At 45.1% G+C, this 52,354-nt stretch overlaps 2 protein-coding genes across 3 annotated transcripts; one reads left to right on the top strand and one right to left on the bottom strand.

Annotated features, from left to right (window-relative positions):
* Positions 1-6,616: 6,616 nt before the first annotated feature.
* CCDC25 (coiled-coil domain containing 25) lies at positions 6,617-24,319 on the bottom strand. Its single transcript, XM_054023759.1, has 9 exons — positions 24,182-24,319; positions 20,221-20,268; positions 19,297-19,336; positions 15,720-15,771; positions 13,706-13,781; positions 12,846-12,949; positions 10,691-10,893; positions 9,412-9,457; positions 6,617-7,419 (listed from the first exon to the last, which is right to left on the bottom strand). Exons 1-9 carry the CDS (start codon positions 24,204-24,206, stop codon positions 7,390-7,392), a joined length of 624 nt encoding a protein of 207 aa, XP_053879734.1. The 5' UTR covers positions 24,207-24,319; the 3' UTR covers positions 6,617-7,389.
* Positions 24,320-28,947: 4,628 nt separating this feature from the next.
* On the top strand, positions 28,948-51,515 carry ESCO2 (establishment of sister chromatid cohesion N-acetyltransferase 2). Of its 2 annotated transcripts, XM_054024158.1 has the most exons (11): positions 28,948-29,020; positions 32,586-32,651; positions 34,454-35,483; positions 40,356-40,446; positions 41,374-41,434; positions 44,552-44,684; positions 46,212-46,343; positions 46,661-46,750; positions 48,628-48,771; positions 49,180-49,361; positions 50,527-51,515. In XM_054024158.1, exons 2-11 carry the CDS (start codon positions 32,599-32,601, stop codon positions 50,657-50,659), a joined length of 2,049 nt encoding a protein of 682 aa, XP_053880133.1. In that variant the 5' UTR covers positions 28,948-29,020; positions 32,586-32,598; the 3' UTR covers positions 50,660-51,515. The 2 variants fall into 2 exon arrangements, with proteins under 2 accessions (XP_053880133.1, XP_053880132.1); XM_054024157.1 differs by lacking the exons at positions 28,948-29,020; positions 32,586-32,651 and having other exon boundaries at positions 34,457-35,483; positions 51,085-51,515.
* Positions 51,516-52,354: the final 839 nt, after the last annotated feature.

Here is a 52,354-nt window from a genome sequence, read left to right on the forward strand (position 1 = left end):
CAAAATTCTTCTGCGAACTTTGTCACGTGTACGCAGGGCTTAGGTCCATCGAACGACTTCACATGGGGTCGATCTGATTGTTGAGTGTAGACCAGCCTACAGATTCATAGGCCAGAAGGGACCAGGGTGATATGGAGAAGGGACTATGCTACCTTGAAATTGTACGGAACCAGAGGGCGTCACAGGGTGAGTGTTAAGCAAAACTGTATGAGGGGGTACGTTGTGGGACGAAGACAAAAAGAACACGGTGGGTGCACGCAGAGACAGAAGCTGGGATTTCGGGATGGAAACTCGGCTGGAACGTTGGGGGGGGGTTGAATTGGAAGGGGCATCAGTTGGCGAAGGATCACAGAGGGGGGGGGAACTAGATGGTGATGAGGAAAGGGAGAATCACTAGGGTGATATAAGATTTCCTGAGGGGAAGATAGAGAAGGGACACTGAATGCTATTATGATGTTTCATCTGATTAAGTAAAAGTTCAGTGTTTTGGCAAAGCCAGAAGTCAGGGACGTGTCATCGGTCGGGGTTTTTTTTAAAGAGATCTGCAGGGCCCTCAAAACAGAGTTAGGATATTGACAGGCAAGGGTCTTGAGAGGAAGATTAACGGGGAACAAGGCCGCAGTCTCCAGCGACAGTGGTGTCGAACAAGGTGTGTGTCACGGGGACGGTCAAGACAGTGATTGAGTCTGACCCCCTGCATCTCACAGGCCATAGAATTCCACCCCGTTACACCACTTTGTCTGATCGCATATAAAGCGGATCCCTGCCGTGCCCCATCTCCAGCGGAGCAGCTGACAGAGGGAAGCGGGAAGATACCACAGGGTTAGGCTCCAGAGGGGCTGGGGCTTGATGAAGCTGCAGGTTCTTTGTTTCCCCCTTGCACCAGGCATACACCCACCCCAGTTTGTTTCCTCTTGTGCCTTCGCATTCCCTAGCCCCAGAGCTGGCAGCAGGGAGCCGAGAAAAGTTTACAGCTTAAATACACTTGGTTTTAGCCATATTTAAAATATATATCAAATCATCCTCTCTACCAGCTGGAATCAGACCTGCCCCACTGAGTGTCAGCAGCCCTACACTGCTAACAGCTAATGGAGAGTCTCCCTGAGCTCCAGCAGTTCTGTGCAGCTAGGAGTGGTTGTGATCCGCAGTACAGTAACACCTGCGAATTCTTAGAAGGCTAAAGCTTGGACACAATGGTGTCTTGTAAATCCGCCCCCGTTTTAAAGCAAATCCTAACATGTTGGGCCCCCAGCTAATCAGCAGAACCCACTTTCGACCATTTCTTGCCCTTAGGCGGGGAATTGAAATGTGCTGTGTTTCTACTCAGAGTCTATTCAGGCTATAAAAACGAGGCAAAACCCCATGCGATTTCAGAGCTTAAGTGCTTCCAGCATTGCGCTAGCTGGATTCAGGGCATCCCAGCACAGAGAGAGGGCAGCTCAGACAGGAAACCGTCTTAAACAGGAAAAGGACCCCGTGTTTAAAGGCCATAATATTTTCAGTTCCCATTCCCTTCCGTTTGTAATTTATAACCCTGTCTCTGAAGCCGTCTGTCTGCAGGGGAGCCTTCCAAACACATCTAGCAGAGCTGCCTCATAATTCACTGGATTCTTCTGCTTTCACAGCTTCAATTAATCCTACATTTCCCCTTCACGAGGGCACGTGAACTTTGGCTTCCCAGAGCTGTTAGAACTCAGAGGTGGAATCCAAAGTCCTGGGAGAGACTCATCTGGCAGAGGCTGGTTACTAGTACTAGTCGAGGGTAGGCAGATCTAATTTCCTAGACTGATAGAGTTTATAGCTAATAGGGACCATTATGATCACCTACCGCTGACGTGCTGCAGAACACCGGCCATCGATTTCACCGTGTGATTCCTGCTTCAAGCCCAGCATTTCTGGTTGGGCTACAGCGCATCTTCCAGAGACACATCCAGCCTTGAGCTAAAGCACGTCGAACTCATTTCCTGTGATGGGCCTGATCTGATACCTCGCCACTTGAGCAGGGCACAGTCAGCAAGAGCTTTGAAAACAGAACTAGCTAACGAGAAATTCTGCTGATCATTAATGACATTCATTCAGTTTGATGTTTCCTTGTCTTTGATTTGCCAGGTTGGAGTATCTATGTTCCCGCAAGTAGCTAAGAGCTCTTCAGTGCCAGTCCCCCTCCCATGGATACATATTGCTTCTGCCAGACGTACGCCTCGCCAGCACCTCTTAAACACAAACAAGTGGGTCTACACCTGTCCGTGAGGTTTGCTGACTTGCTGTGTTGGCATCTGGACGTGTGATTTATAGAGCGAAGCAGTATGTTGTGCTCCAACTCCCCCCATGTGGGCCCTGCTGGTGTGCACTAAACGTTCCTTAGTGTGCAGAGATGTCATCCTATTTGAAACAGGAGCACATCGATACACACTAGCAGGGGGTTACAGCACCACACAGGTATGCTCTACAAATCACTCCTCCATAGCGCGGACTCCAGGGCTGTGCAGACAAGCCCAAAAATTCATAGGAAGTCTGCAAGCTCAGTGACACTGTTCTGTTTGATACACCTAATTCAAAGACTTCAAGGAATGGAAAATCCATATCCCATGGGAAGCTGGTCCAATGGCTAGTTCCCTAAAACTGGGCATGTCCAACGGCTAATCAATAAAACATTACATCTTTTCTGTTTCAATTTGTCCTGCTTCAACTCCCAGCCATTGGCTCGTGTTGGGCCTTCGCCTGCTTAGACTAGAGCCCATTACCATCAGATAGCTGTTCCCAACCGCATTTGAGTTGCACAGGGTCCCCCCAGCTGTTGGGGGTCAAGCGAGGGAGCAGGGGTTGTGATGGGGCTCAGTGAGAATTGTGAGATGCACCCTGACCCTGACCCCTTTGAGAAGGACAGAGATCGTTTCCCCTCCCCTGCGGCAGAGCGGGAGCCCGGCTTGTGTAGAAATTGGTTCACGCCACATCATGCTGGGGGCTTCCTTTTAGAGCAGGGGTTCTCAAACTGGGGGTCAGGACCCCTCAGGGGGTGACAAGGTGATTACATGGGGGGGTCACGAGCTGTCAGCCTCCACCCCAAACCCCACTTTCTCTCCAGCATTTATAATGGTGTTAAATATAAAAAAGTGTTTTTAATTTATAAGGGGGGTTGCACTCGGAGACTTGCTATGTGAAAGGGGGCACCAGTAAAAAAAAGTTTGAGAGCCACTGTTTTAGATGGAAGACAAGATTCTTCTCCATCGGGCTCTTTCCCCCCCAAGCCCAGCTCATTGGTGGGGGCTGATGGAGCTCGTTCAGAGGTGGAGCCTCTGAAGCACTAGGTATTAGCCATGACTAGTGGCAGGTACACTAGACTTCGGGCACTAGTTGTCTGTGGCAAATCCAATCAGCTGAGCACAGCAGAGGGGGTGGATTAATAGAGCCCAGGATGTCGTTAGCAAAATAGTCATTATTGCTATTAGGACCAACTCTATCTTAGGTACTTACGTGACCCCCATTACAGCCAAGCACTTCCTAATCTCTGTATTGTATTTATTCACACAACGTCCCCAGGAGGTAGGGCGGAACGACTATTCCCATTATACAGATGGGGAAACTGAGGAACGGAGACACTGTGACTTGCCCAAGGTCACACCTGGAGTCGGCAGCAGAGCAGCGAACTGAACCCGGGTCACTTACATTCCTGGCTAGCGCCCTCGGCACCAGACCATCCTTCCCCCTGGGCTCCTAACGCTCACTGTAGCCGCAAAGAGCGCGTACTCCCTATGTCATTGTAGCAGGCCCTCAGAGCTGCGAGGGCTGGCCCACAGGCCGAGCTGAAGTACCCAGGCGCAGCTGAAGATGGGGTGGCAGCCATGAGGCTGGATTTTCTGACCCCCATCCTACATCAGAAGCACCAGGTTTCTCTCACTCTCATTTCCTTCACGTTAGTTTTACAGTAATATTATTAAAGCCAGCCTCCGCCAGGCACTCAGCAAGCGGCAGGAACGTTCCTTAAGGCCACAAGAGGTCAGCTGGGCGTGGGAATTAGCCTCCCCTACAGACAGCTCAGGGATTGGGGTAAGCCGTGAAGACCCACTTCTCATTCCTAGAATAGGCCCCCTCTGGAGCAGGGGCGAAGCCCATCAGCAGGGCTGCAAAGGAAGCACCCAGGCCGTGCCCGTTCTGGGGTTAGAGGGTTTCCGCAGGGCTGCCCGTCCTAGCTCCTTTCAGGAGCAATTCAAGCCCCCGCACTGGAAATTCCTAGATAAACCCACACCAGGATCCAGCCAGCAGCATTCCTGGCCCCAAGGGGCTAATGGCGCTTTCAGTAAAGGGAAGCAGAAGCCGTAGCCGTGCTTTACAGCAAGCGTGAGAGCTGCTAGCCCAAGCAACAGAGCGGCCGGAGTAAAATTCCCTCTGAATAACCGGCCTGCTGCTGGTTAGCATCCTGCAATATGCTCAGGCACTGGCCCAGCCACACTAACGTGCTTCATAGATTTTAAGGCTCAACCACTGGCCCCTCTGCTCAGTGAGAAAGGGGCTGGTTAGCACTAGCGGTGGTGGGTTTGGCCTTTAGGAACAGAACAGAGCCACCAGCTCAGGGAACAGGACGTGGGATTTTAATCAAGGCAGTTGTGCCTTGTGCTGCTGGAAGCAGTAGCCGGAGTCAGATTGCTACAAAGAGCCGCTTGGCAAGCGTGCAGTGCGAGTCTCTGAACTACGGCACAAAAATGAAAGCCAAGCGAAACGAAACCAGTGTGTGGAAAGATCAACATGTAGCCCCGAGTCCCTGCTAATTAGACTGTCTACACACTACAAAGAAGTCTGCCGATGTTAGGTCGACTTACAGCCACTGCATTAATTACTGCAGTGCTGAAGTCCACACTGCCCTCCTGTGGGAGGTGCATGTCCTCACCGGGAGCAATTCCACCGCCTGCAGAGTGGCAGTGTGGGGGCTCTCAGCGCCCCCCACCCCCGCAGGGCTTCTCTCCTCCACTCTCCCACCGTGTCACCCGAACTACCCTGACACAAGCCCTCCGCCTCTCGTGGAGGTGGTTTTATGATGCCGGCATAGCAGGGGAGTTCCATGGGCAGGAGGAGCATTTCCATGTGTGCATCTCCACTGTGTTGTTGACAAAACCGTGTAGCATAGATGAGACCTTCGACGATCAAAGGCTAGGAGGAAATCGCTGCACTAGTCCCCTTATCCCTAGGGGGGCTGGGGCATTACTACCACTGGGGGTTTTGCACTGCAAACGAGGACAGTGACAGTGCTCAAATCACAGGGCAGTTAGAGGCCAGTCGAGGAATCGTTTAGACAGTGAGCTCTTTGAGGCAGGGACCGTCAGTTGTTTGTACAGCACTTAACACAACAGGGCCCAGCCTGATTGCGGGGCTCACAGTCACCTCATCAACCCCTGGAAACAACACTGCAGGATTAATACAATCACTATCCTGAAGTCTACAGAGAGCGCTCACTTTCTGCTCCTCTAGGAGATCACAAGCTTCCCTGGCAGAGGTGAAGGCTGCACTGGGGCATGACTAAGGGGGATAAAGCAGCAGCAGTGGGGGCCAGGAGAGAGGATTCGGATCTTCAGAGGGGGGCAGACAGTGGATCTCTTTGTGCATTTAAACGGCTCTTCCCTCACTGTGGCAAGAGAGGACACTCAAAGCGCTTTTACGGACCTGTAAAACGTGCAGCTGATATGCACAGATCTCAGCCAGTTCTTACGGTCTTTGAAGCAGATTCACCCATCCCCAAGGGCTAGGGCTCTGCAAGACAGCTGGGCCAGGAGCACAGGGCCAGAGTTCTAGGGACCATACCTAGTGTACGCTCCACCAGCCTGTAAACTCCTGGGAGCAGGGACATGAATCATAGAATACCAGGGTTCGAAGGGACCTCAGGAGGTATCTAGTCCAACCTCCAACCTGGACAAGCTCAACGACATGCTACCTGCTTGGCACTAACCGATCCTCTACACAAGGAGAGTAACTTTTTTTTTTTATATGGAGATATCCTATTTCCTAGAACTAGAAGGGACCTTGAAAGGTCATTGAGTCTAGCCCCCTGCCTTCACTAGCAAGACCAAGAACTGATTTTGCCCCAGATCCCTAAGTGGCCCCTTCAAGGATTGAACTCACAACCCTGGGTTTAGCAGGCCAATGCTCAAACCACTGAGCTATCTCTCCTCCAAACTTCATAAATGGCTGTGTAAGCTATATGGACCCAACTGGTTGTGGCAACTGAACTGATGGGAGCTTGCATCTGTGGAAGAACGAAGCTGAAAAGACAGACACTGCTTCACGCAGTGCACCTGCACCTTCTGTTTTTCCTTCATGTTCCATTTAAACTCTTCTCGAGCCTCAGCCACATTAACAATGTCTGAAAAGCATTTTCCACAACTCCTCACACACAAGCCCTCCCTCGTGTTCCTCCTCCAACTATAATCCCATGTTTCGAGTCCACACAACACTGAACACAGGACCTCCAACAGCAACATGCTTTAACAGCTGGTATGATTTTAATTCTAACATATATACACATGTTGCGATAGTTACCACCATCATTTTGAATGTACTATTATCCACATCACATTACGAGTTATTTAGTCAAGTGTTCCGAGTCGGCTTACGGGCTTTTCAACGCCTTATTTGCAAACTTAATCCTTTAGAAGAGCGGAGTCCCGAGTGCAGCCCAATACAATTTATGACTATCCTACAGACGTACAGCCTCAGACACCACATCCCCAGCATGCATTGCTCCATCTCACTCACAGCGGTCAGGCTGCTATGCAGGCCAAGACTCGTCTCCATAGGCGGTAGCTCCATATTAAAATGAGGGCAGCTACAATTTGCTACATTTACAAGATAGGTGGAGCTCTTTGGCTCCAGGCAGATTTGCAATATGGTCATCAGCTGGGCCAAGTTCAGGCTCCCCCGGTTTACAGGGATCCCCTGGCTTTGATGAACACATATGTCCCGTCAACAAGAATCACTCAGCAAGAGGAGAGCAGAGTCCTCAGCTCAGCAATTCTGATTTCAGGTTTGAGTTTATACCCGGGAGACATGGCGATAATGGCAACATTTTTTGAATCGGTCTACTGCCAATTCACTACGGCAGCACAACACTCCTGTAGCTCACATTAAAAGCCCCTCCTCTCAAAATAAATATATCAAGATTCTTTTAGAACCAGAATGTATGCTCCCCCCACTCACTCAGTCTCTCTCTCTCTCACACACACACACACACAGTACTAGCTTTAGGAGATACATGGCACAGATCTGGTCCAATATTGCCATTGAAGGTTCAAACAGGGTCTGAAACTGAAGTCAGCATTTGGTTTTTTGGCATCTTATTGAGGGTGAAAAATTCAGACATGGCAGTCCATCTCCCAATTCAGAAAGGAGAGAGTGCCCAATTCACATGAAGTCATCCGAATCATTGCCATCCTGTGGGGAAGGAAAGAATGGAATTATTGAGATACCTTTGTAAAATGGAAGTTGAACACCGGCGAGATAGGTTGAAAGCCACGGGACTACACTTCCTTCATTTGCTGACCCCTAAAAAATGTCCAGTGGAGGTGCAGACCCCTTTAGAAATCTTAGCCAGTCTGCAGACCCCCAGACTGAAAGCCGCTGGTGTAGTCAGCAGCCTCTCAGCCTCTCCCATCGTTTAAGGAAGTGTCTGAGTTTTTTCTGGTTTCGATACAATGGCCATAAAATCAGCCCAGGCTTACTCACAAGGCTCACGGTCAGAGTTCTGAAACTAACAAATCCCAAAGCTGGGTTCTTTGGATTCTGTTGCTAACATTTCACATGTTGAATATGAGTATTCTCCTGTTCATTCAAGAAGTATACCCCATTGAGAGATTGTCCCCTCTAACTCAAAGCCTAGGACCCAACCAGCCAACTGTATGGGATACAGATGAAATATAAAATCTGCAGTGCTTGCTAGCCATCCAGTAAATGGGCTCCATACATTCCCAGTACAGCAGATCATCCATCCACATGTAACCCTGGGAGGCAGGGGACTGGGGATTAAGCTCTGATAACCCCTGAACTGGTTACGTTAGTAACCTTTACCTATATCATGTGACTCAGGCCATGAAGTGGAGATCAGTCTCTTGCCAGCACTCCTGTGTATCTGCCCTTTGTGACCGTAACTTGAGCTGACCCCAGCTTAAAGGCACCAATCTGACAACACATGTGGCTTACACACAGAGAGGGGTGATGACCCCATACATGGGCATTTCCTCACAAGGCAGGTCACTAACCAGACACAGCTTGCACATACACAGCAGGAGGTGCTGCTGCTTAAACCCCATAGTTCTTTTTACCCAAGCAGGCTTACCTGGGATCTGGAAACCAGCCAGAAAAGTCACCAAAACCCCCCCACAAACCCATGAAAACCATAAACCCATCTCAAGCAGCTGCTGAGCCTCTGGGGATGTGATGGGTGAACAGATTTGAAATAAAGATTTGTGTGAGGCACTCTGAGCTCCTTGTTTGCCTAGAGATATCACCAATGCAACAGCAAGTGAGGGTACCTGCTTTCAGAGGAAGGATAAGAGCCCAGTACGCACCAGGGAAACAATGCCTTCCTCACTCAGCTTAGGTCCTTACGTAACCCAGCTCCCATTCATCTCTCAGCGCTCATTTTCCTTATGCTTGCCCATGCTATCTCAGTCGTGTCTCGCTGCTCCGACTCCCAGCTCTGTGTCTCATAACATGCGGCTCCTAACACAAGATGCTCCCTTCTCTCCTCCTTCAAATCCACTTCTTCAAGCAATCTCAGCTGTCTCTCTATAGTCCCCTGGCCCTTCCTCTCCCGGTCTGTTGTCCCATGTCCTGGCTTCAGTTGGCCTTTAGATTGCCTACTCCTCAGGACAAATGAGACACCCTTGGTTTAAGGGCTACGTACATGTTTAGTCACAGAGTAATACAAAGATAGGGGATTCCCTCAGCCCCAAGACAAACCAGACACTGGACTAAACAGGCAAAAGGACAAACAGAATTTCACTTAAAATTCTTACTCTCCTTTCGGTGGCTGTCCCACCATAGCACTCTGTGATCCTTCCCACACACAACTTCCTCACCTCTGCTGAGGAGAGGCTCTGAACACAACCGAAGGGAATTCAGAGCAGCAGAGTGCGAGACTGGAGAGAAAAGAAAGGAGCGGATGTGTCCTTGGTCCGTTTAACATCTCTAGACTAGAGGACGTTACAGGAAAGAGACTCTCTTTTCCCTGTAATCATGCAGCTCCCTTCTCCTTGGATTTTGTTCTGTAACTCCAACGGTAAGAGGGGGGGAACGCATGGAACAATTCACCACGTGCAGCTACTGGGCTGAAACCTGCTTTCACATCCGTATCCTATTACCCTGCTCTGATTCTTATTCAGGCCTCTGGAAGCAAGGTCTTCACAGGTGTCAGCCTCAACATACCTGGTTGGAAGACATGTTCTCAGACTTCATTAGCGAAGAGTAGCTCCTGCAAGGGAAGAGAAATTATGCAGCAAGATGCATTTTTCAACGTACATTGTGAAACAGGGCAGAGTGCCTACAAGCTTAGCCCTCCTGTGCTTCAGAGGGAATTCAAACCCATCAGATCTCAACATTAGCTGGTCTTCCAAAGAACATACTCCGGCCCTAACTGAAGATTAAATGTACTGTGGGGAGCACAGACACCTTGGCACACAAAACACAAGTCAGAGATGGACTATGGTGACCTCTTCTATCGACTAGGGTTTTCTACAACATTTGTTCTCCAGCTTTGTCCAGATACACTACAAGCAAGATAACTAGTAAGGGGTTATAAAATCCTCTTTGCTTTAGGATTACTAGAAAACTGGCTTGCGGAGGCCAATCAATGTCCCCACCAGCACTCCCTCTTGCCTTCCGAAACTGAACTGGGACTCAGCTGCCTCTGTGTTATTGCTCCTTTGAATTACTGAGTGCTCCAACAGGAGCTGTGGGGTTTAGGCTCCCTGAATTCCAGCCTCATGACCATCTAAAACACACATTACTTACTATTTATTGTAACATTTTATATGTACAACGCAGTCCTGGGATACCTTCTGGGTCAGACTGCTTATGTGTCCAGGTTTGTTTGGTACAGTCAGGGGGTTAACATATCTACCTTATCTACTCTTCACTCAAGGACCAACATGGCCACAAATGTTTCCTGCATGTCTACCATCAGACCGGAAGATCAACAGGCTGTTCATCATGGTGCATTTACAGGAGTACATAATGCCTTTCATGTACACTAGGATTAATTTGTGTTTTTAAAATCACTATATGTGAAGTGCTTTGAAGCTTGACAAGCACTACACAGGCGTTGATTTTCACCAGAGCAATTCAGTGCTTTACAGATATAGTAGGCAATTATACCTATTTCACAGGGTTCAGTGACTTGTCCAAGTTCAGACAGCAAGTTGGTGGCACAGGTGGGAAAAGAACCCAGGAATCCTGACTCCCAGCTCTACTATTCCTCACTCCAGTTTCTATTAAGTGAATTGGGTGACTACATCTAATTCTCAAGACAAAGGCAAAGAAAGGGTTGCCAGGTACAGCAAATACTATTTCTTAAGACTGTACCAGTCTAAGACAGAACAGAGTACGAATGACTCAACAGGAACCTCACGTGACATGCACTGATCGAAGTCTCGCTCCCACCGATAGGAAATACTCACAGTTCGAGTTAGTCACAGCCATTGCTCACCTGAGATCTTCCATTTCTTTCTTTTTCTTCATTTCCTCCTTCTCTTTCCGTTTCATCTCTTGGATCTGGGCTTTTTTCTCATTCCTCTCCTCTCTGTCCCGGGCTTCCTTCTCAGCGGCCAGGTCGGGGAAGCGCTCCACTTTGGTCTTCTCTAGCCTGTTCAGTATCTCATTCACCTTCTTCTCCACTGTCACTGTTCTCACCTTTGGGATGGAAAGAACTATAATCTTTATCAAAAATGCTTCCACCTTGCATTTCATTGAGAAAGACTTTACACACAGTGAGGTAAATGCCAAAAAAAGGAGCATTTTCACCTTTACCTGTGGCTCCTGAATCTCATTTAAACAGAGGGCAAGTCATTGCCATCTGGTGCTGTTCAGTGGTCTGTGTGAAAAGAGCTGGGAACACGGTACAATCTCCGATGGGCACAAGAACACAAACCACTGTCACAACTATCACTAATCGGTTTTCTCGGCTGCAGTCTCAGCAGAGAGGCCCAGGATTGACTGGATCGTGCAGAATGGTCGTCCACCCAATCCTGAAGCGAGTCTCTGTGGACTAGTGCTGAGAATGTTGGCAAGGGACGCTCATGTTGATACTGAGAGCGCTGTGCCTGTTCTGTGGACCACTGTCTTCAACCCTGCGCTTCCCAGTACTGGTTTGTGTTTTAACAAGCACTTTGCACTTCTACAGAGCCTGCCATCCAAGGATCTCCAACTAGCTTACAGACAAAAGTCTTAACACACCCAGGAAGATACAATCCCCATTCTCAAGACTGGAAAATTCAGGCACCAATGGCCTGAGTCAAAACCTGTTGAAGTCTATGCGAGTGCACTGACATCAGAGGGCTTTGGATCAGGGCCCCAAGACATTAAATAGCTTCCCCAAAGTCACACAGGAAATCCGTGGAAGAGCCAGAGGTGGACTCAGATCCAAGACATGGGCCTTTGCCACGAGACCATCTTTCCTTCTCGCCCCTGACAACCGAGCTCTTTTTGACACATAACTCTAGCGCTCTGGAAGTCAGTCTTTACGATTTCCTGGCAGGGTGCTAAGAGAGAACTCTTCTCTGAACGCAAATCTGACTGTTAGCAATTTTGAAAGTGACAACTAGATTCATATCTTAAGACTGGAAGTTCTTTCAACATTTAAAATTATGAAAATACCCAGATTTTACAGGAAAGAGGACCTGATGAAGTCTGGTTTTCAAAACTTCCCACTTCCAGATGAAAGGGGGTCGCCTATTAAAAATGTTACCAGTCAGAAGCAAACCAGCTGCGATTATGTTGTTACCAGGTCAGAGGGGCTTCAATCTTACTGAAGACAATAATCCAAGTGTAGCTGGAAATTCAAGCAGAAAGTGTATCTCTAGGTTTTTTGCCACCCCAAGGGGGGGAAAAAAAAAAAACCTCTCCGAGAGTGCAACTGCCAAAGCAAAAAAAAAAAAAAAAAAAAAACCCCACAAACCCTAAACCACCCAGAATGTCGCCCCTGGAATTGTGCCACCCCAACCACGTGCTTGGTTTGCTGGTGCCTAGAGCCGGTCCTGCACTTGGATATTGTATATTGGCAATATTTTATAGTGGCCGTAACTAATTACTCAGCTCTGTATCCCTCTTGTAACTTGTGCCTTCTTCCATGTGTTGTAGTGATTTTACTTTACTACAGGGGCCCTCAAACTTCATTGCACCACGACCCCAGGAGGGGGGACCAAAGCTTGAGCCCATCCCAGCCCCACTGCCCCAGGTGGCCAAAGTCGAAGCCCAATGGCTTCAGCCCCAAGCAGGGGGCTTCTAACCTAAGCCCTGCTGCCCTCGGGCTTCAGCTTCGGCTGGAGGGGCTCAGGCTTTGACACCGGGCCCCAGCAAGTCTAAGCCAGCCCTGGCGACCCCATTAAAATGGGGCCCTGACCCACTTTGGGGTTCCAACCCACAGTTTGAGAACCGCTGCTTTATTATATTCCGATACCCACGTGGAAACTTAGTTTAGCCCACCAAAAAACAGCTGGGATTTTCCCCATGCCCCTGGACCACAGCAGTTTCCCCTGCTTTAGAGCCCTTGCGTGAGAGACAGTACACTCAGCTCTCAATACCGGAGAAGGACGGTACTGCAGTCAGCTGGTGGGTTTCTTTGCCGCTGCACAGCAAACACTTACATCCTTTTGTCTGTGAAACCCTATCTGCCCCACGTCCATGTCAGCCGTTTTCTTCAGGTTGGTCCATGGCGTGTACACCACATTGATGTTGTTCATTTTGCAGCCTACAGAGCAGTAAGGGGGGGGGGGGGGGAGAGAGGAAGGAGAGTTCTTGTATCAAAGGATCAGAAGGGGGAAACATTTCTATTCTCCCTCCCCACCCTGAACCTTCTGACGAGCTGTCTCCACAATCAGCCAGAGTCATGTTGTGTTACATAGCTCCTAGTCCGCAACACTTGTAAGGATCTGTCCTCGTTCTCCTCTCTGAAGTAACAGCATTGCAATGGAACAGAAGGACATTGCAATACCGCGTTCTGTGGCAGCAAGGGCCAAAGCAGTGTGAACGAACTCCAGATGGAGTCTGGCTTTGCCAGAAGGCTGCTTGCTACAAAGAGGGCCTCAAGTGGGCATTAGAGGGAAAACGCCAAGACCCCTTTGGGCTCATACAGTGATTTAGAGGCACCGTCAGGAATCAGGAGATTAAAGTTTCAGTATGAAAATATCAGCAGCAGCACCAGCTGTTGCAAGTGACATTTGTTTCCCATGAAAACAGCAAGCTATGAAGTGCACTTACACTTAACGTTCTTCTGACATCAAAAACAAGACATTTCAGTAATTTGGGCTGGAAAGCCCAGGCTGGGATGATTTAGTTGGGGATTGGTCCTGCTTTGAGCAGGGGGTTGGACTAGATACCTCCTGAGGTCCCTTCCAACCCTGATATTCTATGATTCTATGAATAGACACCCCCCCCTGCACACACCCCTTGTACACAATCCCTTAATCTCCATAGGAGACTCGCCAATTTCAATAGTGAATATTACCTTGAATGCTATTGGCCTTCACTAGATGGGCGCAGTCTATCAAAACTTCTTTGGGAATATCATCCACTGTCTGCCCCTAAAGCAGACCAAGGAAACATGAGTGGTTTACTGTGCCATTTGAGGGGGCAATATGGGAGTTATGAACACCACACCAACAGTGCACTTGGACCATGCTATACAAACACAGGTATGAGCCCCTGCATTACAAACACAGCTTACAATGCTTTACACTTCTATAGCACCTACCAGCCAAGGATTTCAAACCACTTTACAAACGGCTTTGCCGCTATACCCCTCAGAGGTATTAGCCCCCTCTTACTGAAAGGGGAATGAGGTAGAGATAGAATGATTAGTCCTAGAGCTCACAAATCCATGGCAGAGCCAGGAGCTGTGTTCCCTCAAAGCTGCATGGTTGCCCAGGAGTGAATCAAATACCGTTCACACCGGGGTGTGTGTGTTCAGGTCCCCTCCCCCTGCTGCTCTGCAGCCAGGTTGCTCCTGTCTTCTGCCTTGGAGCCCCTGGCCAGCTGTTCCCCGGTCCCTCCTGCATGATGTGCAGAGTGGGGGTGGGGGGAGAGAAAGGGGGACTGATATCAGGGTGTCCCCCTCCCCCACCTGCCCATGTACCCCATCTCTGCAGAGCTGGGGAGCGGGGACAGAGCTCAGGAGTAGGAGAGCTGCTGCAGTCTGAACGAGGAGCTTTCTGGTGAGTGCCTTAAAGAGACAGCACACGGTCTCTCAGACTTCCCCAGCACGCAGCACACACGCGCACGCACGTACACATGCACGCGTCTCTGCCACACACATACACAGACAGTGTCTCTTTCACACTCATCTCCCAGCACATACGTGTGTTGTCGTTACTTCTTGGTACTTCCTGCAGTGCACGTATATTCTCGGTAATTTTATTCTTTCAAAATGCTGTTATTTGTGGTTTTATTTCTCTCTTATGCTTAAATTTAGTTCTTTGAGTAGTGAGTTCTAAAATGCCAAACCTGTCCTGGCTGGAGTAATTATCCCTATGGTAACTTTTTAAAAATATATATTATAGCTCGGTTTTTTGTTTCTACTGGCAGCGCACATCCACACATCAGCTCGATATTGGTGCACATAACAAAGTTCGTTCCGCACACTGATGGAAAAAGTTAGATGGAACATTGGTCAGGCGCTGTACTCAGATAATGAGACTTCCAGTTTTGTCCTATATTTTGGTTGTACCCTCTTCCCCTGCCCTTCCTAGGTTGCATACTAACATATGCCCAAGTTCCACTACACACTTGCGCCCTTGCAGACCCCCATTAACATCAGGGGCACCGTGTGTGGGCAGGTGGGTCTATGCATCCAGAGCTCATAGTGGAATGGGAGCCTCAGATTGTAAGATCTTCAGGGCAGGTACCATGACTTCCTGTGTGTGTGGATGCCTAGCACAGGGGTAGGCAACCTATGGCACGCGTGCCAAAGGCGGCATGTGAGCTGATTTTCAGTGGCACTCACACTGCCCGGGTCCTGGCCACCGGTCCGGGGGGCTCTGCATTTGAATTTAATTTTAAATGAAGCTTCTTAAACATTTTAAGAACCTTATTTACTTTACATACAACAATAGCTTAGTTCTATATTATAGACTTGTAGAAAGAGAACTTCTAAAAATGTTTAAATGTATTACTGGCACGCGAAACCTTAAATTAGAGTGAATAAATGAAGACTCGGCACACCACTTCTGAAAGGTTGCCGACCCCTGGCCTAGCATATTATGTGCATCTTCAGAACATAAATTCTCCCACATTTAGGTGTAGAATCTCAATAAATATTGGAGGCAACAAACCCGCCTAAACCTGGGAGAACTAGACTTAACATTTCTGAAAGTTCTAGTGTTCAAAATAATCACAGAAAACTAACTCCTGAAAAAATATTTTCTGGAAATATGAGGATACAAACCCAATTTTTAAGAAATCTTTTGCAGGTCACTGTTATTCCAGTACATACTTGTTTAACTGCACCAGGATTCTGAGATTACCTTGTGTAGTCGGAGGTACACGTGTGCAGAGGAGAGCTTATCCACATGAAACCTACAGAATACAAAGGCACATTTAGCAGAGGGTCACTTGCTCTGAAATAAATGCTACAATAGTTTGCCATAACAGACTAGTAGTCCCATGGGTAAAAGCATTAAAATAAATTCTGAACATGCATATTTGACAGCATGCAACAGAATTGTTACAGCTTATCAGGTGTTTCAATCTTTGAGCAAATATTCACCCATCTTTAAGAGGAGGAAATTGAAAAGCTAAAGGAAGCAGTTACTTAAAAACCTTGTATTTTCTCTGAAACATAATATACTCAGACAACATTAGCAGAAAGATCTTATGATAAGATATTGCTATTTGCTCCCTCTAGTGATTCCTATGGAAATGGCATAGAAATCTACCCTTTCTAACTACATCAGTTAACTAATTATGTGAGAGAAACAAATTAGTATAGCACTATAGCAAAGCGTGTTATTAAAAGTGACAGTTATGCTAACAAGATCTAAGGATCTCCCATAATAATAATATATGGAGATATCCTATCTCCTAGAAGTGGAAGTCCAGCCCCAGCCTTCACTAGCAGGACCAAGTACTGATTTTGCCCCAGATCCCTAAGTGGCCCCCCTCAAGGATTGAACTCACAACCCTGGGTTTAGCAGGCCAATGCTCAAACCACTGAGCTATCCCTGCCCCCTCCATCATCGGCTAAGTCTACATTGCAATAAAACACTCAAAGCTGGCCCATGTCAGCTGACTTGGGCTCCAGAGTTATAAAATTTCAGGGGAGATGTCCAGGCTTGGGCAGGAACCTAGGCTCTGGAGCCCTGCGATATCTACACGGCAATTTTACAGCCCTGCAGTCCAAGCCCCGCAAGCCCAAGACAGCGGACACAGGCCAGCCGCGGGCGTTTTACGGCAGGGTATACAGGCTCCTAGAGTCTTACATCCTTAATTTTCAGAGCAGGTGCAAGAAAAGCAGAGGCAGCGCATGCTTCTTCCACACTAGCTCCACCAATATGCCTCAATCCACCCCCAAAAAGACCATCTCTAGGAACGAGAAGGGAGGACAGTCTATATGGCCCACTCAATTAATTAGCCTCTCGGCTGAAATGGCTAACAAGGAAGCAAGTATCAATTAAGATGATGGGGTTTGTATGTGGAAGTTTGTCTACAGAGATATCTGGCCCATTCCATATATCATCTAACAGCTTTACAAGGCCCCAAGCAAATTTGGCCACTGCCAACACAGAAAATGTGTTAAGGATTAACACAGACAGCAATCAATGGCATATGTGAACATAACGGCCATACTGGGTCAGATCAAAGGTCCATCGAGCCCAGTATCCTGTCTTGCGACAGTGGCCAATGGCAGGTGCCCGAAAGGGAATGAACAGACAGGTAATCATCAAGTGATCCATCCCCTGTCACCCAATCCCAGCTTCTGGCAAACAGAGGCTAGGGACACCATCCCTGTCCATCCTGGTTAATAGATTCATGGACGATAGGTCTATCAATGGCTATCTAGCTCCCTTTTGAACCCTGTTATAGTATTGGCCTTCACAACATGGAGTTCCAGAGGCTGACAGTGTGTTGCATGAAAAAAATACTTTGTGTTTGTTTTAAACCTGCTACCTATTAATTTCATTTGGTGGCCCCTTGTTCTTGTATTATCAGAAGAAGTAAATAACGCTTCCTTATTTACTTTCTCTATACCAGTCATGATTTTAAAGCAGTGAGCTGCAGCTATTGTAGCTAACAGTGAGTTGTCCTCTCTCTGATTATTTCCTGTTCCACGTAGGGGGACCAAAACTACGTCAACATGTGTGGTAAAGAGCCCGTAGCCACCCCTGCACATGCGACCAGTTAGGTCTGCTTACGTTATGCATAACTCTTGCCTCATGATTCTGAGAGTCATTCAAGCTCAACTCATGGAGCAAGAACGAAGGCAAGAGCTGAGACAGGAGGACAGGGAATATTTCACTCTGCCAGGCAGCGTGTGAATACAGTAGACATGATGGTGACATTGTGTATATACATGTACAAGAAGAAATCAGACAAAGGGACTGGGCTGGAGAACGAGCATGTTCCTGTGGAGAGGATACTGATCTGGGGGGTCAGGAGACCTCGGTTCTATTCTCATCACTGTCCCTGATCTGCCATGTGACTTGGGACACGTTATTTCACCTCTGTGCCTGTCTCCGCTATCACTAGGGCCCTACCAAATTCACAGCCATGAAAAACTCATCACGAACCATGAAATCTGGTCTCCCCCGGTGAAATCTGGTATTTTGTGTGCTTTTATCCTATATTGTATAGATTTAATGGGGGAGACCAGTGTTTCTCAAATTAGGGGTCCTGACCCAAAAGGGAGTTGCAGGGGGGTCACAAGGTTATTTTTATTTTATTTGGGGGGGGGGGGGGGGGAGGGAAGGTCATGGTTTTGCCACCCTTACTTCTGCGCTGACTTCAGAGCTGGGCAACCGGAGAGTGGCGGCTGTTAGCTGGGCCCCCAGCTTTGAAGGCAGCGCCCCGCCAGCAGCAGCGCAGAAGTAAGTGTGACAATACCATACTATGCCACCCTTCTGTGCTGCTGCCTTCAGAGCTGGGCGGCTGGAGAGTGGTGGCTGCTGACTGAGGGCCCAGCTCTGCAGCAACAGTGCAGAAGTAAGGGTGACAATACCATACCACGCCATCCTTACTTCCGCGCTGCCATTGGCGGAGGCTCTGCTTTCAGAGCTCAGATCCCGGCCAGCAGCTGCCGCTCTCTGGCTGCCCAGCTCTGAAGGCAGAAGTAAGAATAGGGGTACTGCAACCCCCCTACGATAACCTTGTGACCCTGCTCACACAACTCCTTTCTGAGTCAGGACCCCCCTACAATTACAACACTGTGAAATTTCAGATTTAAATAGCTGAAACCATGACATTTATGATTTTTTAAATCCTATGACTGTGAAATTAACCAAAATGGACCATGAATTTGGTAGGGCCCTACCTATCACCCTTTACCTTGTCTGTTTAAAGTTCGCCTACACGGTTATTAAAGAACAGCTATTGCTGAATAACTTCACGTGTGGGCACACCTATTCCACAGAGGGAGGGACAGCTCAGTGGTTTGAGCATTGGCCTGCTAAACCCAGGGTTGAGAGTTCAATCCTTGAGGGGGCCACTTAGGGATCTGGGGCAAAATCAGTACTTGGTCCTGCTAGTGAAGGCAGGGGGCTGGACTCGATGACCTTTCAAGGTCCCTTCCAGTTCTAGGAGATAGGTATAGCTCCATATCACTATTATGTGCACACAAGCCATATTGTATTATGAACTCTACAGGGGCAGGAACCAGCTCTTACTATGTGTGTGAGAAAGTACCTAGCACAGTGCGGCCCCAACCTCAGCTGGGACCTCTAGGTGCTACTCTACAGCCCTCCGTGACGGTGTTTAAACTCGTTAATATTCTGAATAGCACCTAGAGTAGCCAGGAGAGCACCAACACTGCCCCCCACTGAAGTTCACTATGAAGGGCCTTTCATTTCACAAGCATAAAGGATTTACACGGCTCTTTTCAGTACCTACCAAATATCTTCAGGCCAGCCATATTTTATCAGGTCTTCATCTGCAGGCATGAAAAAAAGAATACTGAGCAAAGAAGGATACTTCCCCCAGCAGCCAACGAAACTGCCCACGGAGACACTGGCAATGAGGGGAAATGATTGCTAATATCAAGAGTGTTTGCCCCACAGTATGGCACCTGGAGAGTGAGAGTGATGGAACCCCAAATAGGGCCTGAAACACACAGTGCTCTTGGGCACAAAGGTGCTAAGGCCAAGACTCTGAACATTTCTAATTTCTATCCCTTTTCCCCCACTCCAGTCTCAGGTTGTTGTTTTTTTTTAATTGGGAGACACTGATATTTGCATAAATGTCCAATGTAGGAGATTTTCAAGAGGGGAGTTCCCAAGATAAAGCACCAACTCTCTTCAATTGAAGTGCTAAGTTTGGTTTTGCCTCAAGTACTGAATGGCAAGCAGTGACATGAAATGAAGCAAGACTGTACCCTGGTTTGTTGGAAGAGGACACAGCAACAGAAAACCTATTTTAGTTGAAGAACAGTAACTCAAGATGGGAAAAACTGACCAATTATGCAGGGAACAATGAAACCAACTAAATAAAATGCTGACAAACCATGCTAGGCTTCTACCATTGTTTCCTTGACCATTTTATAGCCTGACAAAAAGCCCAGAGTGCCCACTGACTTCAGATTAAGTCCACGGACAGCTTCCCCTCTCACCAACCCCCGACAATGGTATAAAGTAATGCTACAGACTACATAAGGAGTTAGTGTATAGCAATTTGCAAAGCAGCTATCAGGAAAAATCTGCCTTCAAACAATGCAGTAAAATCAAAGAGGAAAATTAAGAAACAAGGTTAAAAAAGGCAAAAAAAAAAAAAGCAAATCCCAACCTATCAAGCCTTGCCCAAGTATTTTCATGTACTTACTTTCATATTTATCTTTTCCCATGTAAATGCTGTAAACGGCGGGAACAACTGAGGGATAGAAAGAGGACACACATTAAAAGGAGTTTCAGACAAAACTGTGTCCAGAGGTACTGACAAACACACCATCTATGTCTCCGAACATCTAATCCACCCCATTCCCTTCCCAGGGGCCAGGGCAAGATTGAGTCACTTTAAAAAGTCATAGAGAACAAACAACCAGGTTTCCACCAGTTCCCTTGGAAGACTAGTCAGCAGTTTGACAGTCCTCGGGGCAAGACACTTCATGAGGTTCGGGCTCACTTTTGCTTTATATAATTAAAGCAGGGTGCAGTCCTGTCATCCCAGCATAGGACTGGGAGTCAAAAATTCCTAAGCTCTATTCGCAGCTCTGATGCTGACCCCCTTTGTGGCCTTCGACAAGTCACCTAAATTCTTGAAGCATCCTACCTAATTCCTCTCTCTTCTTGTGTGTCCACACCCATCACTCTGCCTAGACATCTGTATCATGCTATTCTGAGAAAAACTGGACGTCTCTCTCGTAACTCCCCCAGCAAGGGACCGCGCACGTTAAGACAGGCAGGGGAACAAGAGGGGCAATATACTTTGGGATATACAACTGTAGAGAAAATTGAGAGGAAGAACCACTGCCTAACCATGTTATACAGACAGTTAGATGGTCCCTTATATATGACAACACAGTCACAACCTCAGTAGCAAAAAGAAAGTTATGTGCAAGCCTAGGTCACTGGCCAGGGTTACACATGGTTAGTTTCCATGATTACTGAGTAAAAACCATACTGTGTGTGGACATAAACAGTACTTGGAGCCAGCCAAATTATCAACTGCTTACAAACTCAGAAATTACAGTAAACAGGGACTAAACTTCTAGTTTATATTGATGGAAATAAAAACATATCCACGTCTCAGTGTAAATATAACACTGAGTCCAGATTTTTATTGGATAGCTACAAAGATGATATAGGAATTAGAGAAATCTGCTGAACCATCAAGACAGGAGTTTCATGCGACAGCGACCTAGTCTCTGAAAACAGAGAATGGAAGTCAGCATGGTGAGAAGCTACATGGAGGAGGCAGTGTAGAGAAAAGTCTCCTTTAGAAACGGGGGGCCTGATCCTACACCAGCTGGAGCAGCTCCATGGAAAGAAAGGCTACTTACATATATGGCACATACAATGGTGGTAAAATCAACCGTATCTCACATACTACGAATCAGTCCCTTTGGGGAACTTTTAGTGACCTGGGATGGTTTTGGGAAAATGAAGTCAATCCTGCCACAATGCTACAGGAATGGATTAGATGACCTAGCAGCAGATCCCTTTCAACTTATATGATCTGATACACTTGGATATTAATGGACGATGTTTTAAATAACTCGCAAGAGGTTATTGTTTTCTAATTCAGGCCACTTAAGACTTAAGTATGATATCACTAGAATCCCCTGATCACAGGTTTTCAAATTGTGAAGTGCGGCCTCCTGAGGCGGCACAACAAGGTTATCGGTGGTAGGAGTACTTGATGTGAAGTAGAACATTCCTGCATCCTTTCCACTTTCCAAGGAACAGGAGTCAGGGGAGACAGAGCCTCTCCACAGGTAGAAGTAGTGGCATAGGGTGACCAGATATCCCGATCTTATAGGGTCAGTCCCGATTTTTGGGTCTTTTTCTTATATAGGTTCCTATTACCTCCCCCCCGTCCCGATTTTTCACACTTGCTGTCTGGTCACCCTACAGTGGCAGCAGTGGCTAGTGCACAAGGGGACAGGTTGGCAAGCCTGCCCCTGCAGTGTCTGTTACTGTCCCACATCTCAGCTCACATCCTGCTTTCACATGCCGGGCCCATAGCAGAAGGCAGTGGAGGAAGCAGCTAGAGCCAGTGAGTGGAGTCAGCAGGTGCAGTCTAGTAGAGGTCTGGGGGGGAAACAGGGGAGAGACAAGGCTGTGGCTGCAAGAGGGAGCAGTAGGCTGGGACGGTCAGAGCAAGGAGCCTGGGGAAGTGAGGAAGGAGGAGGCATACATGAGATATGAAGCTCTGAAGGGAGGCACAGCAACGAAGTTTGGGAACCTCTGCTCTAGATAGAACTATAGCTCCATTTATGTACAGTGGCATTAGAGGGGTTGGGGAGAGGGTAAGACATCCTCAAACTGCAAACTTATGCTCTAATAAATTTGTTAGTCTCTAAGGTGCCACAAGTACTCCTGTTCTTTCTTCAAACTGCAAAGGGTTTTCAAAGACAGTGATCTTGTGGTTCTATCACCAAACCAATGAGCAGCAAAAGAGCACCTAATTGGCAAAGAAGTGCCAGTACTCAGGAGCTGCTAGTTAGAAGACCCTGGGACTCACTTCAGGCTTGTGTACTCGGTGCCCTAAAAAGCCAGGAAACCCAGCACTCACTTTTGAGCACCCAGCGGCTGCCTGAACATCAGTAGAAAATGGCTACATTTCAGTGTCGGATTAAGTGATGTTCATGTATCAGTTTGCTGCATTTGTAACGTGCTTTGAAATCCTCTAAGGGATGAAAGGTGCGATAGAAATGAAAAGCTTTTCCTCCAGTCCAGAGAACATAAATAAGAAGAATCACAAGAAACAAACAAGGTTATACTCAGATCACTAAAAGGTCAGAGGGATAAAACCAAGAGAGGAAGAATGGAGAAAAGATGTATAGTTAAGATGTTCCATCCCAAGAGAAAAATAAAAGAGGAAGAGTGAACAAGATAAGGCTGTGAAGGTCTTAAATTCCTGAACGTAGGGTTTTTTGGAGGGCATGTTAAAACCACCAACAAAGCTCACCCACACCGCACTAAAATTTGGATTTCACCTGGTCTGTTATGAAGCCCCAATCTTTGTACATGGGCTTGTAGAAAGCATTCGTTTAAAAAGTAGTAAGAAATAGAGACACTGTATTATCCCTCTCCCCCACCCTTCATAGTACATTGGACTCAAAGACCCTGGCCACTACTTATGTCCATTCAGTGCCACTGGCTCTAGCAACGACAGGAACCCTAGTGCAAAGGGCCTCTTAGCTGCAGTCACTGTTTTAAACGCTACTATCTAACCCTGCTAAGAACAGGTCTACCTGACATGGTAGTTAAGACAATGACAGCAACCCATCAGCACTAGGGCTTCCCAGTGTTTTTAAGATCAACATTTTAGAAGTTTCCTTGAACACACCCAGGACCTCAGACTGTAAGCTCTGTGGGGCAGGGGCCCTGTCTTCCTTCATACCTGGACACTACCACAGTGATAATTTTTTTTAAGGGAAGAGACAGCATCTGCTTAGGTTCGTGTATTGCTACGGGACCAAGGGCACACAAGCCAGGGAAAAGGCAAAGCGAAACTCTGGAAAGCTTTCCTAACAGCAGGATGGAGGAGATAGTCAAATTCTCTTCCTGGGGTCAGGGTGGGAGCCCCATTGCTTTGTTATGACGATGGATCACTAGACGGGATGCAGTCCAAGAACACACCAGTGAGAACAACCCGGGGCTGGCTGGCCGGCCCTTGGGACGGGAGAGGTGGGCAGGACGGGCACCACCCCATCCTGCTTATATGGTTCGAGGGCAGGCGGCCCGAACAGACTGGGTGATGCACGAGGGCGGGTGGGGAAGAGCATGAATGATCCCTAGGGAGAATGGGAGCCCCCAGGGCACGGCGGGAGAGAAACACCCGCCCCCCCCGGAAAGGTGTGTGTGTGGGGGCACCCTGTTCTTGCGCGAAGGGAGCAGCGGATGCCCGAGGCTGGAAGAGGTGGCGAGCAGCGAGCAGGGAGGGAGGCCGGTGATTGCGGGGAAGCGCCAGGCAGCCAGGTGATGCGGCGGGGGCGGGGGGGGAACTTCCGGTGGGGGGGCAATGGCGCCCATGGGGGGCGGGGCTCTCAGGGGGTAGGAGGGCGCCCCGAGCCGAGGCGGGTGGAGAAGGCCCGAGGGGGGCGGGGCCGGGGGCTCACCGCTGGAGGTGAAGTAGAACACCATGGCGGCGGCGGTGGCTGAGTCCCGGCTCCTCGGCCGGCCCGCCCGGGCTGCTCCCGGCTCCGCGGCCCGCTCCCGGCGCTAGGACACTCGTCGCTCCCCGACTTCCGGCCGGATTCCGGAACCCGCGCACCGGAAACGGAAACGCTCGCGCAACCCGCCGAGGGGGGGGAGCGTGCTTTCGGCGCGCGCGCCAAGCTGAGGCCATGCGTCCTCCTGCGCGCATGCGCCGCCCTCAGAACGCAATTAGCGGGGGGGGGGAAGAGTAGGCGAACTGTGCGCATGCGCAGCTCTGTGACCTGGGCGGTGCGGGAATTGTTGCTGTAGTAGGTTGTGCGCATGCGGGTTGCAGTTTTTTTGCAAACAGTTGGATGGTTGGTACCCGGCCCTGGACGTTCTTGTAGGCGATGGTGCTGTGGTTAGCACACAGACCTGTGGGCCTGCAGCTCCGGTCTTGTGGCACCTTGGCCACTGCTGGGGGCATTTAATGTTGCATTGGTGCAAATTTCTCTAATGTAGACCCGGGGGGGGGGGTTAGTGCCTCTCTCTGGAGGACTTGGCCCCTGGTGATGTGGGCCTATAGAAATGCCTATACAAACTTTAGATTAGAACTTCCTTTGGGCAGGGACTGTTGTTTTAGTATGTGCACAATGAGACCATAGCCCATGAGAGAGGCTCGTAGGCACTAATAGTGATTATGATAATCATAGAATTGTAAGACTGGAAGGGACCTTGACAGGTCATCTAGTCCAGTCCCCTGCATTCATGGCAGGACTAAGTATTATCCAGACCATTTCTGACAGGTGTTTGTCTAACCTGCTCTTAAAAATCTCCAACGATGGAGATTCCACAACCTCCCTAGGCAATTTATTCCAGTGCTTAACCACCCTGACAGTTAGGAAGTTTTGCCTAATGTCCAATTTAAACCTCCCTTGCTGCAATTTAAGCCCATTGCTTCTTGTCCTGTCCTCAGAGGTTAAGAAAAACAATTTTTCTCCCTCCTCCTTGTAACAACCTTTTACATACTTGAAAACTGTTATCATGTCCCCTCTCAGTCTTCTCTTTTCCAGACTAAACACACCCAGTTTTTTCATCTTCCCTCTTAGGTCATGTTTTGTAGACCTTTAATCATTTTCATTGCTCTTCTCTGGACTCTCCGATTTGTCTGAAATATGGCACCCAGAACTGGACACAGTACTCCAACTGAGGCCTAATCAGCACAGAGTAGAGTGGAAGAATCACTTCTCGTGTCTTGCTCACAACACACCTGTTAATACATCCCAGAATGATGTTTGCTTTTTTTTGCAACAGCGTTACACTGTTGACTCATATTTAGCTTGTGATCCACTATGACCCCTAGACCCCTTTCTGTACTACTCCTTCCTAGGCAGTCATTTCACAGTTTGTATGTGTGCAACTGATTGTTCCTTCCTAAGTGGAGTACTTTGAATTTGTCCTTATTGAATTTCATCCTGTTTACTTCAGACCATTTCTCCGGTTTGTCCAGATAATTTTGAATTTTAATCCTGTCCTCCAAAGCACTTACAACCCCTCCCAGCTTGGTATCATCCACAAACTTTATAAGTGTACTCTCTATGCCGTTATCTAAATAATTGATGAAGATATTGAACAGAACCGGACCCAGAACTGATCCCTGCGGTACCCCACTCGTTATGTCCTTCCAGCTGGACTGTGAAGCACTGATAACTACTCTCTGGGAATGGTTTTCTAATCAGTTTTGCACCCACCTTATAGTAGCTCCATCTAGGTTGTATTTTCCTAATTTGTTTATGAGACAGTCATGTGAGACAGTATCAAAAGCTTTACTAAAATCAAGATATACCATGTCTACTGCTTCCCTCCTATCCACAAGGCTTGTTACCTGTCAAAGAAAGCTATCAGGTTGGTTTGACATGATTTGTTCTTGACAAATCCATGCTGAGTGTTACTTATCACCTTTTCACCTTATTATCTTCTAGATGTTTGCAACTTGATTGCTTAATTATTTGCCTCATTATCTTTCTGGGTACAGAAGTTAAGCTGACTGCTCTGTAATTCCCTGGGTTGTCCTTATTTCTCTTTTTTTTAGATTGGTACTATATTTTCCCTTTTCCAGTCTTCTGGAATCTCTCCCATATTCCATGACTTTTAAAATATAATCACTAATGGCTCAGATATCTCCTCAGTCAGCTCCTTAATAAACTGAAGGACAATAAAGGGGAGAGCCCATTCGAGTTATGAGCTTCGCAGAATGAACCCTACCTGTCATAATTCTCGATCTGAAAGATGAAGTGGTGTAAAAGAGACAATGCCTGGCACAGAGAGCTGACAGTCTATGACAAACAGTATGCAACAGGTGGACAAACTAGACAAAGAAGATGGACATGGGTTGGGAGAATGAGGTAACAGCGAAAGCAATAGTTTAGCAAAAAAAAAAATGCACAATTAATTGGAGATGATGGACCTGACACATCTGGAGTTACTGAACCAGGCGTGCTCGGTCCTCACCTTGTGGGGCCTCCTGTATCCTCAGTAAGATGAAGTGTATAAAACTCTCATTTTCATTCTTGTCAGATGCTACCTACATCTTGAGTACATTCCTTGGCTGAGGAAGACAAGATGGGACGCCCTTGCATGGGGTGCTGCAGGCTGAAGGCTGTCATAGTCCTTTTGGGAGCAAGGGAATGTCACTACTTGGTTTTGGTTCTGTCCTGCTAGCACAGAGCTCAATTAAATAGTTCTCTGAATATGCGAGATTTCTACTTAGCCCTTTGCAGTGTGGAATTTTACTACACCTTTACCCCGATATAATGCGACCCGATATAACACGAATTCAGATATAACGCGGTAAAGCAGCGCTCCAGGGGGTGGTGCTGCATACTCCGGCAGATCAAAGCAAGTTCGATATAACGTGGTTTTACCTATAACGCGGTAAGATTTTTTGGCTCCTGAGGACAGCATTATATCGGGGTAGAGGTGTATTATAATTCCCTTTTTACTTCTGCTGGGCCTTACTCTGTCTTGTGGTAGATCTCGGAGAATGCCCTGCCCCAGAGATTTTACAGTGGAATAAAACGAGCACATACAGCAATATACAATTTTACGTACATGACAGAGAGCAGGGCTAGCTGACTGTATTAAAATGCTTGACCCTCTGTACACCTCAGTTTAATAGTCAGTAACATAATACAGTTGCACCCAGACTACACATGTACTAAATAAAGTTGTATCATGTAGATGGCGCCTGTTAGAATTAGTTTTTTTAAAAACAACAATTACATTTCACTCGTCAGACCCGTACAAATTTCAGTCTGACACCATCTATGCCTCAGAGACAAGGTATGTGAGGTAATATCTTTTATGTCTTTTGGTGAAAGAGACAAGCTTTTTAGATGCACAGAGCTCGTCTCTTCTTCAGGTCTGGGAAATGGTGTTACAGATAAATACAAGATGGAACAAATTGTTTAGCATTAAGTAGTTAATACATACTCTAAGGGACAAGGTAATATCTTGTATTGGAGCAACTTCTGTTGGTGAGAGAGACAAGCTTTCGAGCTCTCATCAATAGAAGTTGGTCCAATAAGAGAGATTACCTCATCTACCTTGTCTCCCTCATATCCTGGGCTACAACAATACTACAAACAACGTTTGCCTGTCTTTCCTCTCGACAATGCAGCAATCACTTCCTGCCCCATGTAGCAACATTATTTCCCAATTTTGTTTAGGATTGATGGGTTTTGCTTTTCGTTTTAGAAATTACCACCATTCACCTCCTGTTTTGTTAATTTCTGAGCAAAGATGGGACCATTTAAATGCTCAAACACTAATAAGCACAGCAATCTAATGAACAAAAGTCTAGTAATAGTTAAGAACATGTTTTAAAGGCAACAGTCTGCAAAGTTTTTTAAGAAGAAAATTAGTAACTGCTGAAAGATTTTGGCGCTCCTGGGGCTTGATGGCTCAGGAGACTGGAAGGTCATCTCTAGGCTGATAGTCTGAATTACAGCACCAAATAGGGTGACCAGATAGCAAGTGTGAAAAATCGGGACAGGGGGTGGGGGGTAATAGGAGACCATATTTTAAAAAGCCCCAAATATCAGCACTGACCCTATAAACTCGGGACATCTGGTCACCCTAGCACCAGAGGCACAATCAATAGGAAGTCAGTAAGCGTTCAGTAAGATTGAGGCCTGATCTGCAGTGGATTAAAGAGGTTGTCTGCAACAGAGGAATTAACATGTGGGAGGGACTATGTTATAACACACCATGGCCATGGGACTGTACTGTGGTGGGCATTACTGCAGACTATCCCAGCATGCAATACTCTATCCTGCTCACAGTGCTGCAGTCCTCTGTGACTACACATCCCAGCGTGCAATGCTCCCCTTCGCTCGAGCTGTGACGCCAAAGGACTACAGCTTCCGGCAAGCATTGCGACAGGACGTCCTCGAAGAAGACCCCGCCTTTTTTTCCTGCAGTGCATGGTGGGAATTGCAGTCTCCGGACCTGAGTGAGGGGTTGACAATGGAAGCTGAGCGCGCCGCGTGCGTTCCAGAGCTCTGATTGGCTGGCGGGCGGTAGTGGGGCTGGCGCTCTTCACGCCGTCGGGGCGTGTCTACAAGCGAAGAGGCCTGGCCAATGGACGTGAGGGATGGCGAATGACGACAGATGTGCCCAATGGGAGCCAGGCCGGCCGGCCGGCGAGGGGCGGGCCCGGGCGCGCGGCAGAGGGGTGGGACTGGGGCGCGCGCGGCTGGCGGCGGAGCCCGCGCGGATTCGAAGGAGTGGCGGTTGGCGGCGGCGGGAGCAGCGCTGAGGTGATTTTTGCCCGGGCGCGGCCGGAGCGCTCGGCCGGAGCTGCAGGGAGCGGCTGACCCCGGCCCTCTCTCGGATCAAGAGCGGCGGTCTGGGGGATTGAGCTCAGCGGCTCCCGGCCTCGGGGCGCTGCGTGCGCCCCCCCCCTCTCGGGTCCCAGATAAAGAGCGTCCCGGGGGGGACGTGACGTGGGGACGGGGCTTAACATGGCCCTTCCCCGTGCGGCTGCCAGGGGCACGGGAAACGACCCCCCCCCACAGCAGCGTGGGGCGAGGCCCCCGATGTCCCGGGCGGGCCTCCCCTCCCGAGGGCCCTGGGTTCACAGCCCCGCCCAGCGGCGCCCCTGCCTCTCTGAGCTAACGGGGAGCCGGCTGCCCGGCCCCCCTTTGCCCGGGGCCTGCCTTGGGGCAGGGCCGCCGGAGGAGCCCGCCGGACTCCCCTAGGAGCAGCCAGCACAGGGCGCCCCCGGGCGTGAGACTGGCCTTTGCCCTCTGCTGATCGGCTGTTTGCTTCCCCTCCCCCCCCAGCTTAGCTCCACCCCTGCCTCCCTCATCCTCTTCTCTCCTGCTCTCAGCCCTTTGCCCCCCCGCCCGTTTTATTTCTGCTGAGCCCCCTCTTGCTTACTAACCCCCCCCCCAAACCCCAATCCCGGCATTGAAGTGCTGTTTGCTGCCATCCCAGTGGTTACGTCTACACTAGGGTAGCCTGGAGCGTGTGGGCACTGCGTGCTCAGCTAGCGTGGCTATAAATGTAGTGTAGAGGGAGAGGCATGGCTTAGTGGAAGAGCATGCGCTGCATGCCTGACCCTCCAGGTTGTATACCCTACTTGGGATTCCTACATGTCCAAACAATGCCCCCCCCCCCCCCAATCTATGCTGCTATTTTCAGCAGTGTGGTGTCCTGCTGTTCCCCCTCGCCAGAGCCTTTCACTGTGGTGTGTAGCTACCATGTGTAATGGCAGTAGTCTACCCCTGCTATCAGTGTACATGTAGCCATTAGCAACAGAGGGTCCTGTGGCACCTTTAAGACTAACAGAAGTATTGGGAGCATAAGCTTTCGTGGGTAAGAACCTCACTTCTTCAGGTGCCTTGCAAGAAGTGAAGTTCTTACCCACGAAAGCTTATGCTCCCAATACTTCTGTTAGTCTTAAAGGTGCCACAGGACCCTCTGTTGCTTTTTACAGATTCAAACTAACACGGCTCCCCCTCTGATACATGTAGCCATTGTTCATTCTGCTGGTGTGTTCTAAGCTACCACTTCCCCCACCTGTGCCTAGCACATTGGGCCCCTGTTCTTGGTTGATCCTTAGCTGCTACCGTGATTAATAATAATAACGAATCACGCATTCACACTTTTCCCCGCTCATGTTTTCCCATCCCCATTATGTACCTGACCTGAGTTACCATGTAAGGAAGGAAGAAAAGGTAGTTTGTTCTGTTTGTGCCCAAAGAAAGAGGAAGGTTGTGGTCCTCTTTAGCTATTTTGCATATAATTTTCTGGCCATTGTGTGTGTTTAGGAAGGAAAGTTTAAAAAAAAATAGAATTGCAAGCAGTAGTCTTGGTGGCTCTGTAGCATTGTAAAGCACTGATTGCTTGCAAAGTAACTCACAACTCTCGATCAAACAGTGGAACAGGGAAGAGCAAGTGCAGAATGCTGCTATCCCTCTCTGGGGTAAGACTCTCATCTGGTAGTTCTTCACTCTCTAGATGCTTGTCCAGCTTTCAGATGGAAATAGGTAGGGCTTTTTAGTTTATTTCACCATGTTAAGTATTCTCCCACCTCTTGTCCAACTGTCTGTAATGAGCTATCTTGATTAACACTACAAAAGTTTTTTCTCTTACTTAATTAGCCTCTTAGAATTGGAAGGACAACTTCCACCTTTTCATGCTCTCTGTATGTGTATATATATCTCCTCACTATATGTTCCATTCTATGCATCCGATGAAGTAGGCTGTAGCCCACGAAAGCTTATGCTCAAATAAATTTGTTAGTCTCTAAGGTGCCACAAGTACTCCCGTTCTTTTACTTTGTCTTCTCTCTAAACTGGGATATGACTGAGCTATGCAAAATTAATGGTGTAGAAAAAGTAAATTGGACACTTTTATTTACCTTACCCATAAAGCAAGAGCAAGTGGACATACATTAAATTGAAAAGCAATAAATTTCAAACTGATAAAAGGAAATGCTTATTTACCCAATGCATAACTAACCTTTGGCCACAAGATATGATTGAAGCCAATATCTTAATAGGATTCAAAAAAAGGATTGGATGTTTATATGGATATTGAGAATATCCAGAGTCCTATTAGTTAGGATAGCAATTTTTTAATTATATAGGTTATAAACCCTCATGCTTCCAGGCAGAAGTGAGCTGCTACTGATGTGGGTCAGGAGGAAACTGATTATTGGCAGATTAGTCAACAATTATACCTTATCCCAGTTTCTTGCACCTTCCTCTGAAGCATCTGAGGGTACGTCCAGACTACCCGCTGTATCGGTGGGTAGCGATTGATTTATCGGGGATTGATATATCACGTCTCGTTAAGACGCGATATATCGATCCCCGAACGCGCTCCCCGTTGACTCTGGGACTCCACCGGAGCGAGCGGCGGTAGCGGAGTCGACGGGGGAGCCGCGGCTGTCGATCCCGCACCGTGTGGACCCAAGGTAAATCGATCTAAGATACTTCAACTTCAGCTACGCTATTCACGTAGCTGAACTTGTGTATCTTAGATCAATTGCCCCCCTCCCCTCCCCCCAGTGTAGACCAGCCCTGGTACTGGTCACCATTGAAGATAGGATGCTTGACTACAGGGACCACTGTCTGAGCTGGGATTTCAGTTCTTATGTTGCATGAGGGTCAGCTAATGTAAAGAGACTTTTCCAGCATCATTGTAACTCCCATCTACATTATGCTTAAACCAAATTTGGGAACCAACGTTTAAACATTGCTGTAAAATGGTTTGGCCCTATTTATGCTGTCTCCCCAAATTTCTATCTTTCTTGTAGCCTCATAATACCAAAATCAATAAACTATGTAAAAGGCTTTTTAGGCACATTGGCATTATGCAATAAATATATCTTGAGCTACACTGATGCATTTGTACATGGCACATGAAAAATGGGCTTTAATACTTTAATTTTGCTTCAGTGCTGATTGGGGCCCTTTCCTTTCCTTGTCTCCTCAAAAGGGTTTCTTCATAAATCCTTTCTGTTTGAAGTGCCTCATGTGTGGTCCCCTGCCAAGAGAAGGTTTTTTGGGGGAAAGTTTGAGATTAATGGGCCATGATATTTGGGAGATGGAAGATCTTTGGAAATTAGGTTTAGGAACAGTCATTTTCCTTTAAATGTTTCTTTAAAAATAAGAAAATGTTTGCTCTAGAAACCAATGGAAAGTGGCTTTTTTAGGTTGATATGCATGTGCTTCTTAACTTTTTTTTTTTACTTTAGTATTAGATATTTTAACGCTATTTTAAAGAGTGAATATCATATAATTTATAATACAGTTACATTTGTGTGTAATATAACTTCATAAATTATATCTTGAAATGTCTTCTAACTTTCAGGCACTTTATTGAGATGGCAGCTGTTACCCCAAGAAAAAGGAATCGTAGTTCTACTAGCTCTGATAGGTGTGTTTATCTGTTCATAATCTTGTCTTTGCTATTTGTTACACTGAAAACAGATTCTTTAATGGTTCACTTCATGTACTGAGAACAGAAGAAATGTTTTAACTCCCTCAATGCTTTTACTGTAAAATGGGGGGAACAGTTATGAGATGCAATAACTTAAGTGGCTTTTTCATTTTTTAGTAACGCATAATACTTTACACATGTATTGTACTGAGCAGCTTGACAGCTTTTTTTTTTTTTTTTTTAAGGTAGAAAGAAACCCTAAGCTGGAGAAGATTCTACATCTAATAGAATATATAGACTTAAAAATGATGATAAAAAGATTAAACTGACTTAGTCTTCTGTAAATCTGGGTTAATGGGGCAACAACACACTGGTTTGCACTGGGGTGGTTTTATCACTTGTATCTAGTACTGTACATTCACATAACCTTTATAAACTGCAAGACTCACTCCCAACCTAATGAGGTCACAAGATGGTTCCATTATTTAATTTTGAAATGTAAATGTATACGGTACTTTAAAAGGAGAAATATTGGTCAATTAGTTAGTTTCCAAGTCACTTGATCCAATGTAAAACATTTTATATTCCTTTAGGAGAGCTGTAAATGGTGTATTTTTTGTTTGGTTTTAAATTTTGACACTAAGCTCCCAGTCCTACACGGAGTTCTGCAGGGCTAGCTAGGCTTTTGTGCCTGCATGAAGCCACACTGACTTCATGTTTAAAGGGACATTAGCTACGGGAATTTTAGTGACATTGGGGGGGGGGGGGGGGAAAAAAGTAATTTCAGATAGTAAACTTGCTCTGACATATTCATATTTTTCTCATTACTGTGTGAAAGACTTGCAAAAACAGAGAGAATTGTACACTGAGCTGCCAAATGCATAAAGGAAACAAAAATAAAAGAAAATATAACTTTTCCTTTACTCTTTTAGTTGTAATAATCATGGGTGTTACTCATAACAAGTGTAAGAAAAAACATTTTTGGTAGTGTGATTTAAGTTGAGTGTTGCTCTAAAATGAGCCAAGTGGTGAAGATCTACAATATTTTTTGCTCTGCTTAAGGGAATATAAGATGTCAAATGTTATTCTTGGAGCTCTAGTGGCAGAATTGATGCTGCTCATGATTAATAAGGAAGTAAAATGGCAGTTCCGTTACCTGGTGCTCCAAGGACTTTTCTGCACTACGGATGCTATAGCAGCATAGCTATGCCACTGTAGTCATGCTGGCATAGCCCTGTACCATAAAGGTGGCTGACGGAAGGGGTTTTCCCGTAGGTGTAGCAATACCCCGTTCCCAAACGACGGTAGCTACATTGACAGAAGCATTCTTCTGTCAACATAGCTGCATCTACACTAGGGGTTAGGTCAGCATATCTGTGTCGCTCAGGGATGTGATTTATTTTTTTCACACTCCTGCCCGAGGTGGCTGTCAGCCAAACTTTTAAGCGTAGACCAAGCCTTTAATACAGGCAGGCAAAGAGATCTGTTTGTCACTATTATTAGTGGAAAAATCCTAGACCCTGTGCTGCCCTCTGTCCATATTTGCAGGTCCCAGTGACATTTATAGAAACTGTAGATGGAAGGTAGTATACAGCTCTTTGTTAAGGTGCTTGAATGCTACAGTGAGTGTGGTTTAAAAAAAACAAAACACCCTAGGTAGATTTTGTGATTATTTACCAATAGAGGAAACTATTCTAAGAGAAACTTTAGTGTGACTTAAACGGAGCCATGACTATGCCTGAAGGATTCTCCAATCTGTAGAAGAGGGAAATATTTATTTTATTTTTTTATTTTTGTAGTGTATTCTTAGCCCTTGGGACTCCAGCAAAAAAATTGATGATGGACATCAGTGTGGATCTGTCTCCAGTCAAGACATCTACAAATCGGACTTTTGCTTCTCGAACAAAATGGTCACCTAAATTCAGTGATGAGGATAAAGAAAACCAGGCTTCACCTCTGAAATCCTCCATGTCCAGGAAGCTTGATAATTCCCCACTTCAAGTAGCCAGCATCCCAATGACAGCATGTAGGGAGTTTCTGGGTAAAGTGTCTCCAAAGTCTGGTTCCCCATACAAGCCCATTGTGCCCGCGGCATCTTTCTACAGCAAAGAAAACCGGTACCTCACCCCACTGGAGAGGAAACTCGTAAATGAAAGCCGCCCTCTTAGTTGGAGGGACGATGATGGAGACCTCCCCAGTGCCAATAGGACAGAGAAAGTACAAGGAAATATGAACCTCATCAGGAATGCAAGCTCAAAAACAGCCAAACGTCAGACTGATTCTAAGCACCCCAAGACTTTACCAAGAAACTCGAAGAAAGCCAGGGTAGATATAGCCCCTGTCAAACCTCTTGTGGAAAAGGAAAACATTATTCGTCCAATTGAAAAGAAAATGGAGGCTCCTTTCCGAGTCCTAAGCATGAAAATGAAACCCCTGCTGAAGCTCCAGATGGGAGCAGCATTCTTTTCCACTGGGAAGAAATCCCATTCTGGTCCTAAAAAGCTGCCTACAGGCCTTAAACCTTCCCAGCTTCTCTCTAGTTCTGCAGCAGAGGGTGACCAGCTGAGACGATCTGGAGATACAGAGTTTCACTCCAATGATAAAAAGGAAGTTGCCAAGGCCAGTGAGGTATCAAAACATGCAAGTGTGCCCCAGAAGAAGGGGAATGAAGATATAGAGGAGGATAGGGAGAAATTGGCCAATAGCATAAGTCAAAAGGAGGTCATTCACAAATTGAAGATCTCAATGCAGAAAATTGAATTGATCCCATTTAGTCGCTCTGATTCCTCAAAGCCTTTGACTCCAGAGGAGACTGATACAAGGAACCTGGTAAGTAGCACTGAGAGTGTCACTTAACATATGTCTGTATATTAAGTGGGTACTTGCTTTATTCAGCAAGGATGTAGTTGCATTGCTAGTTCTAGTTGTTCTGAGGCACGGGGAAAGTCTATGGTACGTTAAGCAAGGCGTGTTCCAGAGCTGTATCAAAGAAAGATATTCCTTAAAAGATTTACTCCTGATTCATGTGACCTCAGGCAGTAACTAGAAAGCTCTTTGTCAGTGTGGTTTTGAATTCCTGAGCATGTGGATGCAGGATGTTGTGGAGTAGGGCAGCACTGAAACTAATAACTTAAATACATACTTTGAATGACATGTGTAAATGTACAGAGAAGTCTTGAGAATTGAACTCTCATCTCTTCACTGCTGCTTTGTTCCCATCCACTGGTCACTATTGTTATTTAGGTTTAGGTTAGATGAGAGGAAAGCTTACTCAAAAGGAGATTTTGTAAAATTGGACTCATACCCTTTTTTGCTTTTATGAATGCAGCATAAAAGACAATTTTTAAAAAAAATCTGCTTTTTTAAAACCTTATAAATATCAGGAATATGAAGTGTGGCCTGCCTTGTTTGCTCAGATTTATAGTCCGAGCATTCTCCTGGTCTGTGTCATACTTTAACTGAAGGGTCAGTGTTGAATCTTCAACAAAGCCATCCTTTCTCCCAAGTGTACTAGGTGCAAGAGTTGTATAATTAGTAAAAATGCAGGCTTAAACTGTTAGATTAAAAATCTCTTACCTTTTAATTGTTCAGCTTGGTCTCTTAAATCTTGTGTTGTCATTTAACTAATCATCAGTTACCTGGGGGGGGGAGGGATAGCTCAGTGGTTTGAGCATTGGCCTGCTAAACCCAGGGTTGTGAGTTCAATCCTTGAGGGGGCCACTTGGGGATCTGGGGCAAAATCAGTACTTGGTCCTGCTAGTGAAGGCAGGGGGCTGGACTCGATGACCTTTCAAAGTCCCTTCCATGGGATATCTCCATTAATTACCAGAGAATCTTCAGGGTAGACAAGACCTGAAATTGTAATGCCTTTTTTTTTTTTTTTTTTTTTAAAGGGGGTGGGATATGACTTGATAGTTGGGGAACTTTCAGGTTGCCTTCATAATCTTAACCATAAGGGCACAAACACAATATATTTGTTCTTTGTAGTCCACCTTTAATGCACTCGGTCTACACTTATATCCCCTTTGTGTCCTAATTAGGCTGGTAATTAAGTCTACCAGTAAGTATTGTATACAAAAATATTGACTTTGCTTTTTTAAAAGCAATCTGTTGAGACGCATAATATAAAATGGAAGGGACATCAAATAATTACAACTGTTTGTTTTTACTGTGCCAAGAGGTGTGCGAAGCCATGGGTTCCCGGCAGTTCCAGGGAATTGATAATAGCATACCCTAACTGATCCTAAAAGATCAGGCTCAAGTCTCCAGAGGAAGCCAGAATTCCCAAGGTCCCTGTCAAGGTATTCTCTTTGGGATGTTTCCTTGTTGGCCTCAGTGTCAAGGCAAGTGAAACAAACAATTGAGCAAAGAAACAAATCTGTTTCCAGATTTGTTTTGAGCCTTCTCCTGCGTCCTGAGGATTCTGTTTGCACCCTTGCTGGTAGCCGATGCCGCCTGAGTGGTGACATAGGAATTCTACAAATGAACTCCAATCTTGAATGTAAAGATTGCCCTAGAGTAATTCCTTTCCCTGTAGAGTCTGAGTGTGCTGGTTCTACAGATTCCCCAGCCCAGGGTGTGAGATTAAACCCAAGCTTATTATGCTTAAGTGAAGCAGTAACAATGAGTTTACTGAGCTGGTCTCTATCCAAAACATTTTAAACTTCTATCTTCTGAGGACAGTGGCTCTTCAATATAAGATAAGGAGCAGTACAAGATAAAGGGGTGGGAGGATTTTGCACTACTGTTCCCTGCAAATTTTTTCTCTGCAGAAAATACATTCTGCTGGCGAGGTGCTGCAGTGGCACCTTTGGCCCACCAGAGGCTGTTGTGGCACCAGAACAGAGAGCAGGTGGCTCATGAGCCGTAGCAGCCGGCTGCGTTCCTCCCAGCACCCTGCTCGTGGGGCCTGGTTAGGAGGCACAGGATATGGGGAGGGAGAGACAGAGCGGAGCACATGGGTCTGCTGGCGGGGTGGGGGGGAGTCACATAGACTGGGGTTCAGAAGGGCTAGTGGGGGGGACAGACTAGGGCAGGGGCTAAATGGAGTGCGGGAGATGGAAGAAGGGGATGTGGGGGTGGCTGAGGGGGGTTCAGGGACACATGGGGATGGGGGGAGTGGGGTGCAGGAACACATGAGGATGGGGCAGATCTGCCTGACTGAATGGGAGAAGCTAGGGGTCAGCCAGTGTCTGCATAGGGAAGGCTCCCCAACTCCCTAACAGTCCCTCCTCCCCAAAAACCCTATTCTGAACTTCTCCCACCCACACCCAACAACCCTCCAGGTTCACTCCCAGGCTCCTTCCCAGCAATTACTTCCCTCTCCCTCAGCTCCTCCGTTACCCCAACTTCCCCAAGCTTTTGTAACACTTCTGAGGGGTCTGGGAAATATGGTTTTGGATTGTAGTTTAAATTAATTTTTACTCAAAGTTCTGTATTAATATGCTTAGTAAGGAATCTAGTTGTCAAAAAACATTTCCTGAATCTTTTTTGCTGTCTGTATTGTGGCAAACATACTTGCTGACAGATATTTTGAAATAAATTACCAAAATAATTTAAACTGGCATGATTATATTGTGTTGTTTTGACAAATATGTAGAATTTTGCAGAATTTTAAAATATTGTGTGCAGAATTTTTAATTTGGGGCACAGAATTCCCCCGGGAATAACTTATTAAGTACTGGCATTCTGTTCAGTGCTATACAAGAAAGGAGATGTTCTGAGAGGAGCTAAGTCCAAACCGATGGAAAAGTGAATGCACAGTGAGATTTGGGGGAAACTTTTTGCTTAGAGTATCTTTCTTTTGGTAATAGGTGGCTTGGTGTATGTAGGCTTGGAGACGGGGTGGGAATTCAGACATAGGAGGTAGTATCAGGAGATGTGAAGCTAAGAGTGGGAAGGATAGAAAGTGCAGTACAATTCAGAAGCAAGTCAAAGAATGGTGTAGGCTTGGGTTCAAAGAGATGTGGTGACATGTTTTGTGGTGGGCAAAGAAAGGGATTTTAGCTGCTGTCTGCAGAATAGACTAGTGGAGTAAGGTGGGTATTAGGGAGACCAGAGAGGAGGTGGTTGCATAATAAAGAAGGGTGAAATTCAAAATGGCCAAATGTTTTGACCCAAACTTTCAAAAGTGTCTAGTGATTTTGGATGTATCAGTGTTATGGTGTACAACCTGAGACAACTTATAGGGGCCTAATTTTTAGATAGGTCTGAGCACTCCCAACCAGGCTTCTTTAGGATGTCTCAGACAATCAGGCACCTAAAATCACTATGCCTTTGAAAAGTGGGGCCTCTAGTTCTAGGGACAGAGTAAGGGTATGACTCTTAAAAACGTACCTGGTATGAGGATCAAAAGCATGTTCAGCACTCAAATGGTTTAAATTTAAAAATGGCTCTCAAAAATCAACACTGACCAGTTAGCTCCTGCGAAGTCTCACTTTTGTGAATTGCTAGAGAATTGTTTAGTTTTGGAGATAGAAACCAGAACCTAACTCCGCATATAGATGCCACAGGTAAGATTGACAATGGAAGAGTGCAGCAATAAAATACCTAATGCAAACCAGGTTTGGGGCCTATTTCATTATACTTAATGTCACATTTTACTGCCATTTTCTGGCACCTAAAAGGTGTTTGGAGGAGAGGATAAGTAGTATTGGAATACTTTTTCATAGCTGTACTGGTCCTTGAAGGGAAACAATAGTCAAGGTGAGTAATAGCTTTTATTGGACTAATGAGTTTTATACTCCTGTGGTGGTTTAATAAGGAGCTATTTATTGCCTTCTTTGTTCACTTCTCCTGTATTAATGTATCCATCACATTCCTTACTTGATTGCCAGTGTGTTTTTACAATACAACATTAATAAAATGTTGGGTAGGTCAACAATCTTGCATATAAAATAAAAAATATAACTTCAAAGCAGCTGGACCTGCTGTGATTGCAGGTTCTTAGGATAATAAACTGCATTTTCAGAAGCCTTGGGTTTATGGAAATGAATTTGTATCACTGGATTTGCTATCACAAAATTATAGGCCAACTTTGTGCCTTGATCTAGTCTCAAACAGCTCCTTTTTGAGCTGATGGTTTTAGTTGGTGGCTGTCCATGGGATCATGGTTTTGGTAATGGAGGGGAGGATTAATGTGTTCTAGCTGTCATAGAAACTAAAAGTGGGCAGAAATTTAAGGTAAAAATCAGTCTAGCATGGTCATTAATTGAATCTTTGCAGGAAATTCCCAAAGGCTTTGCAGTTTCAGAATTATAGACACCAAGGTAGGACCAGGATACCAAAAATGTTGAAATGAAGAAATAATCTTACAGAACTGCAGCTAGAAGTAGTAGAAAGGCACGTGAGGGACATCAACAACTTGCCATAAACCTGGCCATAAGTAACTTGTGCCCCCAAAAGAGCAGCTTCTTCAATACTGAGGTGCAGCCCATGAGACTGCAGGTTCCAGCATACAATATTATCCAGTATTGTTCAGCTCAAGGTGGAGCATTACATGGTGGAATCTCTAGCCTCTGCAAACCACGTCTCTGTATTGAAGAGGATAAAGGCTGTTAGTTGCATTTCAGAATATCCTTGGCCACATTTGGCCTATGCCTGAGTGCTCGAGCTACGTGAGATTGTGTAACTAGCAAACTGGAAACTAAGTCAAGCTGACAGTTTTTCTTTGGTCTTTGAGAATGTTTATCTGTATTACAGAATGTGGATGAAGCTGGATCTTCCATAAACCGTGAGTTGGATGATCAAGAGAATATTCCTTTCAGTCAGTCTCCAACAGAGAATAATAAAGGTAAATAGTGCTGCAGCTGTATTGGTCTAGGCACCTGTCATGATGTTTATGTCCCAAGTTCAGTAAGTAAGAAATCATGTAGTTCAAGTTCATAGAGTATTTTTCGTTTACTTAAAGGGATTGATTATAAAATTATTGCTTAGGCCTCTCTTCTGGCTTTCCTATGTATTGGTGTCTGGCTTCTGTGTCTGATGTGGAATCTGATGGGAGGCAAAAATGCTGATCTTTGGCTATTGGCAATATAGTCAAAATATTATGGAAATTAAAGGCAGTCCAACAGTTGAACTATGAAGAAGGTCTTCCACCCTTGTGGGACAATATTTACCTTTTTTTTTATTTGGTTTTCCTCATCAGTTTTGCTTAAAAAATGGACTGAAATTTCTCCTGTTGCAGTGAAGTCTAGTGCTGTATTTGTGACACCACACTTTCTCTGATAAGATTGCGAAGCCATGAATACAGGGTATGCTTTAGCGATGAGATCACAAGTTGGGCCAGTCTGGGTTATGATCAATGGTGTTAGACATAGTCTTCTGCCATTAATAAAATTATTAAGCTATTGATGCAACAATTTGCTTTAATATAAATTTTTACATGTTCCCCGGTGAAGGTTCTACTGGAGATTTGGTTTGCCCTGACCCTTGGCTTGCAACAATTTTTTTCATAGCATAAAGCACAGGATATTCTGTCAATAGTTAATTGGATCAAAAATAGCTAGTTCAATATTAAAAAAAAATTGAGTGGGTTTTTATTTGTTGCAGTACCAAAATTTTTCTAATGCTAATGTAAGCTCTTGGGTATTGGGAGTTCAGAGTTTTTCATGCTTGTGTATCAATTGAAACTACTGGTTCACCTAGGTCCCATTTCTAGATACCCACATGTTTTGTATCGTCATTGTCTAATACTAACAAATTGTGTGACTCTTTCCAGGGTCCCCTTCAGCAGATGTTGTCTATCCCATATTCAGTACACCCTCAGTCAACAAAACAAGGTATGTCTGTCTTACTCTAACACTCTCAAGAATGAGACAGAAGTTTGAACAATACCTCCAGAAATCAGATTTTAAAAAATACGAGACCATAAATTCCAAAAATAATAAACGGTTTCTCTTTGCCAATGAGATGTGGTGAGGGATGAGAAATAGCCATCATTAAGATATGAAAGTGTTGGATCTTATTTTTGAGAGGGAAGATGAAACACTATTCTTTCTTTGGGCTAAGCTGCAGACTTGGAATTTAGAGATGTGGATTCAGTTCCTGTCTCTACAACACTTTACTTGTGTGATGTTGGGCAAATTACTTAATCTCTGTCTGCCTTATTTTCCCCATCTGTAAAGTGAGGATAATATTACTTTCCCCATCTTTTGTCTGACTTGTCATTTTAGTTTATAAACTCTTCTGAGCAGGGATTGTCTCCTGTGTGAATCTATCTAGCCTAGCACAATGGAGCCTTGATCTCGGTTAGGTCCTGTATGTACTGCTGTAATGTAAATAATAAAAATTGTCTAGTGGAATGGAGGAAGACCATATCAGGCCTTAGCAGAGGGACTTGGAAAAATATTACTAGGTTGTCATCTCTGACTATTACTATCCTATATTAAGTTTCAAACTAGTGAAATAGTTACCGTTTCTGAAGTAGTCATGTTTACTGAAATTATTTGAACTACAGTTCCCAGAATGCTTGTGTAACTTGCCCATGTGAATGTTCTAAAATACTGTCGCTTCTTAAACTTGATGTCAGTTTGGTAGACTACCTTTCTGCTGCTGCCCTTTAGTAGTGTGGCTTTCTGTGTGTTGTAGTGATTAATGTTAGCAATATGATTGTTCCAGAGATGTGAGGGTATCTGGTCACTGGGAAGTACCTTCAACCATCTGAGAAGTTCATCGTTCTAATATAATTGCACTGGTTAAAGTGTTGTCTCTCGTTAAATCTTTAACTGCGTAAGGAGTATGACATGGTTATACCAGATACGGTACATTCAACAAAAAGAAGAACAGGAGTACTTGTGGCACCTTAGAGACTAACACATTTATTAGAGCATAAGCTTTCGTGGACTACAGCCCACAACGTTTCTCAGCAGATCAGCCTTTCCATAATACCCAATGACACTGGTGTTCAGACCATCTTTTTGTGTGGAAAGGGGATTGCAAGATAGAGAAGATAAAAGTTGACACGCAGCTATGAAAAGAATTGAAGCTATTTTCTACTCTCTCTTCCCTTTGTTCTAACCCAACCCTTATCTAGTTGAGCATGTCTTTCAAAGGTCTGTTGGGCACTGGCCTTTAGCATTGCCCTTCGTTATATTGCATAATTTTATAGGATTGATCTGTGTGATTATCTGTAACAATATTAACATCTTATGCTGTTAAATAGATTAGTACAGCCCTGCAAATAAGCTTCCTTGTAGAATATGCTCATGCTAATGTGTCCATGACTTTGATTACTTATGTTTGACAAATCCATTGCCATATTATGTTTCCAGTGGAAATGTTCTGTTTTCCCATGCAGAACCAGAACCAAAACCACTAATCCCTCTGTCTTATTTAATCATCTTTCTTTGGAGCAGATTGCTAGTAATCAAAACATTCTGATTTGAATTTGTTGTGAACATAAAATCACTTAAAATTGTTGTAGTTCTGAAAGAGCCAAAAAAAACTTGTCAAACTTATAATTCTCTGCCACTTAAGAGTGAAAGAGATATTGGATTACATATTTACATTGCTCCCTTGTGGGGGCTTTGCATCAGTATGGAAGGTATTTGAAAATGGAATTCTGGAATATGCCAAAATCCTGGTGTTTGTGATTAACCAAAATATGGCCTTGGATTTGCTGTTACCTCCTACACTGTCTCTTGGGAATAGATGAGTAGAAACTTTTTCAACTAGAACTATACTTTAGCTTTCTGCTTTGGGAACTCTCCTTGGCATCTATACCTAGAAAACTGTTCAATGCTTATCTCTCTTAATCCCATGTTAAGGTTATTGTACAACAGTTAGCAAATTTAAAGTGGTGGTTCCTAAAGTAACCCTGCCAGCTTGCGTATAGCTAAAGCACTAAAGGTAAATCTATAAAGCACTACTTATTAACAATTTTAATGTGCGCTTCTCCAAAGCGCAAGTCTCATGAATTTTTAAAAACATTTATATAAAGACTCCATCTGGATCAATAGTCTCATGAACAATCCTTTCCAGATCTTCCCTCAATTTACCCATGCCCTCCATTAGCCTTACTATTTGTTTTAAAAGTTAGCAAAACTTTGTCTCCATTGGACCAGAATGGAGAATTGAGTCCCAGAATTGCGGGCCTTTCCCTGAAAATGCCTCCAATTCTTTTATCTAAATCTGGTACCTATTTCAGAATCTCAGATAATCTCCATTGCTGGAGCAGAAGTCAAGGGGAGAGATGGTCTGAGGTACTCTAGGGCATGTGAAGGATGTGCTTAAGAGACCAAGTTACAGTTACTTTTAGGACATTCAAAGATATGGTCCCAACTTTTTGTATGATTAATGCCCCAGCCATAAACATTTTCATAGTTCATGTTCCTTTTCTTAAAGGGGGATGAGAGAGGGAGTGGTGCTCCCATGTTTGAGTGTATGGAGTAACAAGGGCTTCCACCCATTGTCTCTTTCCCTCTCAGCACGGGAACACTTAGATCAATGGTCATCAGCCTTGTTATAGCCACCATCCTCAGTGAACTTAAGGAATAGGAATCCTGGCAGCTCAGCTCTGTTGACTCATATCTGCAGTATGGAATGTGCTTGAGTTCAGATTTAACATCTGAGATGTAGACTCTTGTATTCTTCCTCTAGAACAGTTCTAGAGCCACAGGTTTGGGTTACAGTCTAGAGGCAGTGATGTTCCTCAAAGCCTTGAGTTGTTTTTTGGTGCAGCCCTTAGAATCTTGGTTGTTTGCATTTCAACACTGCCATCAGGCCAGCTTCCTACTATCAATTTTAGTATGGGGTCTCTTGAAACAGGAAGAACTAACCTGAACACATCTCTTGAGTTCCTTTACTGGTCTGTTCTGGGGAGCTAGTCACATCAGTATTCAATCTGACTGTGAGTAATGAAATGACTAATTCAGATGCAACTCTGAAACTACTTTCAGACCACAGCCTTTCCCAGATGATCTGGCTTCTCCCCTGGGATTCAGCCCACCTACAAAAATGGTTCATACCTTCCAGAAAACCAGCAAGAAAACAAAAGAACTAAGCAAAGACTTTAAAGACCAGATGATCATTGTGAGTATTCCTCTGTGGGCTGTTACTCATTCTTAGGGGAGCTTGCACTACCATGTGGTAGTAGTGAAATGAGCTTTCAGGCTAACCAATACTAGATTCCCTTACGTATAAATCTCGAACACTGTATTCAGCTCTAATGAATTGTATAAATCTTTCTCCAAAATTTCAAATGTAAAGATTATGACACTTTGTGAAACTCTTTTCTAAGGTTTCCTTGGGGTTAAAGCTTTACTATATCTGTGAATCAATAGGAAACTTGTAGAATTTGCTATTAAAAATGCCTGTATGGATACCATAGGAGTGAATTTGCTGGACACAAATACTGTTTCCCACTGCTGCGTGATTTGTTGCCTGAGCAGAGCCAGCATAATGCTGCAGCCACATTAGTAGACAGCTAACGTCATGAAGGCCAGTACCACAGTAGGGATGTTGTCTAAAACATTCTGTACCTGGGAGTTTCTGTGACTGAAATGCAACCCCACTTAATCAATGGAGGGTTTCATAGAACAGATATGAGGGATGAAATACTCACCTAGTGGTGTCCTGTGTGTATAGTTCATTCCCTTTGAAGTCCTGGCCTTACAATGGAATGCAACCAAATGGCATCATTAAGCCCTGTGTGTCTTTGCAATAAGATAAAGTCACCTGTATGCATATAGGCCTGGCTTGACACGAGTAATTGGACATAGGTGAGGCTTCATTTCTTGGGAGACAGGATTAGGGTGGTAAATGGACCAGCAGGCTGGGAACTGAATGTCTGTACTAGCTAAGATAAGGGGGAACAACAGGGAACCATTTACAGTGGGCAAGATAACAATGGATAAGATCTTTACTTTTTACCTCATAAGTCAGAAATGTAAGTCGTACATGGGCAGTGTGTGGACAGATCATGCTGTATAGGGATTGGTTCCTACAGAGTAAGTAACCAAGGTAATCCCAAGCTGTGATGCAATGTACCATGTAAAGGAAGAGGCTAACTCCCTATGTTTGAGTCTCATCAACTCCGTGTACCTTTGCTATATATCATATAGAGGAACCTGAGTGATGAGACTGGAATTAAACTGAGGTCTTGGGGAACTCCAACAATGGACTCCCATCGTGCCTTACATTTAGAGCTGCATTTTTGATTATAGTTTGTTCTTTATTAATTTTATCTGCTTTTAAAAAATTCTTAGCATTTAATTCCTTGTCTCTGCATTGCCTTCCCAAAAAAACAAAACAAATACAGAACGACTTAGTGAATTCTTGGTATAAACAGGAGGCACTGTGGTCTGGGGGAATGACCATGGAATTGAGTAAATAATCCCAGTCCTGCCACCTGCTCACTCTGTGGCCTTATGCCATTCCCTCAGTCTCTGCTTTAGTTTTTCTATCCATACAAGGAGACCTATCTCATGAAGGGCATACTGTAGAGATTATGTTCATTATATGCCTTGAATATGTGAAGTGCTATGTACAGTTCTGAATATTCTATAAATAAACAAAAGGTTGTCCTCTGACACTTCTGACTTTCTTTTGTAATGACAGGACGCTGGACAGAAGCATTTTGGTGCCATCATATGCAAATCATGTGGCATGATCTATACAGCTGCCAGCCCAGAGGATGAAGCCCAACACATCCAGCATCACCAGCGGTTCCTTGAGGGAATTAAATATGTGGTAAGGCAATGGCTGACCCTTTTGTCAAAGAACCCTTGAAGTAGTACTTATTGTTGGGTATAGAGTTAAGGCTACACTAGGCAAAGGTTTTGTATCCAAATAACATGATCAAATTAAATTACTTATCTATTATTCCAGCAATTGCCTTTTATTAACATACGTGAACTAACGGGTTAACATACATGATCTGATTTCCTGCCTGCAAACTGCTAGGGTTCACATTACAACTATGGAGGCTGTTCTATTAAAGAAGCCTTAGCTGAATCCTTTTTCTTCTTCTTCCTGGCAGATAACTTTATTTTTTTTCTCTGTGGTAGGGTTGGAAGAAAGAGCGTGTTGTTGCAGAGTTCTGGGATGGGAAAATGGTTTTGGTCCTTCCAGATGATCCAAAATATGCCATCAAAAAGGTGCAATATTTCTTCTTAGCTTTGTCTGTACAGTGCCTAGCATGATAGGGCCAGGGTCTGTAGGTGCTACTACGATATTAATTCTAAATAATAATACTTGTTTCCCACTTGTCAGGAGAAATCCATATTTAGTGATCAACCTCTCACTCAGTGATCACTCTGCAAGGAATTAACGTGGCTGGTTTCTACCATACTTAGAGGAGGGATGAACTTGTGGCCGATTCACATATCCAGGAGGTGGGAGATGTGGGTTCTACTCACAGCTTTGCCGCAGACTCCCTCTATGACCTTGGGCAAGTCACTGACCTCACTGCAGATAGGACTGATACCTGCCTTTGGTTAAACACTTTTCTCCTTTACAAATCTCGGAGCTAAGTAATCTTATGGCAGCCATGTTAGTCTTCCAGTTCATCTTTGCTCACACAAATGAGCCATTCCTCAGTGCTGAAGACTCCTTTGATCTTATTCTTACATTACCAGCATAACCCAGTCTGCTCCTTACTGAGGAGAATGGCCTGTCACTTTTCTCATTTGCCACCTGTTTCAGTTGCTTGATGCCTCACTAAGGGCCAAGCTATGGACCACTTCATCACAGTGATGAGCAGTTAATTCATAGGAGTAGTCTCACTGGAGTAAATGGGACTACTTGTGTGAGTGACTGCTCATCAGTGCAAGTTGTTCACAATCTGGCCCTAAGGTATTTGAGGCAAGAACAGACTTTTGGGATACTGTCATTTGTAGAACATTGCTCTTGCTACCCTGTTGTAAAAACACTTGGTAAGAGCTTGTCCTCCATGCTCCAGATTGTGTTTGTAAATTCCAGCCTGAAACATGCAGCTTTCATGCTCAGTGGAAAATCTTTAGCTAAATTGATTATCAAAAGAAATGTTCATACGGCTGTGTATGTTGTTTTTCTAGATTCTGTTGAAGTAAAACTACCTGAGGTGCTGGAAGTACCCAGTGGGTTTCTTTTGTTGCTGTAGAAAAACAGCACTGTTCAGAAGCCCAGTGGCTCTGAGAGGAGGGTGTACATGTGCTCGGGTAGTATGGTGATTAGCAGTAGAAGAGCCAAGGGAGAGATTTGAGGACTGAGCAGGGATACATTAGTCCAGAGTATCCTTCAATGGAAAGGGAAGTCCCCAGTCCTGGAGTCTACCCAGTATAAAGCACTAGTGCTGGTTTGAGTTGCTGGTTTTCTATGTGGCTTAGCTTTTACTGTGCTTTGTTAAAAAGCAATGAAAACCTCTGTCTGCTGATTTGGAATCAGTCCACATAGCAGCTGGTGAACAGCAGCTGCTGCTAGGTTAACAAAACTCCCGTGATTCAAGTCACAGGCTAAGTTTTGGCTGGGCCCTTCCTCTCACATCTCGTCAGTCATGGAGGGGGGAAATACCAATCTGCTGCCTTTGCCACGTGAGCCTTGTACCGCTGTGCAATGACACCCCCACCCATAGCTTTAGGCTGGGCTCCCATCATCCACAAAGACAATGGTCTGCATGTTGTATAGATATTAAAGGGTGGGGAGAGTCTCTTATAAAGTCTACCTTTCTGCCTGTGGAAAAATGTCTACTGTAGTATAAAGGCTTGTCTATTCAAATGTATCAAACAGTGAAGCTTCTACCATTCCATAGGAGACTATTCCAATTGCATAAATCTCACAGTAGTGCAAACCTACCAAACTATGTATTTGGCACAGGCTGCTAGTGCTTTTAATGAGTTGCTAGATGCTCTGCAGTTGGACAGTGAACTTCCATTGTGGTGATCACTGGGTTCCATTCAGGTGCACAAGCCCTCTGTTTGAAATTGATTACTTCTCTGAACTTGCCTATCCTAGACTCTAATGTGCATCTCTGAACCTCTTGTCCTAACATCTATAGGCAGAAGATGTGCGAGAACTTGTAGATAATGAACTGGGATTTAAACAAATTGTGTTAAGCTGCCCATCCAAGATTAAAACCTACTTTTTTGTATCCAATGAAAGGAAGATAGTTGGTTGTTTAATTGCTGAACAAATCAAACAGGTATGTGTTCTAAATAGTATTTTAATTGTAGAAGATGAAAGAAAATTACATTCAGACACTTGGGGTTGTTAGCAAACCTATGTCACAGGTACTCCTGGCCTTGTAAAGTGTGTGTGGGGGGAGGGGGAAATGGGGGTTGGCTGGATGGTTTTAGAGCTCTACACTCTCACCATCATGAAAATGCAATTGACAAGAATTAACCAAGTTGTTAGTGATTGGTACAAAAATCTTTCAACTGAATTCAGATGTTGGGCCGAGGTGGTTTATGTAACCGTTTATCTTTCTTTAAAGGACCAGTGTAATAAATAGTTAATTGCCTTTGGTGTTACAGAAACTTATGCAGGTGAGTTTGCTGCTGTATTTCCCTCACGATGGAGACTCATTTGACTTAGTGTTTGTCCTTGATAGGCATTCCGGGTGCTGTCTGAGCCTAATGTTCCACAGTCCCCTAATCAGGATGTCCTGCAGCACCATCGTGCCTGGCGTTGCTCCATAAAGCCGGAAGCTGCCATTTGTGGGATCAGTAGAATCTGGGTGTTCAGCCTGATGCGGAGAAGAGGCATTGCACGTCGTATGGTGGATGTAGTCAGGTAAGGAAAAGGGATGCCTCTCCCAAAATGAAACTGCTAAGTAAGCCATTAATATGGGTGCACACATGATGGGAACAAGATTTCAGCTTGGTTTATTTTCAGGGGGAAGAAAGTGCTCACAGCAGAAACATTAAGTAAATGTTTTTCAGAAAGGTGTAAGCTCATGTCATTCAGCAAGTCTGAGAGGTTCATGTAACAGTGCAAAGAACTGATTGAAATATGCACTTAATCTGACATCAGTCTGTGCCATTATGGTGGGTGGAAGAGAAATGCATAGAACCATGTAAGTATTGTGGCTTGGATTTTTGACAGTGCTCAGAGACCAGAGTTTAGCAAAGGCTGAGCACTTTTCAAAACGTCACCCTGTATGTTCTGGGTTGGGCTTATTTCATGTTTAACCAAATAGAATATAGCCTGTGAACCACTTAATAGGCATGGGTTTTGTTCACTTGTAAAACACCCTAAGTTAACAGTTGCTGTCTGCCCAGTACTCTGAGAATTTGTCAGATGTCAAAAAGAATAAATACTTAGTCTGCCATTGCGGTCTGTATTTCACATGTTTATTGTAATGCAGCTTCTTAAAACACCAGTTTATTCCTGGGAAGTAGCTTCTGTGGTTGGGAACTTTCAGATTTGTAGGGATATGAAATGAATGGATTTTCTCTTCAATTGAGAACTGTTACCATCATAGTTGGTTAGCTGTTGCAGACTGTTTAGAATGCATCCTTCTGGTCACTGACCTGCAGATGCCTCCAAGCGACTGTTCTCCAGTATAAATTTAATGTGAGAATGCATAGAGCAAATTTAACAGATGACTATGGGGAACTTCACTTACCAAATCCTGACTGTGATGGTGGTAATCTGAAACCACCAAACGTCTAAATAAAACTGCTGTAGTACTGTACCTGCTCTATTCTCCTGTTTCAAATCTGGTCATCACTCCTTTGCTGCTGCTTTTTATGTCAATTTCATGAAGTAAATTCTCTATACAAAAATGGTTCCCCTCAGTTTGGAAAACAGTATATATAATGGAAATGCTGTCAAAGTATAGAAGAGGTCAGGGAACAAAACACAGGCATTTATATTACAGTAATAACAGCCATATAAATACCTAGGCAGAACCAAACTCTTGCATTGCACTGATCACTGTCCTTATCTGTTTCAGAAACACATTCATGTATGGCTGTTACCTAAGCACTGATGAAATCGCCTTCTCTGACCCAACACCAGATGGCAAGCTGTTTGCAACCAAATACTGCCAAACCCCTAACTTCCTTGTTTACAATTTTATTAGTTAAGACCAATTCCAAACAATCACAGTTACATTGAACTAGAGCTGTTTGGTCTGCTAAATGTAAAGCAATTTGAATGTTTAATTCTTATTCAGCCATGTTCCATTTTAGATTCCTGCTGAGTGCTAACTCTTGCTTCTTGATCAAGTTAAAAGCCATGGAGTTAAAAGAATGTTGTCACTTTCTGTACATAATTGTGTTCTGTATTTTAATGTTTGTACTTTGTGAAACTAAACCCAAGTTTGTGATTCTAAATGTTTATTCTGAAAGCTAAAGTTTTTATTGCAATAACTTGTAAATTTCAAAAATAATTATATTAATATAAAGATTTCTCTGAGTTAGATTTGGCTTGGATAAATGTTTGGCTACTTCATACCACAGGAGATGAGGGAGACTCCAGCTAATCTTGAAACTTTATATGTATGCTACAGCTGGAGACACCAGTGTTCTGCTATCTGTGCTGCTGAGGGAAGTACCAATGGGCCAGGGATGGTGCAGATATAGATTATACCTGGTGCTAGAAGTTGCATGCTGGGAGTTAAGTGACGGGTGAGGACTCTACACCTATATGGTACCTTTCCAGAGTGGGAGTTGCAGTGAACAGAAGACAGAGCAAAACATACCTGCTGGTTGCTGTTATTGACACAGCACTAAAGCTTACCTGAGACAGGAGTGGATGTAAAGCATGTGTAGCTGTGGCCTGAACCCCTTATGCACAAAACTATTAATATGAATCTCCACCTGCTGCTCGGGGATTAAAGTTAAGATTGATCCTAAATCTTGCTGTATACAGACTCAAGTATTCTTGCACTGGTGGTGGTGGTGTGGAGAGTTTGTTCAATAAAAGTCCTCTGAAATTTAATTTGGTGCCTCATTTCTGAAGGTTACAAGCACGAGCAGTTGGATGAACACTTGGGTTCAGAAGAGTTTTTTTTTTTTTTTTTAAACAATGAATCCCTTCAATCTACTTTAAGGCTCCAGTGGCCCCTTTGATTCACAATCCCATGTAAATTGTCTGAGTCACACTCTGGCTTGCAGGGTTGTTCTCCACCTTTCCACCGACAAATCAAGCCGCAGCAGTGCTAACTACTTCCCCCAGTCTTCTGCATTAGAGGACCCATGTAAAGGAGCCTGAGGGAAACACTTGCGGGCTCCATTTAATCCCTAGTTTCACTGCCATGCTATTCTCCAGGAAACAGGTGTGGTCTGGTCTTGACCTCCAAGTACCACATCTCCCCTTAACTATACATGTATTTGAGTGAAGTCCAACTACTCTTCCAGGCCCCTGCAAATTGAAATTGGCATGTATTTATTTCCCTCCAGATATAATCTTTGATTAGTTTTGAGGCATGGCTTGTTCTCTAAACTGATAATGCTATTGCCAAGATCTTTATTTTACTAAGGATGCTTCTCTCTGCTGCTGTCAGGTTTCAAAATGCAGTGGATTACCACTTTAGTTTCCTAGGATGCTAGCCAGGTGGACTGACTTGCTTAAGTGTCTACAACTATTTTAGCCTTTGTAAACATACTACAGTAACTCCTCCATTTAACGTTTTCAATGTTACGAACCAGCTCAGTTAAGGAACATGCTCGTTTAAAGTTGTGCAATGCTCCCTTATAACTTCATTTGGCTGCCTGCTTGTAAGATTCTGTGGCAGAGCAGTGACTTTACAAGGGAGCATTGCACAAGTTCAGCTTCTC

The sequence above is a fragment of the Malaclemys terrapin genome, chromosome 3 (assembly GCF_027887155.1).
Source record: "Malaclemys terrapin pileata isolate rMalTer1 chromosome 3, rMalTer1.hap1, whole genome shotgun sequence".
Classification (NCBI taxonomy): Eukaryota; Metazoa; Chordata; order Testudines; family Emydidae; genus Malaclemys; species Malaclemys terrapin.

What these genes read in the sequence shown, in the direction of transcription:
- CCDC25 (XM_054023759.1), bottom strand. Translation starts at nt 24,206, where the DNA reads ATGGTGTTCTACTTCACCTCCAGCG. An exon ending in GGGAAAAGATAAATATGAAA is followed by an intron (nt 19,337 to 20,220) that starts GTAAGTACATGA and finishes TCATGCCTGCAG; the next exon opens with ATGAAGACCTGATAAAATAT. An exon ending in AAAGAAATGGAAGATCTCAG is followed by an intron (nt 9,458 to 10,690) that starts GTGAGCAATGGC and finishes CTTCCCTTGCAG; the next exon opens with GAGCTACTCTTCGCTAATGA.
- ESCO2 (XM_054024158.1), top strand. Translation starts at nt 32,599, where the DNA reads ATGGCAGCTGTTACCCCAAGAAAAAGGAATCGTAGTTCTACTAGCTCT. An exon ending in AGTTCTACTAGCTCTGATAG is followed by an intron (nt 32,652 to 34,453) that starts GTGTGTTTATCT and finishes TTATTTTTGTAG; the next exon opens with TGTATTCTTAGCCCTTGGGA. An exon ending in TCCAACAGAGAATAATAAAG is followed by an intron (nt 40,447 to 41,373) that starts GTAAATAGTGCT and finishes GACTCTTTCCAG; the next exon opens with GGTCCCCTTCAGCAGATGTT.